Source organism: Tachysurus fulvidraco, chromosome 25 (genome assembly GCF_022655615.1).
Source record: "Tachysurus fulvidraco isolate hzauxx_2018 chromosome 25, HZAU_PFXX_2.0, whole genome shotgun sequence".
In the NCBI taxonomy this organism is placed as follows: Eukaryota; Metazoa; Chordata; class Actinopteri; order Siluriformes; family Bagridae; genus Tachysurus; species Tachysurus fulvidraco.
The window spans coordinates 11,990,620-12,062,708 of NC_062542.1; the positions used below are offsets into that span (position 1 = coordinate 11,990,620).

The following is a 72,089-nucleotide window of genomic DNA, read 5'->3' on the forward strand; positions in this document are numbered from 1 at the left end:
CGACTGGGAACGTATATAACAGTAATCACATCACTATTCAAGGGCAGAATGAGAACAGCACTTGAAATCCAGTAAAGGTTTTCACCCATAAATACTGTAAAGATTTAAAAATTGTTCTTTTAAACTATGTTTTAAACAATGTTCTAGCAGTTGTAGTCAGCAAATACATCATAGCTGCTGGGGTGGCATAAAGTGTTTAATGTCATCCTTCTGAGAAAAACGAAACTTACAGATGTACAATAATTATAATTATAACCATGATATTGAGTTTTACAATTATTCTTTTGTACACCACTATTCAAAAGCTGTGATGTTCGTAATAATATAAGAAATTCGTATTTAGATCCATATATACAATAAATACAAATAATGAAATCTGAAAATAAGTATGTATATGAGTCCAGAATGAGTGAGACATAAAATTGTGAGATATTGTGAGATATAAAATCTCAAAGTGGACCCTATAAGTCTGGGAGCTAAATGGCTAAAAACACCACTACTAAAATTGAAATAAAATAAAATAAAATAAGGAATTATGAAAAAAAAATTAAACCATTGATTTTTTTTTCTTTCTTTTATAAAAAAAAAACTAGAAAACTAGAAAGGTTAAAAATGGACGATAATGAAGAGTGAATAAAGGAGAAAAAATAGAAAGAAGGACGTAGGAAGAAGACAAAAAATTAAGGAGCCGAAGGGTGGGAGGGGGGAGGGGGTGTTTAGAACTCACTGCACAGATAAAATGCATGCAGCTCCCAATGTGACAACAACACACACTTCCTCATTAAGAGTGTTCCATTATCTCATTACTACATAGTACACTTTTCATAATGTTTTATAATGACCTTTTCCCCCTGCTTTAAATTTTGATCCATACACAGTGACATTTGTTAAATTGTGGTGCATGGCAACTGTTAAAAGGTTAAAAAGACTGGAGAGAAGAGGAATGAGTGTGAGTCGCACTGGAGCAGAATGAGTATGAGTCATTTATCATGCTAATCTAAACGCCCACTTATCATCGGACCTCGTATAAATCACTGTCATATCTTGCATGGGTCCTCATTATGCACAGGGTGCTCTAAAAATCACAGCTCAGCAGCGAAAAAAATGAAATGTGTGCTTCGCCTGAAAACGTCATCAAGCATTTTACCCTTGTCATCCAATTTTACATGGGGTTAGTGGGACATGTCTTTAATGTCATTGCCTACTGTGGGATTGAAGCCTCTTGATACGACCTACCCTAGTTTCCTGTTTAAATATGAAAGAAATATGTCAAGACACAGTATCAAATCACAAACCTTATGCCTTGTTATGAGCATGATAAGTATCAGCTGTATGGTGGGTTAAATGATGCTCTAACAATATGTTCGCGCCTTTAACGATCTAACACTTTGTTTGTCTACAAGTATTAGGGCTCAGCTTACTGATAGGCCTAAAGTTTAGGGCTTAAACTTGCATTCTTGGTGTTTAAGATGACTCTTGTTTAGTCCTACAGTTTAGGGCTCTGAAACTTGGTTAGTCTCAGTCTTGGTTCTGTCTCTTGGTTTTATCCTAGTAATATTTATTATTTTATTCCTGAAGTGTAAAGTTCTCTGGTTCTTGGTTAGTTCTACTTATTTAAACCTCCTATTCTTGATATCTCATTGTTTGCTCTAATTGTTGTTCTATTCTTAGTTTCTTCTCTGCTTAATATAAAATGCTGAGAGTTAGATTTTAAGTTTGCAGAGACAATCAGATTGAAACGGAGGCTTGATATTAATTTATTAATTATTATTAACACCCTAGAAGAAGTCATAATACTGGATGTAAACTTAATTATTAACTGCTTGATAGATAGATAGATAGATAGATAGATAGATAGATAGATAGATAGATAGATAGATAGATAGATAGATAGATAGATAGATAGATGTAGATACTACTACTACCACTACTACTACTACTACTACTACTACTACTACTACTAATAATAATAATAATAATAATAATAATAATAATAATAATAATAATAATAATAATAAATGATCGACTCACAGGACAAGCTTAAGCTTAATGTTAGGAGAGGACACACTCTAGTGCTTGACCAGAATAAGAATAAGAAGTAGAATAAACTCAGTAAAAATAAACAGACATGAATAAAACACAACCTTAGAGGGCACAGTAAAGAGAATAAAACCACAACAGGAGCATTTTGAAGCCTTTCAGCATCAATAAACTCTGACTTCTACTGCAAACAGACCATTAAGCTTCCCACCACTCTTGGAAAAGAGATCTGTATCCACCACAAGATCAGGATGTTCCCTTTTGCACAGAAAAACAGGGATAATGAGAGTTTGTGTGTGTGTGTGTGTGTGTGTGTGTGTGTGTGTGTGTGTGTGTGTGTGTGTGTGTGTGTGTGTGTGTGTTTCATTCTTTTTGCTTTGTCCTAGCACTTGCTCAGATCAGTGGCGCTTTGCCAAAGGCACCAAAACAATATTTTCATCTTGCAAAAACAGAATCAGTCACTTTTTTGTGATCAAAAAGAATTTTCTTATACTTGGGATTTAAATCACTCTCTATTCAAAATACAGTGCACTTCTTTTAAAAGTTTATAATTTCTTTTTGTCATTTCTCAAAGCATGGCTTGCAACCCTGAAGCTCCACAGTGGAACATCACAGGTGTTACCTTGTGGTGATGTAGCCTAATTATTGAGGACAGTGTGTGAGCTCATACGTGGATAAGGTGTTGTATTACTGATTGGAAGGTTGTGAGTTTGAACCCCAGGGCCACCGACTGCCATTCTTGGGCCCCTGAGCAAGCCCTGTAACCCTCAATTGCTCAGCTATATAATTGGGATAAATGTGCTCTGGATGAGGGTGTGTGGCATATATGTATTTTTACATAGGGTCAAATCACCCTTAGGATTATTGGAACTTTTGGTAGAAATGGGTTTGTGAAAAGTATCTTTAATAGAAGCACCTGTTACTCTGCTCATTCATGCAATTATCCAGTCAGACATCCAGTCATGTGCAGCTGGACAAGGCATAAAATAAAGCAGATACAGATCAAGAGCTGGATCATAGCAAACATCAGAATGGAGACTTTATCTATAAAAATGGTAATTAATGTGCTGGTTTAGTATTTCATAAACTGCTGATATTGAACTCTAGAGCTTAGTTGAAATAATGCATTATCAAATAAATTACAGTGAGCCTCGTAAACTCGATTAAACACTGACTACAACACACCGAACCCTGATTCCGATAGGCTACAACAGCAGAAGTAGATCACATCATTTGCATATTTATTTATAGCATTTGGCAGATGCTCTTGTCCAGAGTGACTTACAGAAGTGCTTTGGAGTTTCTATTAATGGATACAATGATTCTGGTTCACTAGGTCATGTACTAAGAATACCACTAGTTCATTCCACCACCTAGGTGCCAGAACAGAGAAAACTCTTAATGTGTACTGTACCTTGCGAGATGGTGGGCTCAAGTTGAGCAATGCTCGAGGATCAGAGGGAGAATGGTGCAGTGCAGGGTGCAATAAATTCTCTGATGTAAGTGGGTGCTGGTCCCTTTGCAAGCAAGCTTATGTGATTTAAATCTAATTCAGGCAGACACCAGAAGCCAGTGCAGGTATTGTAGCAATGGAGTGGTGTGTGAGAATTTTAGAAGGTTCTTTCCCGTTAACCAACATACATCTCTAGCATCTGAGGTTGTAAACAAAACAGAAGCCGTCCTGTCAGCTTGATCCAGTCTGGCCATTCTTCACTGACCTCATTAACAAGGTGTTTCTGCTTGTAGAACCATTGCTCACTGGGTGTTCTCCTGTTCATCACACATTATGTGTACTCTGAGACGGTGAGATAATTCCAGGAAAGTAGCACATTTTTCACCACCGTGTACCATGTTGCCACAAATTCAGGCAGAAATCTGAGAGGAGTTGTCAATACAGAATCTCTCAGGATCTTCCAATGGCCTAGGTCTTCTCTTATGGCCATACCAGCAGCTTGGTTTTGTGTTCACCCAACCATATTTGAACCACTGAACCATTCTAGAGAAGAATCAAACTATGACCCAGTTGTAGCTTCTTGTCAGAGACAGTCTGATTTATATTTCAAATCTCTCATTCATGGAGTCCATACTGCCATGCATATTATCAAGCTCCTAGGGACATTGGAGGAAAAGGAGTGCTTCATGTTCACAGATTCTCCACCAAACTGAACAATGGGGTTGTCTATTATTAAAACCCACCCTCTCACCCTCTCTCTCTCTCTCTCTCTCTCTCTCTCTCTGTCTCTCTCAGTCACACACACACACACACACACACACACACACACACACACACACACACACACACACACACACACACACACACACACAAGCAAAAAGAATAGGATATCCATCAGCCTCATGGAGAGAACCATGTCACTGCTAGTGTCAGAGCTCTGAGGAGTCACTGCAGGAGGTGAGATCCATGTAAGAAACACACCCTAAAAAATATCTAATAACAAGATCACAAAAAGGCACTGAATCCAGCAAAGGAGATTTCTTCTGGCTGTGTATTCTTGTCACTATTTTTGCTAAATATCTCCTAAAAGTATGCATTACAGTTCATTTGATTACAAGATTCCATGGAGTGCATTAAAATTGTGTAAATTAAACCTAGCTCTGGATTGTCTCACTTATACCATGGTCGCTTGCCAGCACTAGAAAGGATAAAAAATACTACACACTAGTATTCTGTGTCCTCTAAATCATTTACAAAGACAAGATAGTCTGATATGATCACATATATTATAGTGAATTTGAAAGAGGGAGAGAGAAGTGGTAGCTTAGTCGTTAAGCCATTGGACTACTGCTGGGAAGGTCATGGGTATGAATCCCAAGTCCTCCTGGGACTCTGAGCAAGGCCCTTAACCATCATTTGCTCAGCAGTATAAATAAGATAAATGTTAGTTGCTCTGGATAAGACAGTTTGAATGCATAACTTCCAGCCAATCAGAATCAAGTATTCACACAGACCATGGCATAAGTTCATTTAAATGTAGCATACAATCATATACTTTTAGTAAAGAAAGCAAGTGAAATATATACCGATAAATAAGAAAACAATTATATAACTATGAAACAGTTTTATAATTAAATTAAAGAATAGCCATGATTTATACCAAAACAAAATCATTTTGGTATTATTTCGGCTTTTCGAGTTTCATACTAACACAGACGTCACAAAGCGAAAGAACAATTCATCCAAAAGTAAAATGTTCACAATCTACACAGAGCTCCAGGAACGCTCCAAAAATATGTTTGTCTGAACTAATCCTTTAAAAAAAAGTGAAATATGAATATAATGAAATAAGTCATGCATTGAGAGCCTTAAAGTAATTGTATTTCACTGTGAATATTATTAGGTGCTGTGTTTGTGCAACAGCTATATAACCTTAGTGCTGAAAGTATTTGTACAAAGTACTGCATCAGGGGGAAATCAGTGAGGTATTGTTGTATACCGTAACCCTGAAGCAAAGTGGAATTAATTGTGTCTAGATGCAATGCAGTTTCTCCCCTTTTATTGATATATGTTTCTTTATAAAATGACTTTGAGAACTGTTTTAACAAATGGTCAAGAGAGCTTAGGGCCCACAGCTAGGAAGTCTATTACACTTTGACACAAGACGCTATTATGCTAGACACCTGAAGACAGCCCCAATCTGCAAATGGTCTGTCCGGCCATGCAAGCATCATGAGCAGATCCAAATAGTTACCCCTGTATGCACGGCATATAAACCAAAATATTAGCAATTTTCTACAAGTGTCCCAGTTCCAGAGGTTTAAGCCAGTTGCATTGCAGAGAGGTCACCATATGCAGATTGGAGGGACTGCATCCAAAGCTAAATAGCCAAACAGCTAGCATTCCACATGTGATCTAATATTGTAGAACCTTTCCAGAGATTTAAAAGTGCATCTGTATTTGGCATTCTGGTACCACAAATCTGGGTTTTTGTTTATGCTTTGTTGCAGGAGACCAAACACGAGCCTCAGTACCATGAACATGCTCATATCTGACCTGCTTGTGATTCCTTATGTTCCCCAGAATAGGTACTATTGTGAGCTGGAATCCATAATGTGGATAATGTTCATGTGAGTCGCCAATAAAGTTGATGAAAAATTCTTAACATAAAAGTAAACAAACTCACAGTGAAGTGACAGGAGGCTTAACCATAGTCAATAGCTGCATGTTAATATACACACAGCTGAGTGAATGACTGCTGAATAACGAAAGCAAATATTGCATTATCACTGAAACACTGGAAGGTCATTCACACAAGTAGGTTGTTCAAAAACACCCACATTGGTTAGGGGATGTTTTATACTTTATAAAACTATAAACACCTGTACTGTATATACACAGCTTATCTATAAGGTGTACAGGAATCCACTTGCTGATGGCAGAGCTTGTCCTGATTGTCTAGACATGCTGCTGACATGATTTTTTTTTAAAATATCTCCAAAATGTAAAGTTTCTTGAATAATATTGTAATTTTACTACGTTCATTGATTTTATAGCATTTTAAATCTACTTATTTTAAATGATGTAGGGCTATATATTCCCTACATGCCTAAAATTAGATATATACATACAGTATATACAATATACCTAAAATACAATATGTTTAGCTTCTCATTTATACTGTAGGTCTTAATAGATCTGTACATTTTTATTCCATGCATGATCTTCGCATATACAGTATTAATGAGATCTCTTACAACATGCTCCGAATACACCCACACACACACACACACACACACACACACACACACACACACACACACACACACACACTCACACACACATACCACCAGCTACAAAGGTGTTAAATTCCCATTTATAATAAAGGGGAAATAATTACTCCATTTCTGGCCTGGAGTTCAGGAGTTAACCATTAATTTAACATGAAAGTGTAGGCAAATAGTAACCAAAATGCCAGTGTGGCTGTTTTCAGAGACATATTGAGAAAATGGCATAATTAAATTCATACACTAGTTGAATCGCGTATTCATTAACGCACCCATATGTGCTATTTTGACACCAATTAGCATGAAATACAATAAGAGCAATGGTTTTTCCAGGCCAGACCTCAGCTAGTCAGTCATAACAAATGGTATTAGATGCTAAAAATGGCATAATGGCTGCCATTTCTGTCCTAAATGAGTCAGCTAGGAAACCAGAGGATGGGAAGAACTAATAATGAAGCACATTCCTGCTTTCACAAATGATTTTGTAGCAACATTTTGTTAATTGAGCAGCAGAAACAAAAATAGATGCCAAATTGGACCTAGACTTCTGTATGTCTGCAGGTTTTCCTGTTACAATAGAACTGTAAAGATTGTTGTATATGATCCTGTTTTTTTTTTTTTTTTTACAATCCAAGCTCCATGATAGGTAACAGGAGATAATGTTTAATTCTTACTCATGGAGAGACTGGCCCAAATTTCTGCTTGTTTTCTTATTGTGATTGTGGAATAACTCATTAAGCTGCATAGCTCTTTAACAGAAACTGAAGAGGAGTAAAAAAAAAAAAGGATAAACTCTAAATCAGATCGAAACACAGATGCGGTTCTAAACACTAGACTACACATCTAGTTACTGTTCTTTTATATTAAGAAATGCTAGAACTTCTAGAAATTGGCCCGACAAGACTTCTTGATAACTGTTCATTTATTTCAAAGTCTTCATGAGATGGTATTGATGGTGTGTGAAAGAAAATGTGCGTATTATAGATAAACTGTAAGCAAGTCACGTTTAAAACTAAAAATCATTGGATAAATAATGATGTTGTTGTTTGGCTGCTCCCTATTCAGAGTATTCAGGCAAGTATACCAATCTGCATATTGGTTTTAGACTGAACGCCCTGTTTCCCAATGCAACCCTTTCAATTTTATCTGGGCTAGGGACTGGCACTAAGATGTTCCCTGCCTGTTAATCAAAGCCGATGTGCAGCGGTGAGAATGTAGAATTCTGCTGCTGGACCACCAGAGATTCACTGTATAAATGTAACATTAAAAATATACTGTATATGTGCACACATAGGGTGCTATTTAAAAGCTTATTGTATGTTAACTCACTATTGACTCTTCAAATCTGATTTTTCATGTGTTTAATTTAGAATAACATCTGTAAATTATTATATTAATGCTCCATTATATTTCCATGCATACAAATATTATGATGTTATACCATTTTTGTGAAAATGTATAGAACTATGTATGGAAATGATCAACATTATCTGTACTAGTTCACAGCCAAATGTATTTGGACATATGTTGGTCTTCTCCAAAGTGTTGCGACAAAATATAAAGTCATACAAATTGTCCGGAATGACTTTACATATAGAATGAACTACTGGACACAGACCAGTATAAATATGTTGTTAGCTTTTTTTACTGAGCGGAACTACTGTATAAGCCGATGCTGAGGGCAAATGGCGATGGCGAATGATGTCACGTGATACGATGCCACGATCTTCATACGGTGAATTGTTGAAGACAAATTCATTTGCAAGAAATAATAAAAAAAATCTGATTCAGGGTCAGCTGCAAGTGTTGAGTGAATGAAGTGTCCGACATTCCATACAGTATCTTTTTATTAAATAAATGCATTGAAATGCAATGAATTTAAAGTATGAACACATTACAAAATGGCCTTGAATGGTGTACAAGTATGTGATATGGGACACACCTATAGATTCTCTGCCTTCAACTTCATACAGTACAAAGCATACTGTACGCTCTGTTTCTATTGTACTGTTCTATCTGTTCTATTGTTCTATTGTCTGTTTCTATACCGAGCCGTTTGCTTTGTTGTTTCTTACTCTGTATTCATAGACCTGTTTTATGATCTTGCTTGCCATTGTTTTATGCTGTTTGCTCAACACGTGACCTTTGATGTTTTTTAACCACATTTTTGGATAACACCTGTGTCTATTTTATCTCAATTATAAACCCATTGAGTGCCTACACCTGCATCCTCGGCTGTTCGCTGACATGTGCGTTTAGCCTCCTGGTGTTCTCAGCTTTAGTTAAATCACCTAACACTATCTCAACCGCTAATCAGTTTCTTATCCAGCTGGCTGTTAGCTAGTTCTTGTATAAGCCACCAGAATGCAACACATTAATGTGTTAACAATTGTTTGCTTATCAAGTGCCTTTGTGTAACTAATTTCATATGCATTTTTTTAATCCTTAGTATTTCTCTGTGTTTCAGCAATATAGAGGACAGAAGGACCTAATATTAATATATAAGCGGCTGTGAAAAATTACTCAACGTTTCCAGGTGACTAATATGGAGAGAAAACCATACCAGAGGATTATTTATTTATTTATTTATTATTTATACATCCAGAAACAGGCCTTGGATTATGATGTTCTAGCAAAAAAAAAGTTTGATAAACCGCCCGACTCTTTTTAATACGCTTTAATAAAACACATTTCAAAGATAAAGAATGGTTAACCTTCAGGCATAGCTTTCTCACACCCAGCAATCTAATTACTTTTTTTGGTCGTAACATTTGTGACAGAAGCCGTTTTTACAGCTTCGCGCCTCCTAACAATGTGCTGAAGAAAATGAAAATGCCAGCATGGTGTTGATAAAAAGCAGGTTTTCAAGGTTGAAGTGACCTCTGAGGAGTAAACCCAATCCCATTATGCCCCAATCCAGAGGGGATGTTTATGCTTCAAAACTGCCTTCCATCACTAATCGCAGCCAAATGTTGTTTTAACGGTGTGAGTGCGTTGTGGCGTCAGCGATAAAATCCTCCTACAGCCGAGAGCTATTACATTAAACAACTGTCTTAAGACATCAGCATCTAAGAGGAATGCTGATAATGCTAAACGACAGTAATGCCTTAACGGTATCTGTTTCCTTGTGGGACTTTAGGAACAGGGATGTAAGCCCTAATAGACACTGGCTTCCAGTTTCCAAGAACAAAAAAAAAATGCACTGTAATCACATCCTTTTTTTTTTAGATAAAAAGTTCAGAAAACATCACAGTCCAAAAAAGTGTTGTATATACAGAAGTGTCATGAATAGTCGTATGCAAAAGTTTAGGAACCTCTGACAATTTCCGCATATATCTCTGTGATAACTTTTTGTAGCCTTTCCCTAAACCATAATGTTGAACAATCTTTGTTTTGAGGTCATTTGAGAGTTGTTTTGAGGCCTCCATGTTGCCACTCAGAGGAGAGCCAAAGAAAACTTGCAATTGGCCACCTTAAATACCTTTTCTCATACCTTTTCTCATGTCTATGAAGCTCAAGGCATAATAAGCTCACCAAACCAATTGTGTGTTCCAATTAATCAGTGCTAAGTAGTTACAGGTATTCAAATCAACAAAATGGCAAGGGTGCCCAAATTTATGCACCTGTCTAATTTCGGTTTGATGCATATTGCACATTTTCTGTTGATCCAATAAACCTCATTTCACTACTGAAATATTTCTTTGTCCTTCGGTTATTTGATAGATCACAATGAAATTGCTGATCCAAACACCCAAATATTTATAAATGAAAATAATGGAAATTGTCGGGGGTTCCTAACCTTTTGCATACGACTGTATGAATTACTTAACAAGGTAAAATGTCCATGAGTATCAATAATCCCTTCTAAAGTACCTGTTCACTTTGCAAACGGAAAGAAAAAGGATTAAATTAACAATGACAAACTGTTTCTGTTCCTCCATCCACTCCAGCTCAATCTCCAGCTTTCCATCAGAGTCCTGATATTCCATAAAGAAGCTCTCTCCTTTACAGTCATATGATACTTCTTTGTGCTTTGATTTAGTCATGGATACAGGAGCACTAACACACCAAAACGGTGTATGAGCTTCAGCAAGAACAGTGAGAGTCAACATGCAACAGTTCTGAGAAGAAAAAAGAAAAAGGTATCTAGTTTTACATTAGCAAGAACATCCAAACGTATGGTTTAACAGAGAAGTTTAAGAGAAAAAAATTAGGATTATGCAATTTGTAAAATGACCCAAACTTAATATAGATTAAATTTGGAGAATAATTTAAACCTAATTGTGAATTAAGTTACTATCTGAATGTAATCTCCATTAGGAAGACAGACATAACCTAGACTTGGATTTAATGGTGTGGTGATCAATTATGCATCTGGTTTATATAAATGTGGCTGGTTTACATCTGGTTTACAAATGTAAAGACATGTAATCTAATCCTGAATTTGTTTTAAAATTATGGGTATAATCCAACACTAATCCCAGAAAAAAATATAACAATTATCTAATAAATAAATAAATAAATAAATAAATAAATAAATAAATAAATAAATAAAATGATAATAATAATGATAATTATTATTATCATTATTATTATTACTTTTTTTTTTATTATAACATAAAAGATAAATGAGAAACAGAACAATGCTTCTTTTGAATGAATGAATAAAATGTCTTGGTACCTCTACGTGTCCCTGTAGTGCCTCGGTCCTCCAAGGCAGGCTGATATTACCACACAGAGGCATTTGTCGTGATCTGTTTTGCTTACTGATAACTTGCAAAGAGACATAACCATCAGCAATCTGATCTGTAGACGACAATGTAGAAAAAATATTAAGTTATTATAGCAGCCTTCACTGACCAGAGCTGAGTTGTTTCCTCTGTGTTATGTTTGGGAATTAAACATTGAAAATGAACCTGGGATGGTTTGAGTCTCATGTATGGAGTCCAAGTGTTTATAGTCCAAGAACTGATTTTAACTAAATGTTTTCATCAATAAAATTGCATAACCCTTAATAAACCCTTATGCATCTCCTATAATAACACTGAAACAAGTGATTCTTAGCAGTTTTCATATGAAAATGTGTTTCGTTTCTGTCACCTTGTTGATTACACCTTTACAACTGTGACGCTTGTCATCTCTTTAAAAGATTACACAGGTGCTGAAGAAAATCACGATGCTCCTTTTGCATTTTGTACTATAGGGTTGTTCCTGTTCGGTAAAATCTAGCTCTCTAGCACACTCTACTGTCTGTGCATCAAATTAAAGGTCGGCATTAATAATATACAAAAAATAAAATAATAAAAAGCAAGACAAAGCTCATTAGTTTTCCATAAATGTATTGCATCCCAGTTCTTATGGTGGGAGATGTACAATAGGAAAAACTGTCAAACAATGCAAACTTTAGCCTTGTAAGATAAACAAAGTTTAAACTGCACCTTTCCTGCAGAATAGCTGCGAAAAGCTCACTGACGCAATGCTGTCTTCTGTGTTGTGCAGCTCGAGGTGCATGTTGTAGCTATGCAAGCCATAATCAGGATCAATGTCATCAAAAGTGGCTTGCACGTCTGTTGCCTCATACGGACTAAGAAACAGAAAGAGTGTGAAAGAGACGAGGTTAATGGGTGAAAGCAGATTTATAATTCTAAATCTAAATACATCAATTAATTGTTATAATATATAAAGCAGGTCATTATTTGGATGATGTCTCATCATCTCACTCATTTTCTACCGCTTTATCCGAACTTCTCGGGTCATGGGGAGCCTGTGCCTATCTCAGGCGTCATCGGGCATCAAGGCAGGATACACCCTGGACGGAGTGCCAACCCATCGCAGAACACACACACACTCTCATTCACTCACACAATCACACACTACGGACAATTTTCCAGAGATGCTAATCAACCTACCATGCATGTCTTTGGACTGGGGGAGGAAACCGGAGTACCCGGAGGAAACCCCGAGGCACGGGGAGAACATGCAAACTCCGCACACACAAGGCGGAGGCGGAGCCCTGGAGGTGTGAGGCGAACGTGCTACCCACTAAGCCACCGTGCCCCCATTTGGATGATGTATCAAACATAAATTTGTATTAAATTAGTTCAAGCCCTACATCTGAACTAAATTAGAAGAATAATCAAAACCCTATATATAATCCAAAATGGGCATTGGATTATACTTCAAATTGTTTAGTATACTAATGTTTTCTATTATACAAAAACATACATCTGGTGTCAACAGGAATGATCTAAAACTGGATTCAACAAGAGATTTACCCTCACACTTACATCTGGGATATTCTAGGGGTTATTCAAACTACATCTGGAGTAAATTAAGAGAGATAATCCAAAACCACATCTGGAGTAAATTAAGAGAGATAATCCAAAACTACATCTGGAGTAAATTGGAGAGATAATCCAAAACCACATCTGGAGTAAATTGGAGAGATAATCCAAAACCACATCTGGAGTAAATTAAAAGAGATAATCCAAAACCACATCTGGAGTAAATTAAGAGAGATAATCCAAAACCACATCTGGAGTAAATTAAAAGAGATAATCCAAAACCCCATCTGGAGTAAATTGGAGAGATAATCCAAAACCACATCTGGAGTAAATTAAAAGAGATAATCCAAAACCACATCTGGAGTAAATTAAGAGAGATAATCCAAAACTACATCTGGAGTAAATTGGAGAGATAATCCACAACTACATCTGGAGTAAATTAGATAGACACACCAAGGGGAAAGATAAAATCTGAGAAATTGCAATGGCAATATTTAGGATCACCAGAAGATGGAGATGTCACGCAACAAATCCACCCACGTACTGTACCTTAGTGTTTCATACTCAGCCCTGTGACTGACACTGACAAGACTGAGATGCATGTCTTAGTAATTAAGAAAAAAACAATAAAAAAAACAATACATACGTAGTGGATGACCCCAGAAGATTTCTTTCCACAAGTCTGTGAGAATGTAAGTTTACTAGGACAAATGCAATTTCCTGTTGCTTCTGAAAACAACAAAAAGAAATAAAATAAAAATGTATTAAAGCTGTTTTGTCTTGTCTTGTATAGTATGGTGTTATTTATGTCTGTACTTTTGAGAGTCACAAACAGCTGGAACCAAATTCCTTGTTTGTGTCAACACACTTGGCCAATAAATCTGATTCTGATTCTGATGTGTATAACAGCCAAACCCCTGGACTTCGGTTCATAAAATGGGTATTAGATGATGGAACAAGTAGATCTACACGATATGCAACTTTTAACATATGTAAAGATGCAATGAAATGCATATTTCAGAATATCTGCTGAGAGGTAGAGTAGCGCAATGGACGGAGATAGCCACAAGAAAACAAATACTGTAAGCATCATGGTGCTTCCAAGCCTGAGTGTGTTTCCTCAGAAAATTCCACTCTCCTACACAACACAAGCTAACATAACTGAACACGAAAGCACAACATACTAGTTAGCTAGCGTTTTAGTATTTGTCTGTGTACAGATGTGGGTACTGTAGTAACGTACTTGACGAAAAATAAAATGAATGACGACTCAAAATCTCAGACTTGAAACAGACCTAAACAAAATCTATGTTGTTTTATATCTTAAGTCCCTCAAAGATTTTACGATTTCACGATCGGAATTGACAGAATTCGTTGAAATGAATGCAAAATCGAGCAAACTTTTTAAGCAATTATCAGAGTTTCTGCAGATTTGGACTGAGACGCGTCATGTGGCCTCACCACAACACACATTCGACCAAAGCTCTCTTCGATTTGTATTTGTTGAACTTGAGTACAGCTATCATGTAGTTATAGAGCAGTTACATGTCTGTCTTGACTAGTAGGAGTTCCTACTTCCTACAGAAGAATCCTGTGTTTACAGTTTCAGCAATTCAAGTACTGTAGTTCTCAGCAACAATAAATAAAAGCAGCAGCAACATAAAGTATTTTTGGTCACAACAATCAAAAACAACCTGGAGGGACTGATATATTGTGTTGAACTGTATTTGCTCAAAGCTGGTCCATTATGACAGCTTTTCACTGTACTGTACTTTATCAGCGTTTGTTCCTGAATCTGTTACATTGAAACAAACACTACAGTTTCTTTTGCATAAATCATTAAAGTATACTGAACGTATAATAAGTATAATAAGAGAGTTCATCTGGTTAGGACTGACGAGAAAATACAAAATAAACAACTCATTTGTATTAAACTAGAAAAAAAAATTATATTTGGGAAACGTTTATTTCTGCTCTTGAACGCTAGTTTGTTTTTGGATGTGCCTCTTGTAATTTTTCGAGACTTTCTCTATAGGCCACTATAGATCCTGGTAGTGGAGCTTTGTGAACATTGAATGGAACATTCAAATATCAGACTCATGTAACCTTAAGAGACCTGAAATAACAACTAATCTTAAGTGCCTTTAAAATAATCTGCTTATCATACAGTAGGCACGTGAGTTGCTGATTTGTAAAACCGTGAATAGACAAAGGTTTAAATCTATTTTAGTGTGTTGAAAGTAGTACAGTAAAGCAAAAAACAATAAGCTCAGTAAGCTGAGGTTAGAGGTTGTGTGTGTACATACCTGCCAAACCCCCACAGTTACACCATTCTCAATGTACAGCAAAGAGATGAGTCTGTCTGAACCGTACAGTTTCCCACCATCCTTCTTCACCACCACTTTACTTAGGAGGGATCTCCAGCCTGGTCTATAATAATAATAATAATAATAATAATAATAATAATACATTGCTGCATAGACTCTAGGTTAGCATCGCACAAGTCTACATCAGTATATTTATCTTAAAATACATCACTTAGCTCACTAATATCATTTGTATAGAAAAAAATACTGTATACATTAAAAATACTGTGGCAGGGTCACAGCCACCTCCACTACGACCCAAGCTAAGCATACAGAGAAGTGAGAAATCTCTCATCTCCCTCTACTGAAGACTAGACAGAGCAAGTACAGTACTGCTAACGTTTTGCTGCCTTTTGCTAATAGATAAACTTTCTGTCTCTGTGCTGTTTCCCTGTTCCCTGCTCAGAGTGCCCTACAGTGTGTATTTCATTTTTAGCTCTATTATTTATTTTTAAAAGGTCTTACCTGCATGTGATTGGACAGTTAATGGGCACAAGCTTTACTCCATGTAGCTCTAGTGTTGCAGGTTTATCCAGAGTTGGCCAGTTTCCTGAACTCCAGCCAACAGTCAGAGAGGCTTCGCCGAAGTAAACATGAGTGTGTTTAATTCTGTTCTCACGTCCTCTTTCGTCCTTCACTGTAATCTCCCACATGACATCTAAACTCCTGATGATGACAAAGACAATGAGTGAGTCTGAATCATCTCCCTAGCTGGTGAATCAAGATGCAGTGTACATGAGTTGGAGCTCATTACATATTGGGACTTCGGTGACACTTTGTGAAACATCACCGCAGGCTTTTAGAGATGACAGAGAGGATAGATATCTAATTGAGTCTCAAGCAATAACTGCAACCTAGTACAGATGTAATATTGGAAACACACAAGGAAGGACATTATGCCATGCAATACAGGTCATGATGTTTTTACTGTAAATACAAAAAAAGCAGAATGTATCTTCTGGAAACTGGAATAAAAATCTGACCATGATTTTTTTTTTTCTATAGTATATTTTTGCGGATTAAAGACTACTTCCAAAGAAAGCCACTTGCTGAGATTTAAATTGAAGCATGAAGTTAAGGAAATAGCTAATATGATGCAATGGCACCCTATGACATCAATCAGGATGAAATAAACTAAGGCAGAAGTGCTGAATCCCGTAGAGGTTTAATAGCTGTTGTTTGTGTCTTGGAGAGTGTGGAGACTATTATTACGGAGGTAAATCTCATCCTTCTGTGCCTCCGTAAACCCTGCAAGTCGACAGGGATTTGTCTGGGCACGAGGATGGAGCCAAGCAATTTATTTCCACGATTTGACAAAACCTTCGGAGTGGTAGAACAATTACTTTCATTCCCTCTGCACTGCACAAGACCTCGGGGTTGAGAAATCGAGTGACTCGGCAGCTCTAATCAGAGGTCAAAACAGCAACACGGATCGTCAGGTGCGCTGCGGTTCCTCGTTTCCCCAAATGAGTGCTGAGAGGATCTGAGACGTGGCCTTCAAAGAAACCTTTAATGAGTCTGAAGACATCAAGAGGATGAAGTACATTGACTTTGTGTGGAATAGGGAATAACAGATATTTAGTGCAATACATTATACATGTTATAATTACACTGCGGTTCATCGTGATAACTGTACAATACTTCGATTTTAATATCTGCAGTAAGAGCCGTGCTTGAATCCTTGATTGTCTGAAGGAATTCCCGACAATATTTACGCCTGCGAGGATTGTACTAATGCAACAGTTCTAATAAGTTATTGTTTCTATTGTAAGAGCTTATTCACATGGCTTCGTGTGGCAGCCATGCCACATACACATCACGTACGCAGATTAAAAAGCTGTAATGATTGATTTAAAGTTTTCTATATATTTTTTTTATCATAGGTTATGTTTAATTTATTTTCTATTGTCAGTGCTTTCTAACCGGGGCAATTTTTTTTACATTGCTAACCTGACAAATAGATACAAAGGTATGATATTCTATTCATTAATAAACAATTGCTGTGGTATACAATTAGTAAGACTCTAAAATAGGTATAAAAAAAGGTTAGATAGATAGATAGATAGATAGATAGATAGATAGATAGATAGATAGATAGATAGATAGATAGATAGATAGATAGATAGATAGATAGATAGATAGATAGATAGAGGCAGAGATATAACACAAACACCTTGTGAAGTTGCATAATTGTAAATCTGTCCCTATATTTCATCCATCCATCTATCCATCCATCTATCCATCCAAGCTTTACACACAACTATTCTCTGTTACAAAACTGAGACAGGCCACAAAACCCAGCTGGATCTGTTCTGTCAGAACGAGGATCTGCTACTTCACAAACACACAAATCTCAGACTAATTAGCAGAGAGTTGAAACCGCAAGCTGAACCTCAGAGACTTTTAACATGGCTCTGGCTTTTGGAGCGGCAGCATTTTCGCTGTCAGAAAACAAAACAAAGTCGGCCATGTGTGAGCCACATGATCGCTCCTGAGATTCATCCTAATTAGACTGAGCCAATTAGCAAATGTGCTGGATGGCTCAGGCATGTTTGGCTAACATCTCAACCTTTCAGACTTCACTACTTAGGAATGCCTTGTGGGATCACCTCGAGCTTTTTGTTTTTTATTTTACATTGTGTAGCAATACAACATTGAGACGGAGTATAAATACCTTGTACGTACATTGAAAAAGAGCTCTGGAGTCTTTATCACCTACTTTTTAATGCTTCTATTTCACAATTTTACTTTCGACTTAAAGTGATTTGTGAAATATGTTACAAAAAGAAGATGATGCTGAAGCTGCTCCACTAAATGGGTGACCTAACCTGAACATAAGGGTTAAGATCTAATTTTATTCCAACAACAACTCAACTTTCATGACAAAAGTCTATTTTTACTGCGTACCTGTATTTTATTGCTCACCTGAGGACTTCGGCTGTTCGAACTGGCAACCCAGTGTAGGAATGAATGGATTTGAGTTTTTTCTTCCAGCTCTCATTATGGATGGCCAGTTCTTTAAAGAGAATTCTCCTCCAGTATCCCTTAGGCTTTTCCTGAATTCTGGCCATGTCCACTCCATCTGTCACATCCTTTATTAGCCTGGATGTCTTCGTTTTTGCTCGCTGCCAGGTGTAAAAGCGATACCACACGACACTGGGGATAGACAGTTCATTATTAAAAGTGGCAGATAATTGGGTTTAAAAGCTCCTTTGTGTGTCTAAAATTGGCATGCATTTACTTAACCCTTTTAGACTTATAATAAATGAATGGTTAGGGGAAAAAAAAATCACATTTACATAATGCTCCCTTTAGTTCAAATGTGCTCAGTGAACCAAGACAAATTTGTTTTCAAATAGTTTTTTTTTTTTTTTTTTTTGTGGTTTAGTATAACTGGAATAACTTTTTCTTTGGCAGGTTTGGTGTCTATCATTAGAACTTAGTCCCATATGATAATATTTGTGGTGGCCTGTAAATCTTCAACCAGTAAAAGTCTGTGCAAGGTTATCCCAACAGGGAAAAGCAAACAGTGTGCTGACTAACTTTATATCAGACTTATAAAATAAAATACTTTATAATAAAATACAAATAAAATAATTTGTTTATATGGGATGAAAACACCTAATAAGCTGATTTCCAGTGTAATAGTTTACTATTTGATGTTGTTGTTAAATCCAGGAAACTACAAGCAGGTAGAAACTGAATTAAAGTCATGATAGTGGATGGTTTATTGATAGGAGACAATCTGTACATCTCGGGCAAGATGTCTGGATTTTCACTTCATCCTGACGCGCCTAATTTGCCTAGAATTAAGAAACTGAATGTTACAGCTTGGAATTATTGCCATTCTATATCTCAACTATCATTCGTTCGTGCTATAGTGTGAGGATATGAAGTCTGAGGATATGAAGTCTGATGCAGCGACAAGCTAAAGATCGGGACATTTGTCTGGTAAGAGAAAATCGCAGACATACTTGTTGTCAGCCAGTTCATGGAAACGCTTGTTGACTAAGCCAAGGCAGAAAAGAGATCCAGCATCCAAATATGAAATAATTTTCTCAGTGACCTCTGGTGGCATCCTAATTCAAGTCAAGTTAAAAACATATTCATTAGTTAGATTATATTAATGTTACGATTTAAAAGTGTCCTTGAATTCAACTCAAGTTTATATGCAATTATTCAAATCAGTCCATATTTGACTTAAACAAACAGTTTTACAATTAAACAGTTTTAAATAAATAGAAAAATTGTCCGTAGTGTGCGAGTGTGTGAGTGAATGAGTGTGTGTGTGTGTGTGTGTGTGTGTGTGTGTGTGTGTGTGTGTGTGTGTGTGTGTGTGTGTGTGTGCCCTGCGATGGGTTGGCACTCCGTCCAGGGTGTATCCTGCCTTGATGCCGGATGACGGCTGAGATAGGCACAGGCTCCCCGTGACCCGAGGTAGTTCGGATAAAGCGGTAGAAAATGAGTGAGTGAGAGAGAGTTGCCAAGACATTTTTGATGTTTGTTTCTTTAGATTAAAAATACTGATATAGCTAAAAAAAAAAAAGTATTGGTTAAGGACTTAAACACCACAAGGATTTCTGTTACAGGAAAATAATCAACAAACTGTCCTATAATCAGAGCTGCTGTCATAGTAAATTCTGACCAGTCATATATGAGAACACAACGGCACAGGAAATCCCAATACATAATTTCTTTCAAATGATATAATTAAGCTACCATATGATTCCATATTTACAAAAACAATTTTATAAATTAGTAGGAGTAAACCATCCATACAAGTGTAAGCAAAATAGCTGCCTAGTGTTCAGTTACACAAAGATTTGTTCAGGTTTATTTTACGGGTTACAGCTTTGCACACAGTGACATCGAAAAAAGGACTGGGTGTAGTTTGAGGCAAATATTTACAGAAAATATTTGAGTGAGCAAATGCTTGTTACGTCATAGCTCCAGCACAAAAATATAGAAGTTTCCATCGGTGTCACTGCTATTGTACATGACCTGGATGATTAAAGCCATAGTTTAACCCTTGTATGTTGTTTGGGTCTGTGGGACCCATAGTCTGTGGGATTCATAAACATCAATAGTTTTGAAAAACTTTGCTTCCTTGTAAATTTGTTGATTTTGTCCCACTCATAACTTGATTCAATTTGATTTTCTTTTTTTATTACATTTTATTAGAAAACAACAAAAAACGAGTACCACTTTAATTAAAAAATGTGATGTAATAAAGGTAAAGGGCAAATATTAACCATATATATGCTGTTTATATTGCTTGTAATTGGGATGAAGTAAACATCTGTAGAGTATTTTAACATAAAATGTTTGATTGTGTTGAATTAAAACCCCAAAAATGCAGCGGGTCCACCAGACCCACCAACACTGGCTGGGTAACAAACATACGAACAACATACAAGGGTTAAAGCCATAGTTTAAACCCATGACTTGCCTCTCTATGTAGTTTCCAGAGCTCTTGAATGATTTTTTTGGAACCTTGGGACAGGTGGATGTTCGCCGGGCCATAATGTTTTTAAGTCTGTAAAAAAGAAGACATTTATTTAACACTGTAGAGGACAAAGTACAGGTTAACTCCACGCTGTATGGAATGATGTAACTGTGTGGGTTAATTTAACATCAAGTTCTATTGGATAATGTATGGGTTTAATTTCACTGGGTGTGGGATAGTGTAACACTGCAAGGGTTATTTAACACTGTGTACACACTACTAAGATATGGGCTAATCTAACACTGTATGGGGTAACATGCATGCATTGTGTTGGTTAACTTCATACTGTATAAAGTGACGTATCTGAGTTTAATCTCACACAGTACGGGATAACCTAACACGGTGTGGGTTAATTTACCTCTGTATTGGATAATTCATTCATTCATTTTCTACCACTTATCCGACTTCTTGGGTCACGGGGAGCCTGTGCCCATCTCAGGTGTCATCCGGCATCGAGGCAGGATACACCCGGGACGGAGTGCCAACCCATCACAGGGCACACAAACACTCTCATTCACTCACATTCACTCACACAATCACACACTACGGACAATTTTCCAGAGATGCCAATCAACCTACCATGCATGCCTTTGGACCGGGGGAGGAAACTGGAGTACCCAGAGGAAACCCCTGAGGCACGGGGAGAACATACAAACTCCACACACAAAAGGCGGAGGCGGGAGGTGTGAGGTGAACGTGCTAACCACTAAGCCACCATGTCCCCTGTATTGGATAATGTAGAGTTTCATTTCACTTAGTATGGGATAGCATAACACTGTGTAGGTTAATGTAACTCTGTATTGGATAATGGCCAATACAGGTTGTAGGTTCGAGTCTCAGGCTGACCACGACTGAGGTGCCCTTGAGCAATGCACCAAACCCCCCACAACTGCTCCCCGGACGCCACAGCATAAATGGCTGCCCACTGCTCCGGGTGTGTGTTCACAGTGTGTGTGTGTGTTCACAGTCTGTGTGTGTTCACAGTCTGTGTGTGTGTGTGTGTGTTCACTTTGGATGGGTTAAATGCAGAGAACGAATTCTGAGTATGGGTCGCTGTATGTCAGTTTTTTTTTTGTTTTTGTTTTTGTTTTGTTCTTTAATGTAGAGTTTAATCTCACACATTATGGGATAATATAACAGTGTAAGGGTTAATTTAACTCTGTATTGGATATAATTTTCCACTTTGTACTTTAACATTATACACTTTAACATGGTACAGAAATAATATTTGGGCTAATTTAACACTGTACGAGTTTATTTAACACAGTGTGTGATATGTTACGGGTTAAAAGTAGCAACTGGATTTTGGCGAAACTGTTAGTTAAAATAAACGCTATTAGAAAGTACCAAACATCTTAATACTGCTCTATCCTACCTCTTTGAGTTCATCTCGGCGTTTATAATGTACAATCAGAGCGGACTGGTTCTTTTTTAGCAGCAAAAAAATGCCATTAATCCTTTACACAGATATTTGTTTTACAGTGAAAACTAACTGGTTACTAAGGCGACGACGGACAGGAAGCCGTTGCTAGTCAATCCTTCCGCCATATTAGAGAGGTCCGTTCTCAATCGAAAGACAACGCACTTCAGGCCAAAGACGCGGCTCCACCGGAAATAACTCTGACAGCGACACGTCAACGCATCCGCCATTTTGGATAGGTCCATACTTTAGACGTTTCAGAAAGTTATGGAGGTTATGTGATGACTTTTCCAGCAAATCTTTTATAAATGTAAAATGTAACATAATATGAAAAAAAGGTTTTAATCTAAACTTAGATTTAATATATATTTAGACAATGTTAATGTGCTAGTAATGAAACTTGAAGGGGTTTGCTCATGATAATGATCAACAGTGTTTTGTTATAAGGCACAATGTGAAGTTATTGTCACCAAAACAATGTTGCTTGTTTTCAAAAATCAGCACAAAATCAGCACACAAGTGTTTTATTTTACTTACACTGAATACATTTGTCAAGACTTTTAGTTAAAATAGTTTACCCCCAAGATTCAGCAGCTAGTAACAGTCATTCCCACAACACAATCCCTTTTCTCATTCATAAAGGTTTATTTATTTATTTTTTAGATCACATTCTATTATACATGCACACAGACATTCAAATACTCACATATTCATATTAACAAACATATTCAGACATTCATGAGCAATTGGCAGTAACTTGATTGACAGTTTGCGTAGCCAGTCCGCATTCTGGCAGGATTTTAGGGATGTAGACGGAATCCCAAGCTTGCTTCCATACAGAGACCCTAAAACTATAAATAATGAATGATCCTTATGAATACTAATAACAAGTAGATTTTGTTGCACATCCTAACTCTTCCTCTTAATATGAAATTAACCAGTTATCCAATGAATCATTTTGTTTTTTTATGCACACACCTAATTTTTTTTTGTGCTATCATTCAGACTGCAGAGGGACAAACAGGTAAAGACAGAGTGAAGAGTAACAATAATGCTGCTTGTTGGAGCAAATAGTTACAGACAGTAGCGCATGACTTTTATTTCACATGGCTGAGGATCTGCGATGCAGTAAGATGCCCTGAGGTTTGTGAATACGAGTCCCTGTGCCCTCACAGCGTGACATTTTCATGTTCTCTGATGTTTTCTCGGCTTTCTCCGAGCCGTGGATGAGTGAGTGCTCTCGGGGCTTTAATGTCAGTTTCTGCATCGCTTGTCACTACACGCTGTATGATGGCTGTCAGAAAGGTAGCCAAGGCCCGTAGAGACTACAGCTTCATCTCCACAAGTGAGAATTTATCTGTTTATAGGCCAGACCGAAGCAGTTGTTTAACCAAAGATATGACGTGTGTTCCATTTTAAATAGATGCTTGACATATAAGTCTACATTCCTTATACCAGAATGGGATAAATATTAAAATTTCATGAGCATGACACTAATAAAATACATATTTTATTGGAATGTAAAGATGTCAGGCTTTACATCTAGCATTTGTGTCATATTGTAACTACGTTAATATCTACGCTGGCATATACTAAATAGCTAGGTTACATAAAAGTACACAATATAATACATATATTAAAATTACTTTTTTATATACAAACCTTACCATTAATAACACATCGATTTTAGTTCAGATGTCAGTAGTTAAATTAATATTTTTAAAAAAACTACACCTTTTCCAGAGCTGAAATACACTCAAAATGTAGCTTGTTGTGCTACCAAGAAACCAGAAAATGGTAAATGTTTTGTCCTGAAGTCTTTTCCCACAGCACAAAACTCACAGACCGTGACAAAACACCACCTAATAGCCTTAGATTAAGATAATACTTAATTTTAATATTATTCTTAATCTTATTTTCTGAATCTTAAAGTTATGTAGAACATCCATCATAATGTAAACCTATCATATAACTACAGACATAACTTTCAGAGAATTGTTGTTATAGAAAATGAATCAACACCTATAGAGTTGAGAAGGCAACAATGATGCGCTTTTGGACTTATTTGTGCTTTTCATCAGTCGGTGTAGATATTAGTATAAAATGCTTGAACCTTGTTTGAGAAACATAATTATCAGTGAAAAACTTGTTCACTGATACACAAGTCATATTGTATAGAACCAGGGGGTCAGTAATTAAAGGAATATTTTATCTTAGCATAGAAAGATCCTCGACTCCACCATTACTTCTAGAACGAGTCACAGTTGTATGACACGAGTTATGTAATATTGCCAATTAGTAACTTCAGAGTGACAGTTCATTAGAGAGGTTAAGTGACGGTTCAGCAGTCTTAACACACTCTGTCGAACTGAAAATCACATTCTTCGAAACTTTTGGCCAAGCTTTTTATTATATAACACCAGAAAGTCAGGAAGCTTACAGCTAGTTTGTAGACGCTCAGTAATTAGTGAGTGTAGATGGTTAAGTATGTCCACAATAGGGGTCATTTTAATGAACATGCCTCCCAGATAATCCCAGTAATCCCTGGATTATACTTCGTTGTGTTATAATATCACTGGTTACCATCACAACAAATGTGACTGTCAAATGTGTTAAGTCTTATCACCTTACTCATGCTGCGCTACTCATGCACTCACTAGTACACTTATATTATTAACATCTTAATAAATGAATCTTGTTTAAATGTTTAAAATATCTAATGTGTATCTGATTTTCATTAAGTAATTATATAAGCTTTTGCAGGGAACTAAAGAACTTGAAGCTGCTTTTCTGTCTATCTGTGTTTCCGTCTGTCTGTCTGTTTATATGTTTGTCGACGGTCATAAAAAAAAGTACCAGGAAAAATCAAAAAGTGGTTTTCACAGTGATGACATAGAAGAACTATTTTGGTTTCCTGAAAGAACCTGGGGGGGCACGGTGGCTTAGTGGTTAGCACGTTCGCCTCACACCTCCAGGGTTGGGGGTTTGATTCCTGCCTCCACCTTGTGTGTGTGCAGTTTGCATGTTTACATTTACATTTACATTTACGACATTTAGCAGACACCCTTATACAGAGTGACTTACAACTGAGGGTTAAGGGCCTTGCTCAGGGGCCCAGCAGTGGCAGTTTGGTGGACCTGGGGTTCAAACCTTCTGATGACCTTCTGATCAGTAGTCCAACACCTTAACCACTGAGCTACCACATTACCGCATGTTCTCCCCTTGTCGGGGGTTTCCTCCGAGTACTCCGGTTTCCTCCCCCAGTCCAAAGACATGCATTGTAGGTTGATTGGCATCTCTGGAAAATTTTCCGTAGTGTGTGATTGCGTGAGTGAATGAGAGTGTGTGTGCCCGCGATCAGTTGGCACTCCATCCCGGGTGTATCCTGCCTTGATGCCCAATGACGCCTGAGATAGGCACAGGCTCCCCGTGACCCAAGGTAGTTCGGATAAGCGGTAGAAAATGAATGAATGAATGCATGAATGAATGAATGAATGAATGAATGAATGAATGAATGAATGAATAAATGAAAGATCCTTTCAGTAAATAGATCTTAAAAGATTCCCATTTTTTCTTGCCATAAAAAAACTTTTCCTCTACTGTGCAAGGGAAATTAGGTTGTCCACTGGATGATAATATAAATGTTCTTCATAGAACCGTGCACAATTTAGACCAATTTAAAAACCTTTATTTTTAGAGTGTATACTCATAAAAAGTTTAAGTGGTTAAGAGAGCCTGTCTAGCTGTCTACTAATCCATCCATCCATCCATCCATCCATCCATCCATCCATCCATCCATCCATCCATCCATCCATCCATCCATTTCTTTACTATATTGCTTATCCTAAACAGAGTCTCAGGGAACCTGGAGCCTATCCGAGTAACTTTAGGTGTACCAATTGCGTACCCATTACAGAGCATAACTGCACACACATTCACACACTACAGATAATTTAGAGATGCCAAGCAGACAACACATTTTTTTAGACTGGTGGAGGGAACTTCCAAAACATAAAATAAAAAACTCTGTACATTCGGGACTAAGGCATCAAGGAATCAACCCCCAGAAGGGTAAGTCACAGTGACCTACTGAGTTCTACTAAAATTTTATTTTGTAGATCTTGTTACAAAATATGTTTATTTAATAGATCTTGATACCCAAATGGAGTGTCAAATGGAAGCATTTTACTGTTCCTCTATCTATCTATCTATCTATCTATCTATCTATCTATCTATCTATCTATCTATCTATCTATCTATCTATCTATCTATCTATCTATAATACCTTATCTTAATATCTTAATATTATTTTATTATTTAAATCTATCTATCTAGTAGGCAAAATATTAGGGGTAGCTCTTTGGGTAGATCCTGAGCTTCCTGCATTCTTTGAAACAAAGGTTTCTTCAAGGGTGTTAACGTATTCCTTCAAGCATTCTTAGCTTTCTAAAAGAGATTTACTTGGAATTTGTTCAGATTAAGGAACATCTGGAATATGGTTCTTTTTAGATCCTTTAAGTATTTCTCCTGAGGGACAACTCTTGAGAAAAAAAAACAAACAAACAAAAAAAAAAACCTTGGTTCTAGGATCTCAGTCTGATAAGAAAAAGGTTACGCTTCTTTCTAGAATTCCGAATTATGAGCTCGTTACCTTGGTTTCTGATAGAGAAACAATATGGTGAACGGTTGGACATAGAATGGTTCCACCCAGGAAGAACCCAATGGGATTTATTGCTATTTTTCCATGATTATGTGATAAAAGATACCTAATTTAATCATTTAAAATCAACTCAGTGTGATTTTTGCTGACTTCCGATAAATACAGGTCTGCTCCTTGTTCGCTTGTGATGTATTATTTATGATGTTTCTTTTTTTTTTTGTTATGTTTTTTTTGTTTTGTTTATTTTTTTCAGTTTTTCTCACCTCATGCATAGTCTACATGGTCTTGATTGTGTCCTTGAGTGTGTCCATCTCATACACCTCAGTAAAAAAAACCCTCAACTTATGTTTAGCCTATGATTTTGCAGGCACTCCGTGCACAATAAACCATCTCTTTGACTATACCCAGGCTTCAGTCTTTTGATTCTTTAGTCATCTGGTGAAATTGCAGTGTTTTTGATCGATTTACCACCAGCGTAATTGAGAAGAACGAATGGTCTCCATTTGACCCAGATGATTATCACCTATCTGATCTGGTGATCCTGTTTGCTGTGGTCCTGCTTCCATTGAAAAGCGAGGGATTCTATGAAAAGACCTGGGTGCTTGATGACAGAATCTGGGTTCTAAGGGTTCTAAGATCTAGAGGAGTTTGGCACGCTCTTTTGAAGGATTGTGAGTTTGTCTAAATATACATCTCTCTCTCTCTCTCTCTCTCTCTCTCTCTCTCTCTCTCTCTCTCTCTCTCTCTCTCTCTCTGTTGTCCCTTGGACACTCTTAAAAATAAGGCTATTTTATTTTCCAAAAACAATCCACTTTCTTAAAGAAAAACACTTCTTGTAGACAAAATCTTTCATGGTTCTTCTCCTAGATAGATCCTATATGTTTAAAAATGTATCTGTTTCTTTTACCCTGTAAGCATTTTGTTTTTAGTTCCCGCCTATGCGTATACCGAGTCAGTTCAAGTTGCGTGTTATAGATACTTCAAAGAGAAAATAAATAAATGAGAGAGAAAGAGGTGATGAGTGGCTCCATCAATAAAAGCTGAACATCATGTTCCCTTCCACTTGATGGAGCTAAAGCACCTTTAATGGTCTGATGCTTAAAATAAAGAAGATACAGAACATTCTTGATATTTACCCAACATGATTTCCTCCTTGTTTTGTGCTCTAATTAATTTGCGCTACATCAATCTGACTAGCTTTGTTCTGGCTCTTCGTTCTCAGAACAGTTTTTCTTTCTGCACTTTTGACAGCAGATTTCTCGATCGTGTTATATTTTGCTCACTGGTAGAGACATGCAAAAAATTGAAGAAGAAGAGGAAGAAGAAGAAGAAGAAGAAGAAGAAGAAGAAGAAGAAGAAGAAGAAGAAGAAGAGGTGGAATTATTTATTCAGGTGACTGGATGATTTCATGCAGAGAAACTCCACAGAAATCTAGCGTTCATGCACCGTGTGCATGTGTGTGAGTGTGTATGTGTGTGAGTGTGTGTGTATGAATATCCTGAAACTGGGCGGGAATTGTCCTTATAAAGGAATGAAGGGGAGGACGACTTCTCTCCATTCTGCTCTCTGCCTCAGAAGGACGCAGATGTCCCACACAGCAATGGATTTACCAGGTAATAAAAGGATGGACTTAATGACATAAGAGGAAATAATTATAGAGTTAAAGTAATCTTTTGTTGTGCACCGATAATTTGCATGTAATTACATTGTAATGACTTCATACCATTGGATTTAAATCTACAGTTCAATGTAATGTGATGTATATTGCAGTGAAATGGATAAAGTTTTAAGTTGTTGGTCTATGATAGAAATGATTCTGACGAAATGTCAAACAATTCCTTAGAGTCAAGATGTCAAAATGAGTATACTTTTTCTTTTTCTTTTATTGCATGAATGACAGTCTAATTTGTAAATGAACGATGCATTGCAAAGTTTATGTGAACAGAACGACACAGATTTTCAATTTACAAAAGACAGAGATAGGGCTTTGTAAAGGTTTTGGTCTTTTTAAACTTAATCTGTACTCTGTTGTTCTTTTTTTCCCCTCCAGATTATATCAAACAAATCCTCTAAAGATCTCGATATCAGCTGAGAAGAAGGAGGGAAAAGACAAGCTTCAGTTACAGTTAGATAAAGCAGGATAAAGAAAGAAAGAAAGAAAAAAAGAAAGACGAACAAAGAGAGTGAGAGTGAGAGAGTGTGTGAGAGAGAGAGAGCACGGAGGAGGCGATTAGTGCCATAAGAATTCCTCAAAGGAGTCGGATTTAACAGATTTGTAACCTTGCCTCTGTGATTGTGATGGGACGCTACGTCGCACAGATGCTGCTGCTTATCCTCGCTCTCCTCCTGGTGCTTGGTGTCGGTGTTTCGCTGGGTCAGAACGACACCGAACCTGTGGTCCTGGAAGGGAAATGCCTGGTGGTGTGCGACTCGAACCCGTCGTCGGACGGCGGCGTGACGTCAGCTCTTGGCATCTCTGTGCGCTCAGGGAGTGCCAGGGTAGCGTTCTCGGCCATCAGGGGCACCAATCATGAGCCTTCTGACATGAGCAACACCTCCACCACCATCTACTTTGACCAGGTCTATAACTTACTCATTGCTTATGGATTTGGGGAATTACTATTACTATACACTACATCTGCAGTGCTAAATAACTATGCTAAATAGCTCACTGGGTCCTGACTTCACAGATATACAACATAGGTGTTAACAAGCTTATTGGCTCATTATCATGTCTCTATTTTTATACTTAATGAGGTTTTGGAATGCTTAATGAGATTTTTCTATTTACTCTAATAAGAAGTTTCTATTTTGAATTTGAATCGTTTTGGAGTATTGTAACCTTAAAATGAGCAGTCACTCTATAGCGTTGTATTAAGGAAGATTTAGCTGTTTTTAGTATTGTGTTTTTAGCATTGTAGTATTTGCTATTTATTTTATGCTGCTACAGTAACCCTATAAGGGGGTGAGAGTTGGGCTGAGAGAGTGTTATTGTGATTTTGGACTTCGGTGTACACTTCGGTTCTTGTTGCCATTCATTTGCTTTTATTATTGATAAATGTTGAGAAATCTGAATACTAAAAATAAATCCACCCACAGTACAGTACACTAACATACTTACAGAGAATTCTTCTTTCACATTGTAACTTGTACATTGCTATATAAAGACGAGTTAAGCGACTACTTATTTTATTTTTGCTTGTAATGACTACTAAATGTATATATATATATATATATATATATATATATATATATATATATATATATATATATATATATATATATACACATATGTATATATATATATATATATATATATATATATATATATATATATATATATATATATATATATATATATACATGTAATGTTGTGGATATTAGCCTGATCAAACAAATCTTGGCCCAGAAAACCCACCTAATCTGCCGGATTAATTAGAATTCAATTAATTAAATTAAATTAATTAAATGTAAGAGTAACACTTTAGGAGTTAATTTAACACTTTTTTGGCTATAACATGGTGTATATGCAAATTTTCTTTCTACTGGCAAACTTCCCTTGTGGAACATTCTTGTCTTAAATGAACACTTCCATATGAGAAAAAAAAAAATGTTCGCATTGCCATGCCTACAAAGACCTTCACGAAAAATCGCCATTTTGTCCAATTAGGTTTAAGATGGTCAAACCGGAGCAATAGAATGTGAAAAATCACATGATTTACAGTAGACTTGAGTATGTGAGCAATATGGGATCGCATACAGTATGAAAAGCGTGTGATTAGGGAATGTTCCTCTACAAATTAAACAGATAACCTACAGTAAATAAATGTGACCTGTGGTGAAAATAAAAGCACACGATCATGTCTGAAAAAATAAAAATAAGAATGCTAACATACTGAAGACCAACATGTGAAAGAAATAAAATCACTACAGACAAATATTTTTCATTAATGAAGTGAATTTTGGAAATCTGAAGCGTAAATGTTTCTTTTTTTAAAGAAAATAATGAGCATATATAATATTGTAGCCTATTTTTGTCAATCATCAATCAGGTAAAACCAGGATTAAGGTTTAAAATCATCTGAGTTCAAAATGTCTGTGCTGCTGCTTTTGTCAGGTTTTAGTGAACATCGGCAACCATTTTGACTTGAAGGCCAGCGTGTTCACGGCACCGCGGAGGGGAATTTACAGCTTCAGCTTCCATGTGGTGAAAGTCTACAACAGACAAACCATCCAGGTGAGAATATAAATGAGCGTATTATGGGTGTAAGGTGGTAGAGATCAGTTGACGGTGAATAATTATAATGTTCACTTCACATCACCATGTGTTGGAGAGTAACATGCATGAAAGTGAGGACTGAATCAACCTATGAAGGAAAGAAGTTGTGGAAATCCTGCTTTATAAAGAAGCAGTAATTAACCTGGTTGGATTTGTACTCCTAGTATGAATAATAAACAGGCTTGAAAAGGATTTGAAATATTTAATCCATGTGGAAAAGCAGATTTTTTTTTTCTTTCATTTTTTTTTACCTTTAATGTTTAATTTAGACAGAAGAGCAGAGAAATATAAATCTGTGTCTTATAGTATTTTGTATTTTGGGTGAGTATTAATATGAGATTGTATTCATATCACTGGCTCTTACAGAGTTTATTCCGTTTATAGAGCTTATTGTTTGAATTTATCAAATAGTAGACGTGCTCAGTTTTGCTTTGTAGGCGACTCGGGCACTAAATGCCCCCTTAAGGAAAATGTGAGAGGGACTTAATAAGGGCAGTAGAGATTGTTTATAGCTCTGGTGCCTATAGTGTATGTGGAGATATGAAGTAGCTGTAGAACAGTGTTATTTATTTATTTATTTATTTATTTATTTATTTATTTATTTATTTATTTATTTATTTATTTATTTATTTGTCTTAGTTTCACCCTGGGGCCCTTAAGCACTGTGGTTTCAAACATGTGCAGGTTTCTCTGTTATTTACAGATTAACATGCCTTTAATGGGATTTATATACAGACAAATTAAAGGGAAAAGCAAAACCAAATATCTTAGGTGTTGGACCACCATGAGAACAGCATTCTAAGAGTCTGAGTTGAACATCAAATAAAATATTTACATGATTTGAATACAGATTTTTATTTATTTAATATAGCTTTCTTGAAGCGCTCGATAAATTAGCTTCAGACGTTCATTCCCGCGGGTCTAAAAGCTACTTAATATTTTCAGCCAAATTTTACATTTCCACACTCTCCAAAAAAGGTTCATTAAGGTTTTATGTACATTTACTTCATTTAACAGAACCCAATATGCCAAAAAAAGTAAAATGTAAAAAAATTAAATAAAAAAAATAATTAATTGTACATTAATCTTTTATAACATTTGTGATTGTCTTTATATTGTAAAATGTTTTATACTATATTTTTGAATAAAATTGTTGCATGATGCTTATTATTATTATTATTATTATTATTATTATTATTATTATTATTATTATTATTATTATTATTATTATTATTGTCAATAAATTAATCTAAAATTATGAATGCATTAACCCATAAAAAGTTTTTTTTCAAAGAGTGTGTAATGATTTTTGTGTACATGTATGTGTGTTTAGGTGAACCTGATGCACAATGAATACCCCATCATATCTGCATTTGCTGGAGACCAGGACGTCACAAGGGAGGCGGCGAGTAACGGAGTGTTACTGATGGTGGAGAGGGAGGACCGGGTTTATCTCAAACTGGAAAGAGGGAATCTCATGGGCGGATGGAAATACTCCACCTTCTCTGGATTTTTAGTTTTTCCTCTCTAATTGCTCTAAACATCTCAGAGACTCTTTTTTAAAAGAGCTTGGAGGTATTCATAATATGCTGAATATGGACCCTGGAGTTTGTGTATTAATCTTATATAACCAGAGCAAGAGGAACCCGTTTGGATTTTATTGTTGGGGAAAAAATATATATTTCACTTGAGAATGAAAGTGGACAACTATATAAAAAAGAAGATGGAGAACTGGGATCCTGGACTGCGTATATTTATATTGACCATGCTTTTTGTTGTGTTTGTAGAGCCTTAAAGATTGATGTGAGGTTGATTGTGGAGCTGCAGACCTTCCCGATTCGAGCAACACGTTACTAAAGCAAATTTGTTTCTTGCACGAATGGAAGATCTTGTTTGTCTGTGGTGTTCATGGTGTTTCCTTTGGACGCTGAACATATTCAACATTATGCCACACATAGGCTGCCTAATATACAGTGATTATAAAAAAGAGAAAAAAACATATATAAATATAACCAGCCAATGGATACAACTTAAAAACTGAAAGGTCTACCTGAATTTATAAAGTACATATTATTCACATGGTGTGTTCTACATTCCAGATCTGCGTTAACTTTAACTGATTTGCTGTTCCGTGATCCTGCTCACAAATGTGCATTGTGGAAAAAAAATCCCTATATGATGTCCCGCCTAATAAAATATTGTATTGTACGTGTATTTATTCAGTCTTTTTTAATTATTAATGACACACTGAGCCAAATTAATTAATTAATTATATATACTGTATATATATATATATATATATATATATATATATATATATATATATATATATATATATATATATATATATATATATACAGTATATATATAATAAATCCCATCAATCATGGTAAGAAGTATCATCAGGACGATCGATTAGAAGTTATTGATTAGATATTGGATGTCATATTTAGCACATTTTCCTGCATGAAGACACTTATAGTGGTATGTAAGCAGGAAAGCACATTAAATATGTTTAATAGACACCATGTAGAGCTGTGATGCAGCTCTAATATAAAGAAATGAGGATTTATCTACATCAACCGTTACGTACATCAAATGTTTATGCTTCCACCACCACTTGTGTTAAGAATTAAAGCTGTGCTGAAATCAATAATGTTTTTAACCAGTTAAGTCTTCCTCATTTTGTGACCCCAGAGCCTTTAGCCTAAAAGCCTTTAGCCACTGAAGTGCTAAAATGTGTTAATTCTAAGTTAATTGTGTGTTAAGTTTGTTAAAGGTTAAAGGTTTTAGTGTCTTAGGAGACTTCATTTAGATCTAATATCTAATGTTCAAATGATGACTAGAGATGCGATCGCTAAGACAAGATTGTTCTCTTACTGACCGCTCGAGTTAGCTGAGTGTTTTTTTCTGATCTAATTTTGCCAAGTTTATCTAAGATAACATTAATTACCAGGAATATTAATATATAATTAGAGTGATTCTAATTATAAAAGAATTCCTAGCCATATATTTCCCCCCTAAAATTACATACAGTATGCTCTATTTAGCTAGCTAGCTAGCTAGCTACTGTATAACACATTAGCTAGCTAGTTAGTTAATGTTACTTACAGTATGATTGCCTTGATGCAAAAAACTAAACCAGTGTTTTCTTTCGCTACACATTATCCAACACATTTGATTTGACCATGTGGGAACAACTGGACAGCCCTCGTGTGGCAAGTTTGTACTATTTATTTACTAAAAAACTAACAAACAAACAAAAACATGGTTACTGTTTACTGAAGTTAAGATTAGAGTAAGGTTCAGATTTTGTCTTAGCATTAATAATTTGGTTATTAGATGGTGTTCTGTAGGGTAGTAAAAAAAAATGTGTGTACTGTATGTGTGCATGTATGTGTGTGTGTGTGTGTGTGTGTGTGTGTGTGTGTGTGTGTGTGTGTGTGTGTGTGTAAAGGCACTTAATATAATTACAGAAACTTTGCATCACAGAGATCAGCCAAATTATACTGGAAAGGATCTCTGCTGTTATGTGAGTTATTATTAAATTTAATAATAATAAAAAATCAGCAAGGAGCGAGAGTGAGTGGGTGAAAAAAAAACTGAAACTGGGGCACATCATCTACTGTATATCAGCACTTTGTTTAAAACAAACTAAGCAACAACAGCTTTAATAAGCCATTTTCAAAGGTTCAAAATAGAAATATTTTGCAATAAATAAAAAATAGTAATATATTGCACTGTATGAGTAATATTTCCTTATTATCTCAAGTACCATTCTTTTTTGTGTACAGTGACAGAGATGTTGCCTACTTTTTCCAGGAAGCATTCAGCTGTTTTTTTCCCACCATATTTTTTTTCTGTGCCTGAATATAAGATGGTGTGGACTTCATAGGGTGTACAGTATTATATATTATGTTATACCCTAGTTACAGGACAAGAACCTACATTTCAATGTAATGAAACATTATCTCTCTTTTAGTGTTTTTTAATTATTATCATTATTTTCTAAGTTAATTGTGACCTCTTCGGTGTAGAGATGAATGCAGTTGGAGTTTCTTGAGTATTTTAATTAAGGTCCAATTCCACAAGGTAACTCAGCGCCATATCTATGACATCTAAAAAAATGTGATGGTACTTATGCACTCTCATAGACGTAGTTATGATACTATTTTTAATAAGAAGGCTTTATTTTCTTATATATACACATTACAGCACAGTGAAATTCTTTCTTTGCATATCACAACATTGGAAGTTGGGGTCAGACATGATGCAATGCCTCTGGAATAGTGAGGTTTGGGGGCCTTGCTCAGGGGCCCAGCAGTAACAATTTAACAGTGCTGAAGCTTGAACCACAATCAACAACCCAGAGCCTTATCTGCTTTAGCTAAAACTGCCATTTCCATTCATTCCCATTCCTGTTAGTCATCTCCGTTTGTTAGTGGAACGAGAGCAAACCTTAACCCTAACCCTAACCATAAACCATACCAAATGGATACCCATTTATTCATCATCTATATTAAGCAAGCAGATTATCCCGGTTACAGTTGTGGTAGATACTCATTCACTCCTTGTGGTAAATAAGTAAAAGATCCACCCAGGTGCATGAGCTCAGGATGGAATCCAGGACCTTGGTGTCGTGAGGATGGCATGCCATTTCTATAATATACAAAAATATCTTAATTTTAAACAACATTCTCTGTACAAGCTAGATATTCAGGGAATATTTATTTATTTATTTATTTATTTACTTATTTATTTATTTATTTATTTATTGGAATTCTGATACAGAAACTGATATGAATTTAAGAGATGATTGAAAACAATTTTGTGCCAAGGAAATGTTATACTCTGATACTTCATGTGTTATTATGGTAACATTAGCTCTCCTGGCTTGCAGCTACATTTGGATAGGATGACCTTGAACGTATATTCAAATAAAGATTAAATAGGACAAATATGAACAGTTTGTTTTAAAAATGAAGCGGAAAATTATTAGTCCAGACACACAACAAGAAGAAGAGCAAATAATAAAAAAAAATCACTGCTTGATATTTGCTAAGTATTAACTGGGATTAAGGGGTTAAGTTAAGAACGATCCACTCTTCCAGTGGCACTGTTTGTGCTATAAAACAGATCTGTGCTCGAAGAAGTTCTACACTCTCCATTAAAATCCAACCCTGAAACATAAAACCAGCATAGGTGCCATAAATCTATGTTCTCACCGACACTTTTATGAGTGCACAGACGGCTGAATAGTGTGTGTTTTTAATTATGAAAAAGTAGCAACATCCAAGAAACTCTTCCCGCATTAATGTGTTTTTTTTTCTTACTCTACTGAAATACAATACTCTTGTTAAACTCCCATCGTGGGCTAATTTGAGCGGGCGGGTTTTTCTCTCAGCAGGTTCATCCACCTCCCTGCGACTTCACAGCAAGATGTGCTGTAATGCTTCACGAATTTACGACTAAAATTGCATATTAATGGCACGTGTGGGGTTTTAACGGCGGGTTTTTCAGGGTTCCAGCACTAGTGTCAGTTGCGGTTAGTCATTAATCTGTGCATGCCTCCCTGATGAGAGCTGCAGCTGTAATTCTGACTCATCCAGGCTTGAACAAAGCTCCTCACTAACACACAAAAAATACGTACACACAGACACGTTGTACAAGCAGTGGGGCAGACAGCTAATGAGTTTAAAGTGATCAGAAATTAATTTTCACCAGAGCTAGCAATTACACAGTCTAACATAGTTGGCTTATAAACAGTTCAGTCATGATTTTGCTCGAGGCAGTATCGTAGCAATGTGTTTATGACGATATTAAAAAGCCTTTAATAATGAATGTAGGCTGGAGGAATCGTTGAGCATCATTGATTTTAAACAACAATTCTTTTTGCAGCACTGCATGCATTTCTTTCTATATGTTTGCTAGAGCAAATAAAAACAATTAACATTTTTCTTAATATAAGACCATGGTTAGTCCTATAGCAGATACTATATGTGATCATCCAGTGCATGGCAGAATTGTGGGAGGAAAAGCCTTCTTAATGAGAGAGGGCAGAGGACAAAGCCCAAACTGACAGGAAGTCAACAGCAACTGAAATAACCCTTTTTTTCTATCTGTGGTGAGCAGAAATGCAACTAAGCATGCATAACTTCAGATTTGGACAAGTTACAACAGCAGAAGACCAGATCATGGTTCAACATGAAGCTAAAGATACAAAGGGTTACAGGCTCATCAACCCTGGGCAGTTTAAAGTTTTCCAATATAATTCTTTTAGAAACTATAAAAAAAATAAAAAAACTGAATTGTTAAGTCTCTAACTGTAAAAGAAACTAAATTTCCACATTTTGCTGTGTTCAACCTTAGGTTAATTCAAACCTTAATACAAACGGACCAAATTGGAATTTTATGTCAAGAATTGAAAATCCAAGTGGATAAAAACAAGGCCATTTTTAAGAAGAGTGAAGAGTGTGCACATCTGGTGTGACACATATTTTTGGTATTTTGAGATATCTGGGTAACAATATATTACTTATAACCTACAAATATACAATCATGCTAACGAAATAAGGTACAATTTATACAGAATTCACAAACGCCAAAGTGTAAAAATGTTCATGTTTCATCAGAGAGTTTCCTTAAACAGTCAGCTACCTACTTCTTTAAACTAAGCTACCTACTAAGCTGCCTACATTAAGAGTCAGTGCCTTTTGCTCTTGATAGCATTTGTAAAATTCCAGCAACTCAGTCACGACCCAACTGAAGCTACAGTAACAGTTATTGTATATGCAAATACACAAAATTTAGGTTTGTACCTCATCACAATCATTATCTCTGATGGAGGCATGATCTCTGATAAGACAAAAAAAAACCCTACCTTTGTGGCCATAATGATCAGCGCTATGTATGGATCGAAGGTGATATTTACTCTAAAGAACGCCATATCAACTGTGAAGCATGGGGCATCATGTCAGAAAACTGTAAGGCATCACGAGGAAAATACTTAAGATATAAGTCAGAAAATGAAAACTTGGTCATAACTGGTTCTTTCATGCAAGATAGTGATCCTAAGAAAACATCTAAAGTAAAAACAAAATGGTTTAAAGACAAAAAAGAAGTGACAGTTTTTGAAGCAGTTATCACAAGCATTTATAGGCAATGGCACTAAAAACAAAGAAAATGAATGTAAATTTGGATCCTACTGGTAAATCTGATTAAGTAAAAAAATATATTCTCATAGCTGTAAACTGAAATGTTATCTTATGGGAATAAAGTAGATCTGACTTTACAGAGGAAATGTGAGGAATTATTAAAAAAAATAAATAAATAATTTGAATGTCTTCAGCCTAGGTGTTTAAAAAATTTGGTCCTATACGCTTGGCAGTTGATGAGCAACAAGAATTTCTGTCAGTATATAGAAGAAAAATAATATCCAGATCCTCATACATTCAGTGTCTGAAAAAGCAAAGCACTATGTATGAAATAAATATTGCCTGATTAGCATAAACAGATTACGTTGTCTTTTTTATGACATCATTAACATATACCTACAGGTTCAGATTTAATATATTGTGACACTTTAAAATGCTTTTGATGGAAATTAGGGAGTCTGCAATTAAAACTTTAAGTGCTCCGATGTTTCTACATACTGTATACTAAGTGGACAAATAGATGGGGTGTTAATAACACTCGAGAGCGATCCGACAACCTTCTCTTCACAATATCCAAAAATAATGTCAGCTGTCAAAATCGTCACCATGCAATTCTGATTAAGCAATAACCTTTATAAGCTGCTGTCTGTTGCGGCTTCTTTGCACCTCCGGACTTGTAATTAAACATCAACTCCCGCGTCAGAGGTTTAAAAAGAATTTAGAAAGCCAATCTAGCACAGGAAATGACTCAAATCTAATGAAAACACAGCATTACAGATTGGCCAGGATGATCAGAATGGTAGACTGAAGTCTCTGCTGCTTCTTTTGCTTCCTTCACGTTCCTCTTATCACAAGAGAGTTGTAATCAAAGCAGAATGCAGACAGTGCTGCTGTGTTTTAGTCGTATTCAAGCATGTGATCAAGCATACAGACAGAAAGACATATATAAACTTTTGCACTTGTACCCCAAATTGCTAAAATTCCACTTTATTAGGAACACCTACAAATTCATACAGTTCTCCATTTAGCCAATCACATGGCAGCAGAGCTGTGTATCGAATCGTGCAGGTCAAGAGCTTTACTCACATCACTGAGTATTTCAGAAATATAAAGCAGTCTATAGTGTTTATACAAGAGACGTCCAATCTTATGCACAAAAGTCTAGGAAATTGTTTGTTCCAATCAAGCAGCAACCATATGTGTCACATCTGTCTAATCAGTTGATCTTGGTTTTTAGTCGAATCCGATATGGCTTCTGCTGGGTTGGATCGATAACCTGCATCTACATTTGACCTTTTTGGAAAAAAAAAGAGACAGGTAAATAAAACAAACAAACAAACAAATACACAAATAAATAAATAAATAAATAAATAAATAAATAAATAAATAAATAAATAAACATCCACTGATTGACAATATGCGAGTGGAAATGCAGAATAGCCAAACCAGTATCCACTTTTTACAGCTGTCACATCCAGGTCCATTTTTGTGTGCACTTAACAAACCCAATCTTTGGTACATTTAGCATGTTCTTTATGGAAATGTCTGTGTGGAGGAGAGTCAAATATATTCACAAATTCAGAAATTGTCCTGCAAATCTTACTGATGTTTTTTTTTTCTTCAGGTTTATTAATTTTACCAGTCTGTAACCAGTGGAAAAGAAAGACATTTACAGCATTTAGCAGATGCCCTTATCCAGAGCGACTTACATTTTATTTTTTTTTATACAACTGAGCAATTGAGGGTTAAGGGCCTTGCTCAACACCTTAACCACTAGGCTACCATGTCCCTACCACATTAATGCAGCAGTACCATCTCTAGGATATTGTCAATGGAAAAGTGCAAAAGATACTCCTTGTGCAAAAGGAGGTAGAACCCAAAATGTACCGTATTTATAGAACCAAATCATCAGAAATTGTGGCTATGAGTCAAACACAGGTCAAATACGATACATCACAATAGAGAGGAAGAAGCTTGCGAGCTTGAAGCTACTGTGTCTGCCGTGACAGGCTGTCTACATGCCTTCCAATCAGATAACATGGCAGAGTTGTGGAACGACTTGTCAGAAGATCTTGGCCTGAGGGTGAATAGAGTGAACATGGTTGCAACAAGGACCTAAGGGAATGGTTCATGAGCAGGTAGCATGAAGCATCCAGGAAAGACAAAGCAAAACAGACAGAAACAGGACCAACAAAATTGCAATGGAGAAGAGCTGAACAATTGCTGACCTTCTCTTATCTGCTATGGGAATAAAAAAAACCCACACAATTTAGTGTCTTTAATCACTATTTAGTTATTGCTTAAGTATTATATATGTACATCATTTGATTTGTCTCATACGACCATACCGTGCTTGCATTGTGCATGATCTGGGTTGTCATTTTAGACACATACTACATTATCTTAACACAAATGGATCTTCAATTCAATTTTTTTTAATATACTGCTTTTAAGAACAGTTATTATCCGAATGCAGCTTTACAAAAATCTATAAATTTAGGATACATTTTCTATTTCCTAAATGATTTTAATTTTGCTTCCTAATTGGGAACATGTTATGTGAAAACAACTGATAGATGCATTATTTATTTCATCATAACATACAATAAATACTCTGTTAAGCCCTTGTTAGTCAAATTATCGTGCATGAATGAATTCTCTAAATTGATCTTTCTAGTGTATAATTGGAATCAAATGTTTTATGGGTTTTTTTTGTGTGTATAAAATCTGACACAAACAATTACTGAGACAAACAATCAACTTTCAGGAGAGTGTTTTGAATACAATGCTGAACATTTATGTATTTTCAAAACCAGAATACTCGCTGATTCTTTAACACAAGAAAGACGTCCCTACAGTACGTTTGGAATAGCTTGGTCTTTCTATTACAGCTTATTTCTGGCAAACAATGCAAAAAATGGCTAGAAATTGTGTTCATCAGAATAAGTGTTAACAAAAACTTTTCCTGTTTTTTTAAATATGTAGCTTCAAGACAAATTCAGTATATTTAAATTTTGTTATTCTAATTTTGTGTAATTTCGCTAATTTGTTATTAGCATTGGGGCACGGTGGCGTAGTGGGAGGTTGATTGGCATCTCTGGAAAATTGTCCGTAGTGTGTGAGTGATTGAGAGTGTGTGTGTGTGCGCCCTGTGATGGGTTGGCTCTGCGTCCATGGTGTATCCTGCCTTGATGCCCGATGACGCCTGAGATGAGGCTCCCTGTGACCTGAGGTAGTTCGGATAAGCGGTAGAAATGAGTGAGAGTTATTAGCATTAATTCTTATTAAGGCTAATAAGAAATACGATGACACACTTACATCTTAAGATAGTCGGTTTATTATACACAATACATTTGTATCATATACTGTAGGATTCAGTAGGCAGAATAAGGATTTGTGTGCAAATAATGTTAATTAGGATTGTGTAGCAGACAAAGAGAAATCATAATACAGAGAGTAGGAAGTGTCTAGAAGCACAATCTATATCAGTAGATAAGGATAAAGGGTTCCATTCAATTCAATTTATTTGTATAGCGCTTTTAATAATTCACATTCTCTCAAAGCAGCTTTACAGAAGTATAAAAAGAGAAGAAAAATGTTAAAGTTTAATGTTTAGGTTATTATGTATCCCTAAAGTCTATTCCTAATGAGCAAGCCGGAGGTGACGGTGGCAAGGAAAAACTCCCTGAGATGATATGACGAAACCTTGAGAGGAACCGGACTCAGAAGGGAACCTCATCCTCATTTGGGTGACACTGGACAGTAAATAATGTAAATGTAAATAATGTACTTTCTACAACAGTTTGTAGTTGAGTGGAATTAAGGAACCAAGAGCTCCTGGGGAACTGACAGGTTTCTGAGTACACATCAGACACAACACTAATTCCTTCCTGCCGAAGTCTTCAAATGATCGCTGATGAAGACCCGAGCACAAAGCTGACTGACGGAAAAGTGGTTCAAAGAAGGCATGACTGTCTCCGGACAGCCCCATCCACAGCAGTCCCACGAGGCACCTTGAGTCCGTGGGTTAATCTACAGGGATTCAGCAATAACAAAAATTAGTTAACACATACTAGACATGGCACAGCTTTTCAAAGTACAAACAAATACTGAACCAGAACTGAATCAGGAAGTGATATTTAGAAATTTAGCTAATAGTCAGGTGACCACAACCTCTGCTGGCAGGTTGGAGAAGAATCCTAAGTGTGCCTGAGTGCAGTGAGCAGAATGACAATGGAGTAAATGAGGCTTTATGGAATCCTAAGGGATCTGTAAGGGTCCTGAGGTTCTACTTATTACAGCGTTAAACACAGGCACTCAAACACCCAACATTAGCTATAACACCAGAGAAGCATACTTTTAAACAGTTGTAAAGTTATACATTTACATTACCTTACCACTTAAAGAAGTATACAGTGCATTGAAATAAGACCCAAGCCAATCCTCCCCAGACCAAGACTGTGCATATAACAGAATAAACAGAATTAATCAGAAATAAGAAAAAGTACTAGAATATGATAACCAATACGTTACATGTAGTTGCCCTTGGGATCATCACAGCGTATCATCTGATGCACATATTTGATTTGGCACAGGTTTTACACCGGATGCACCTCCAGACACAACCATCCAGTTTTATCTGGGTTTCGGACCGACACTGAGAGTTAACCCCTCTGTGCCTTGATTGGTTTCCTGCCTGGGAATCAAACCCAGGCCACAGCGATGGGCACCGCTTGACCACCAGGGACAAATACAGTATGTTGCATGAAGTAACAGTATAGAATGTGCTAACATTACAGAAAGGAAATTATTACATGTAGTAACAGTAATGGTGCAGTGTACAGAATGATAATGGGGTAAACAAGTCTTTATGGAATCCTAAGGATCCCGAGTATCTTCTTGTTACAGCATTAATCACAGTCACCATAACACCCAACATCAACCATTACACACCACTGAAGCAATAAAAATTCTGGTCATATGAAAATGTTGGACATTTGTATTATAAAGCGTGGAGTTGCTATGCTACCAGTATCATCCATCTGTTTTGTTTTCTTCTCAGTTATGAATATCACACTAGCTTTGTTGTTTTAAATAGCATGTTCCCAACAGAACATCCATATTATCCACTTCTATCCTGTATGTAGGACACTTTAGCTACGGAAAAAGCTCTGTTCACGCTGGGCTACATTTGCTTCCTTTTTTGTTTGTGAGAATGAAACCATTTTTCCTTTTGGGTCTATTTTTCATGCTGGTTCTTGTGCAATACTTGTAGCTATTCTAAGAAGCATGAGTGCATTAGTTGTCTTAGAGACTAAATTTTACATAAGGATGAAACAGAGACTAACAAAGTTAATGAATTAAAAAAATGACCTCTGTGTGACAATCCATCTGTTTGTTTGTTTTTTTCTGAATTTGTACCAGTTTAAAACAGTGGGACAATGTTGGAATATCCATCCTGAGTTGAATGTCAATGTATATTAGTCTTCATATCACTCCAATCCCTATAGACATGCTTGTTTTTCCTCCTCGCACATGCACACCAGTGATAAACCTGACAAAACCTTCACTTATTTGAATAGTGTATTCCCAAAAGAATATCCGTATTGCCATACAAGCGTGTATGCACATCCTCAAATCTCATGTGAACATCTTATCGATGTAAATGCTGTGCACCATGCATACATTTGCCAGTGCTTCATTTTTCATGGAGAGAGGAAACTGCTGGCGAGAAATATTGTCGGAGGAAGAAAACTCTATTGAGGATGAACTGTCTGGATGTTGTTTTTTTAATTTGGAAAAAACAGTATTATTTGGCAGAACATCGTTGTCATGGGGCAGATTTTCTGACAAGTAAAAAAAAAAATCTGATTTAATACATATTGTGAGTATTTCTAGAAAATGTGAGAATGCCTGCATTCATTTGCACCTTAAAGACTCAGCTCGAACTTTTCTCAGAAAACTTCTGAGAAATTGTTTGTAGAATATAATCATTTCAAGTTGGCCAGCATTACTGCTGAATTATTAATAAGTACAATTATTATGTAAAATTTACATCGGATTTGAGCGTCTGCTGCACGGGACATTTATAAAAAATCAATAAATATCTAGTCTTAGTTAGCCTTAGATATAATAATTGACCCAATATGCTGACATACAAAAAAAAATGTTTGTAGATGTAAAAGTTGAAATATATCTGTTCTATAAATAATAATCTGAATATTGAGTTGAAGATTTAATACTTTGGAATTTAGATCTCGGGTGTAATTACACAATTATTTGCCATTAATTAGTTAGTACTATAGCTATTTTATTTGTTTTTGCATATGCATGCATCTTAATTCATCATAAAAATGCATGAAGAACACAATGGGATTCAACAATTATTGGGTTATAGTAACTAATGAACAACTTCCTGAACAAATCCATGAGTTGCAATCACATTAGCGGGATTTGTGCCAAAGTAACCAAACTCTCACTACCTTCTACAGGTTCAATACCATAGTGCACTTCCTGGGCCACCTATTTTTATGCAAACCTGTGCTCTGATTTCTTAAAAAAAACAAAAAAAAACATCCCATTATACACATGGGAATGAATTACAGATACAGGGTCAATACCTCCACTGATGTTTCTGAACCAAGCCAAGGATAGCAAATTTAAAAGTGTCTATATTTGATAAATTAACAATGTTTACATTTTTACTCCTTGGGACTCATTCATTCATTCATTCATTCATTTTCTAGCACTTATCTGAACTTCGCGGGTCATGGGGAGCCTGTGCCAACCCATCGCAGGGCACTCACACACTCACACACTACGGATAATTTTCCAGAGATGCCAAACAACCTACCATGTATGCTTTTGGACCGGGGGAGGAAACCGGAGTACCCGGAGGAAACCCCGAGGCACGGGAAGAACATGCAAACTCCACACACAAGGTGGAGCCGGGAATCGAACCCCCAACCCTGGAGGTGTGAGGCGAACGTGCTAACCACTAAGCCACCGTGCCCCCCACATTAAAGACTGTATTAGTTAATTTAAATCATAAGTTGTCAGTCTTGCAAAAAAGGTCAGACATGTGGATAAAAAGGCAGAAGGAACGCCAAAATTAAACCCATCACCGCAAAAGTCATTTTTGCCTGAAGCATTATAATAATCCTTAAGGAGTGCTTTAGGCATGTTTAAAGGCAAAAATACACGAGGAAAACAAAAATCGTCTGTGGGTGTTGTGCATCTACACTCACATCACTCTATGTGAGATTGATATTTACTCTGAGATTTGCTTGTTAATGCCAGATCCTCCGGTGCACCCATCATGCCACAGGGCAAACTTGTGAACTCACACAGTTCGGACTGATATAAAATGTAATATTAGACTATCTTTCTAACATTCTTGTAGTCTTGGATAAATTTCATGTACAGGATTGCGCATGCTTAATAAATCAGCTGTTGAATCCTAATAAGTAAAGATCAGGAATAGCCAGGGGCAATGTAATAACAGTGAGGTTGTGCAGGTCAGTCCAGACCTCAGTTCATCTGTGTGCACTAATGAAATACTGCTTCGTGCATTAATACACACCATGGAGAATTTATGACCTGGAGCGTTACTCTTATTCTCGCTATGTGATCTGTAAATGAGTTAATAAAGTTTGATTTTTTAGCCATGTCAGAGCACATTGATTCATGTCACAACTTTTGTCATTTCACTTGATTGGGACTGGTGGGATAAATTATTTCAGGTTACCCTTTGAATCCTTGCTCGATTCAAATTAGAGAAAGTTGCTATTTAGCAGCAGGGTTTTGGAAAGTAGCACAAAATGCACAATTTTACCGTTGATATGCATAATGACTTTACTTAACTTCAAGCGTGACCAACTTCAAAAGTCAACTATTTTGAAATCATTTCACCGGGAATTTTTTCCCCTTTATTTACACACACTAGGGGTGTTCATGCTGTGCTTAACCCGGGGTATCTTCATTCTAAACCATGATTTTATCTGGTGTAGAAGAGCCGAACGTGTACAGTGTGAATGATTCTGTGCTAAATGTTACAGCTAGATGCTGAAACCAAATTAGAAATTGAACACACATGCTTTATACATTTACAGAAACTCTACATGTTGTGTAAACAAAAGTAAATGAACAAAGATGTTAAATGGTGACAGGAAATGCGTCAATTAAAGTGAAGAGGAGTTTTATTTTTACAGTAACAGCCAAAAAAATTATTCCAGGTCAATCCTGGCTGGCTGGTAAATTATATAACATATTTTAAAAGGTCAAAAAAGCTCACAGAGTTGTGAAAGATAACAATGCCTGCTCGGGTGAAGAAAAGCAACCTTGTTCTTTTTCTTCTTCCTTTTTAATTTTAGACTTAATTCTTAAAGTTTGAGCCTTAAAGAGGCAAGCTATTATTCTCAATGATGCAAATGGTTGTTGACCTCACAAATGTGCAAATAAGAAGGTTAACCCAGGGTTTAGGAATGTACAGTGTAAAACATCAGATTATGAATAGCCAGGGTTAAATTTTAACCTCGGAAAAGTATGAGCAGTATGATATGTGAAAGAAGATTACCCAGGATTCTATTTACCAGGAGATTGCAATGACCCATGGATCATTAGTTTAAGGGTAAAAAGACCTCCTGATTCCAATGATTACATAAATATTGTTCTTCTATTAATTGGATTATTTAAAAAAAAAAAACAAAAAAAAAACCTTGACTAATCTGATATTAATTTAATTTTGATTGGTCTCCTTTGGTTTACTCTCTTCCTACCAAGAACAGTTTGCTTATAGAGCTATGAGTAGGAATAGAAACAAATACTGTACCAAAGGAGCAATAGTATGGTTCAATAATCCAGAATCATGTACAACACTTAAGTATTTTGATATTTTATTCGATTTTGATATTATATTCTATGAAACAAACTAACAAACTAAAGAGTGAGTAATAAGTTTTAATTTAGAAGTGAGAAAAAAAAGCAGCCAACAAGTGCACAGCATGTGAGCGTTTTTCAGACTGAAACACATCCCAGGTGGATTCCTCATATACCTGCTGAGAGGCACCAAGAGTGTGCAATGCTGCCATCACGACTCTGACTGAAACGCCAAAATTACACAGTAGTTACATTGTGATTTACTGCTATCCTATTGTTTTATGTGATGTTTACCGATTATTTGTAAGAATAAATGAAAATGAATAAAATAAAACTATGATAAGTAGAACATAATGTATCACAGTATAATATTTGATTAAACCATTCATCAATCTTCAATAGCTATTTTATCTTGGATTTGGTGCATCCAGAGTCTATCTATGTTAATGGGGAAGTGGAAGGAAACTAAGGAACCCAGATGAACAAATGTGGGCATGGAAAGGACAGAAACTCTACAGAGACATGACCCTTGAGCTGTGATGCCACATTCACACATACAATGACTCAGTGTAATAACACAACTGAAATCTGTTCACTTTCAATAAAACCTATTTCATCCCATGTGACGGCAACTATTGTATTGGTGCCTAAATGTAGGTGTGTCCAGTGATGCGATATGTTTGAGAAATATGCAAATATGGAGCAGTGTTGTGTAATAACTCCCAATGGGAGTGAAGACAGTAGAGCACGTGTGACCAATCGGCCAAAATCAAACACTTTTTCTCCTTTATCTTGTATGATATGATGCATATATACAGCTAATATATATATATATATATATATATATATACAAACAGCAAATCTTTATCGAGAATGTTACATTTTAGCGGTAGGAAAGTGATTTGGAGTGTTGGTTGCTGCCTGTAATGTGTGAATGTAGCTTGAGGCAACCATTTTAGCTTAGTAGCTTGAGTAGTAGCTTGAGGCTTGACGAATTAAACCATGTGAACACAATTAACATGTAAACAATAGCTCCACCCAATCAAAGTATTTATAAACGTTCCAATGAATTCATTAGTTTGTACACACTGTTACAGATAATACCATTTTAATAAACATATACATTTAAATTTGGAAAAATTATGTTTTACTCAAGCCCTTTTTTGTAGTGTTGAAAAATTTGTAATTACTTTGTCTTGTCCCACTTGTGTTGTACTGTATATATACACCTAAGTTTTAATGTTCCTGTGTTTGCAAAGTTTTATTCAAGGCCATTCTTAGCTCTGTACATGGCCATTTTTTTCTACAGGGTCAATCTTAGCCGTGTTATCATCACCTTGCTTTTCTCTTTCTCCAGTTTTTAATCTGGTTTCTGTGGATTTGACCTTTGCCCTACAGTTTTTGGTCTCTGATCATCGAATTGCTTTTGATAACCTTGGTTACCTGAGCCATGACCTCTTGGATATGCTTTTTACTGACAACACTAATAAAGGAGTTTGCTCTCAATGCTTGCAACAGCTTGCGGTGTGGGACTAATTTGGATGGCTGCGGGTGAAAGTGGGCGGTCAAACAGTCAGTGCAGTTGGGAACTGGAATATAAAGCACAGTGAAGAAATTCATCACAAATATTGTAACAATAATAAATAATTGAAGCAGAAATACTACATTCTAGCTTGCAAGAAAATGATTATAAGCGGGGTAGCAGACAATAATAACAAATTATTGAACACGTTCTCCTCACACCTCCAGGGTTGGGGGTTCGATTCCCGCCTCCACCTTGTGTGTGTGGAGTTTGCAGGTTTCCTCCGGGTACTCTGGTTTCCTCCCCTGGTCCAAACACATGCATGGTAGGTTGATTGGCATCTCTGGAAAATTGTCCGTAGTGTGTGAGTGAATGAGAGTGTGTGTGCCCTGCGATGGGTTGGCACTCCGTGCCGGGTGTATCCTGCCTTGATGCCCGATGACGCCTGAGATGGGCACAGGCTCGCTGTGACCCGAGAAGCTTGGATATGCAGTAGAAAATGAACGAATGAATGAATGAATAAATGAACGAACACAGAACAATACACAACCAATAATAATGAAACTGCTGCTAAAGTTGATGCATGCCTGTGTGCTGAAAGTATTTGTGGTTCATTACAATTAAATTCGATTTTTTTTATTTGTATACCACATTTAACAGTGGATATTGTCTCAAAAAGGCTTTACAGAACATAAGAAATGTAGTGCAAAAAAAAGTTTATTATTATAATACAAAGATTTATATTATACAAAGTTAAAGATTAAAATTAGACTTATATTGACTTATGTGTTTGTTTTTATCCCCAATGAAAAGCCTGAGGCAACTGTGGTGGAAAAACCCCCTTAGATGGAAGAGGAAGAAACCTTGAGAGGAACCAGACTCAAAAGTGAACCTTATCCTCATTTGGGTGACACTGGAGGGTGTGATTATAAATTATTATAAACACTGGAGAGTGTTATTATGAATAATGTCCTTTCTACAGTCAGATACAGTCTGACAATTGTGTAGTGATTAGGAGGTTGTTGTCCCCAAAGACCACATGGAGTTACCAGGTTCTTTTTGAATGTCTGAAATTCTCATGAAGCAGAATCCATGTTACAATATATTGGTTAAAAGTAACATCGTATTGTTGTGTTGTGAAAGCAGCAGCATTATTTTGACAGCAGTGTTAGCTTATCCATTCATGTTTAAGTAACTTTACAGATTATAACATTTTTTTATTGTATAAAAAAACAGTAACATCATTATTTAAAAACCATAAATAATGATATCAGTAAACACACACATTAATTTCTTAGTTTAAAAATTATATATATATATATATATATATATATATATATATATATATATATATATATATATATATATATATATACGTATATATATATATATATATATATATATATATATATATATATATATATATATATATATATATATATATATATATATATTCACCTTGACAATGATGACATGACAAGATTTCAACTCACACATCAATTTAGCCACAGAATGTGACACCAAACATAAGGTTCATTAGCAGTGAGTTTAAAGTCTAAAAAGTGTTCGTGCATGGCTGGAAGGTGGAGTGTTGCAGCTTTTATTTTCAGTCATTTTTACTGATAATTTCATTGGAAGTTAACCTGCCAGTCAACCTGTGTGGGTAAAATCAGACAGACAGAATTGATTCTGTCAGAGCCATGGTTAATTAGTAACTGTTAAACATAAGGTGTGTTCAATGTCTGGAATTCTGAAGTTCACATCAATCACTTTTTTTTACATACTGTACCTTTTAAACAAATGCTGGCTGGTAAACTTTAGTCCACATGAATGAACAAATTGAATGAATGCAACAGTGAGAGGAACATGGAGAGAGAAGCATGTCAGAGATTGGGAAAATAATGCTCTTTTATTTAAATTTGGGTGCAAAAATCAGGGGAACAGGGATGAGGACGGCAGTGGTGATCTTTGTGGCAGAGAAAGAACTGAAGCAGGAGGCAGTGAGGTGGACCCCAGGAATGGACCCCAGCTCAGGCTCAGGAGGTTGGGGAGCAACATATTCTTTCACATGGCAGACTCTGCATAGACACTACAAAGGGAAATGGCAGACCGTTAATGAGCTACCCGGAACTCAAAAGCCAACCTCTCCTACTTCTAAGTTAGACTTTCTCTGGTAACCTTCTCCAGGAGAGTGACTGGCCACTGCCACGCCTTGTAGCCACATTCAGCGGCGATGTCCGTTGTCTCTTCAGCACTGACGGTTTAAAGGTGGCGAAGAGCAGATTTGTGTGGCATGTGTGGTTTCTATAGGCCGATAGCAGAGAGTAAATTGACTTTTCTGTGTTTTGTATATTTTTGTGTAAACAGGAATATATGACAGTCCAAACAGGAGAGTTGTGGGTCTAGATTTTCCAATAATAACAAATTTAAAATTCAGATTGCAATTTTATGTCAGATACACAGCCGTACACATCACAACATGTGGTAATAAGCTTTTTATAAATGTCTGTGTGTATAAAAGAAATTTAAGTAAAGATTAAAAAAAGTTCAAAATAGTATTGAAATTGGAATAAAATAAGGTACGAAAATAGAATAATGCAAAAAATAAATGCAATCTACTGTACAGTAGAGTTGAATACTGTAAAATAATAATAGATGATAGATAATAGACAAACTATAGGAAAAATTAATGTGATGTGAATGCAATGATTGCTTTGTTGAAATCAGTAAAATAGGTGTGAAATCATAGTGTATTCATTGCCTCTGGCATTTTTTTTCCTTGCCATTGTTGCCTCAAGCATGCTCATTAGGGATAAATATATAAATTTAATTCGAAACATTGTCATTTTTATTTAAATTTTTTATATTTCTGTAAAGCTACATTGAGATAATGGCCATTGTTAAAAGCACTATTTAAAAAAAAATAAAATTGTTTTTAATATTTTGTGAAATGAGTTGAGGAAAAGTCCGGTTAAGGTGGTGTGTGTTATGTGATGAGTCCAGAAGAGTCCAAGCTCTCCAGGTGTTCTCCTGGGTCAGGCCCAGGATGGCCTGAGGGAGTATACTTATACTGTGTGTGTGTGTGTGTGTGTGTGTGTGTGTGTGTGTGTGTGTGTGTGTGTGTGTGTGTGTGTGAGTGAGTGAGTTAGATATCCCTCATAAGTGTTTCATTTTGTCTTTATCTACATCAGATAACCATCCAATCTAAAAAAAAAGCACTATGCAGTATATTGCTATAATATTTTGTAGATTCTAAAAGATAAGCATCACTTCACATCATTTAGTAACAATGCTCTTTGTCAGAGAAAAGCTAACATTAAAATCCACTTTTGAAGTCGTACTGTTTGCTATGAAAAAACTGTTTTGTTATGAAGTAGTTGTGTTGTGTCATACACCACTGATTTTCTCATTTAAAGCACAGCCAGGAGTTGCTAATGGTAATGTTACATAAATAAATAGGAAACACTTTTGAGACTTTGGTTATCAAAATATCTTTATCTCTCTTAAAAACTAATCTCAGACTAAAGTGACATATTGTCAATCTAATTTAAAGTAAAGATGACCTACGATTATAAACTACAAACGCTGGATCTTAGAAGTTTAATTTTTATTTATTCAGTACTTGTGACTTTATTTGCTTAATCAAAGTCTTTGCCCAACTTGCCCCTGATTTATTTTATCTTACTTATTTTTTTTTTTTGAAGGAGCTCCCCATCTGTTTTGACAATCCTCCTCTCTCTCTCTCTCTCTCTCTCTCTCTCTCTCTCTCTCTCTCTCTCTCTCTCTCTCTCTTGCACTTCACTCATATCTCAGCTGCTTTATGTTTCACTGTTCCCACTCCATGTGGTGCAATGAAAATGATAAGTTAGGAGCGATCACAGTGCTGAATATCAACACATCCGAAGCACCTCCAGAGGAATGGAGCTGCACAAAATCCCTGAAATTATTTATTTATTTTTTATTTATTTATTTTTTTGCCAAAGATAAAAAGAGAGAAATCTGATTATGTGACACTACCTCTGAAATGCATGAAAATAGAAAATCTGAAATAGATTCTGAATATCTCATCTCATGGTATCTTTATCTATTTATATTAAGAGTAGAATTTCAGTGCACTAGCCATACACTCTATACACCTTTATTTTGAATAATCTGAGATAATATGCTAATAATTTATTAAAGCTTTTGGCCTTTCTGTCACGTCAAATCTTTCATAATGCTTATAACATTTCAGCTATATAGAACTATATACAACTATATAGAAATATACAGAATTAAAAGCAGAACAACCAGAACAAAAAGACTCACTTGGAGAAAGCAGGAGTGAGACTTCACTCTGAGCTGTGAAGAATATCTGGGGTATTTAAAGGGATTGGAGCAATTGGGAAAGGATGCTCATGATTAAGGGTCTGTGTACAGGGATATGAGTCATGATGACTCAGATGAAGTGATCAGTTGTGCATTGGATAAATATATCGAGAAAACAGAGTTTGAAGGTCATCATGTGAGTGAGGTGATCATTTGGTTAATGTCAGGTAAAAAAAAAGGCAGATCAAGCAGTTTTAGTGAAGAAAGATATAAAGACTCAGAAATGTGAGGCAAAATTGAGGCCAGAGGCTGGCAATGCTAGTGAGAGGATGCCTACTGGAGTAAAAATCCTGACCTACAGTAAATGCAGAGATAACAAAATAGACAGGATTTATTACCAGAATAACATAAATAACATTAACACTAGGGAAAACTAGGCAGGCATCTGACATGCCTAGAAACTAAATATTAAGCACAGAACAAAGAAACAAAATATTAAACTCAAGACACCAGCTCAAAGACAAGGACTCTTCTAAGCAACAAATAACACATCGGGAATAGACATTCACATAAGGGACAAGTGTGCAGAGGGATGAAGGAAATAAGGGTAAAGCAGGGCAAACACGTGTTATAAACACTGAATGTAAACAAAGACACATGAGACAAAACACATGACCCCTAATGTTCCAGCAGGGAATGTCCAAGCATGACACTGGCAGGCAAAAAAGGTTAGTCGAGGGTTAGACAAAAAGCCAAAATCAATGAATACGGACATTAGGTCACAGCAGGCAATCAAACATGGTAACAAGGCTTGGTATTGACTGGTTTTAGACAACACAGAGCATAAAGATGGAGTTTTGCGTGACGTGACAGATACCTAACATAACATAACATAACATAACATATAACACTCTGAATGGCTATTATTAAAGACGACCATAGAAACACAGAGAAAGGATCAACTAAAGGAAAACTGTTATACTGATGCTACATCAGTGGTGGCTCAACTGGTTAAGGCTCTGGGTTGTTGATCGGAGGATTGGGGTTCAAGGCCCACAGCCAAGCTGCCACTGCTGGGCCCTTTGAACAAGGCCCTCGGCCCTCCCTGCTCCACGGGTGCTATATCATAGCTGCCCCTGCACTCTGACCCAAACCTCCTCAGTTGGGGTATGAGAAGAAAAGAATTCCACTGTGCTGTATTGTATATGTGGCGATAATTAAGCCTTCTATGCCCCTTCTTCTTCTTCTTCTTCTTCTTCTTCTTCTTCTACATCAGTGGAAACTCTTTGCTACTGTATGTACACATGCATTAGCAATAGTTCCTTGTAATGCCAGGGTAAGAGAGTTCCAACAGTGGGTGATGGGGGAAAGACAAGTGTCCTGATCTGATATTTGTAAGAATTACAACTAAAAGTAAATCACGTTAGTGACTTCATCTGATCAACAGCCTCAAAATGACAGGCATAAAATGATTCTGGAAATGGAAAAATGTACACCATCTGTCTTAAGAGCTCAAACAATGGTAATTGGTAATGAACAAAAGACAAAATGGTGAGCCAGAAACAACCTGCGTTTTCTGTCTTCCCATTAGATTATATGTAGATTGTGTAGTGCTAGGAGGGCACGGTGGCTTAGTGGTTAGCACGTTTGCCTCACACCTCGCCTTGTGTGTGTGGAGTTTGCATGTTCGCCCCGTGCCTCGGGGGTTTCCTCCGGGTACTCTGATTTCCTCCCCCGGTCCAAAGACATGCATGGTAGGTTGATTGGCATCTCTGGAAAAATTGTCCATAGTGTGTGAGTGAATGAGAGTGTGTGTGTGCCCTGTGATGGGTTGGCACTCTATCCAGGGTGTATCCTGTCTTGATGCCCGATGACGCCTGAGCTCCCCGTGACCCGAGAAGTTCGGATAAGTGGTAGAGAATGAATGAATGAATGAATGAATGTTTAGTGCTGCAAATGTGGAGGCACGGAGCTTAATACACAAATATCGGGCTTGCACAGAGACTCAAAGGTCAATGAGGAAAAACATGACAAAGTATATTTTTAGCTTTGACATCACTTTCTTTTAACAACATAAAAATCTAAGATAGATTCAAATATATGATAGATATTTAGCTGTATTACCAAAACTTTTAATTGCAGTAATTATCCGTGAATGGATTAAAAGCAAAAGTGTTTAAACAGCAGAGATTGAATTTAAACGGGATGATTTTTAAGCAAATCATGACGTATATATAGCAGAAGCATTAAAGCCACATGCTGTACGCTTTATATACATAATCACCTTGACACCAGCTCTAACAGCAAGAAATAATGAAATAAATAAATCACACTTATTTACATGTTATGTATGTAGGAGTAGAATTTTTAGATCTTTCAGTGATTTGGAGCTCATCCTTTGAGAGCAGGCCTAAATGTAAAGCATCAAGAGAGAACGTGCAGCATCGATAAAGTAGCAACACTGACTCACAATGCCTTTGATATCTCACCAACACTCATCCTGCTATCCCGTCTGTTCTATAAAGAGAGTAAAGCCTCATGGAATTCTGTGACGTTTATACTGTATGTGCATGTTACAAATAGGTGTATGAGTATGTTTAGGGTGTTCACATGCTTTTCGTAATATTGTGCTGCAAACAATTACGCAGTTAATAACACAGCAAACTGTATTCACCGTCATTATTTTATTTAATTATTTATTTGTTTTACAAATAATTACAGACCTATGAAACATTTTTGAAATAGTTCGTTCTGTTTTCTCGTTAATAGCTAGAACCTCTGGGATATTTCAGTTATACGATAATTAATCAATTTTATACCACATATCTTGGAAAGAATTTCGGTCAAATTCTATTACAAATATTTTTTCTACTAATGATCCTCTCACTCAAAGTAATTACCTAGTATTTCAGAATTTGTACATTTATAATCACAGAGCCTTGCTGATAACTCCTACGTAAAGTCCAACCCCAATTCTCTTGGAGAAACAAGTGAGGCTGGTTGCACGAGTTCTGTCAAAAACACGTTTTTCAGATGTTTCAATCTTCACTCTCCACCAAGCAACTCTCCCCTATGGAATGAGAAACAGAGAGATAGGAAGTTGTTTTGGCTTTTTTTTTTGCGCTGGCATTTTTTAAATATTCTTTTGTGTTTACACACTCTCTCTCTCTCTCTCTCTCTCTCTCTCTCTCTCTCTCTCTCTCTCTCTCTCTCTCTCTCTTACCTCCACAAAGTTACAGAGTGTTTTATTAAAATGCAAAGCTGGTGTGGTGTTGTGTGTATCTTTCTGCCCGCTGAGACAATGCAAGCATCCACACACTCTTTGTGCTGCTCCTTTTCTCAATGTGTGTTTTTACTTCCCCATCTTCTCTTTGCTCCTTTTGTCTGCATATATCATTTTTGCCTTCTGACTTTGTTTCAGAGAAGTTTAGGGCAAGTAGGGACACTTTCTTCACATTGCTCTGAACAGGGGAAGCGCGAAAGCTTCTCAAGCTTTTCACGACTAAACTTCAACATGCAGGTTTTTTATTTATTTATTTATTTTTTGTCACTGCACTCACTGCACCACCTGTATTTAACCTCCTCAAATATCCTGTTATTCTTTGCTATGCTTTGTGTTCTTATAGACTGAACGTTGTAGAAATTCTAACATGGAACAAATAAGGTGTACAGGAGAAAATATAAGGCATTATCCATTGAGATTCAACATTTTTGTAAATTAATAGGGAAAAAAATTGCATGTATAGTGCATGAATGTTCTTAGATAAATGTAAAGAATACATCATTATGTGCAACATGGAATATACAAAAACATCATTTGCACAGCAGAAAGATAGGAAAACCATAAAATGAATGTAGGGAGTTGTGCAGTTGTGCAGTAAGTTGTGCAGTATTTCCTCCAGCACTGCTTGACTGATCCCACCCTCTCGCCGGGTACAAGAAAGCTGCCCATTAAGATTCTTCTCTCTTCTGGCGATGGAATAGCTGAGTTACTGCTTTAGTTGTCCTCAAACAAGGTATAAATCCTACCTCTTCCTGAAATACTTAAACAAGCACTAATATGTTGTTATTAAAAGTAAAATGTGGGTGATTTTTGCTGTATTACCTCCAAACAGAGATTTAGACTAATGGTATTTTTAGTCCATGACTTAGTGAACTGGCATCGATGTATTCATTGATAGAAACTTGAAAAGCAATAAATATCAGTAAATATCAAGCAATAAATCATAAACATTAGTGAAAACTCAGGCTAGACATTTCACTTAAAGCAATACAAATTCCAGGAGCTGTGGTAGCCCTGTTTGGTTGAAACTATATGTAATATGGTTAATCAAATGCAACGTGTCTTAGGAGAATGTACAAAGGGAACGTATGCCTAATAACACTACCCTCATCAAAAGCTAGCTAGTAGCCTGCACTCTTTCCTGTATATATATGTATATATTTGTGAGAAGGCTTGGGTGCCGTAGCTTATGTTGTAGCTTATTTTTCCAAGATACCTACATTCTGTTCAAAATACTTCTACTGCTTTTCTAATTATATTTGTGTTATGAATTATATTACATATCTGTAATACATTGCAACTGATGCCAATCTGTCAGCCCAACTAAGGCAAGAACACTGCTTAAAATTTTACCATTTTCCCTTTAAATATTACTGCACAACGAGGATTGGGGATACCTCTGTTTGCTAGTGCATCATTTATAACCCTTTTCAAGGTGTATGAATCTTTATTTTAGTATGTGTGTGTGTTTAGAGAGAGACAGAGATTCTTGAGGTTTCCCAGGCGTTCCATCACAGTACTAATTAAATAATGTACAAGGCACAAAAATATCAGGCTTCTCTCTGTTTCAATCAGCCTTGGGTTGCTAGAGTTTCACATCCATTACCAGTTGTTTTAATATGAAATGTAATCCTTATCCCCTTCCCTACTGGCCTTTTCTCACTAACACTCTCCCTGGTGGATCAAATCAGTTGACTACAAACATGCAACCAGTCCAAATTGGCTTCCAGGGGTGCTAGAAATCAATCCAAGCTGAAAATTTGTCGGAAGCCAAGCCCTAGGTTATTTGGATCAGAAAAAAACAAGACTGTTTTGAGTAACGCGAGACACAATAAGTCATTGCACTCCAGACTTAATGACTATCTATATTGCAAAATAAAGATAGATGGATAGGACAAAGCAATAAGATCGCAGGTAATTGGTTGTGTGGTATGAACCACATTGATTTAGAAGTGTAGCTGTGTAACTTCAAGGATGTCTCTGATATACTGTATACAATGTCCTATACCTTATGGATAATCTGCAATTAACTGCAATTCTATTAGTGGGTTTCACTGTTTAAGTCATTAGAAGAAGACTGAATAAGTATAGAACAAATTATAAACAAGCAACAAGTATAAAATAACTAAATAATTGCCTACAAATTAAATAAGAACAGTCCTGTTGTGATAGCCATCATAGAATTCATTTTTTAACTAATCACTAATTTGGTTTCAAGATTTAACTTGGACTTTTTTTTTCCACCAAAACTGGTGTCCGTGTTCTGATTTGTTTTCGATTTTTGTTTATTTATTTTTGTTTTATTTAAATTTATTTGTTTTTTTATGGCCTCCAAGAAGTTTTAGCTTTTCGTAAGTATCATAAGTTTATCACATGTTTCTATCTTCAAAGTAAACAGCAATTCTTGCTCTTGTAGGTGCCCCATTTGCCCCACGTGTTATCTATCCCAAAAGAGGGGAAAAACATGTCATAGTGAAAGCAAGTCCTCCAGTGTAGTTGGAAAAAGTATAGAGGTTAAATTACTTCAGAAAGTTTATGTTTTGATAATATACAGATGATAATATAGTTAGACAATAAATAAAAATATCATTATTATTTTACAGAATTGTTTCTTTCAGACTTCTACTACATTTGTGGGTTCATGAGGCAGGATGGAAGCACATGAAAGCATGATTCACTGTCAATCAACAGCTGGGTCAATAAACATAAAGGCTGGTTTTAATATGACAATTTCTTTGACAAATTAAAGAACAGATATACAAAGAGACTTAAGAAAAGCATGATGAAATTTGAAAAACTTTGACAAGACAAAAAAAAAAGAAGAAGAAGGATATAAACAGAATAACTAATCAAAGGTTCAACTAAGAACAGGTGAGCCATTGGGTAAGAAATTAATAATAAGGAAAGGAGTCAGGACCATGATGCTTTCATCACATTTACATTTACATTTACATCATTTGGCAGACGCTCCTATCCAGAGCGACGTACAAAAGTGCTTAAGTCTCTATCATTGGATACATTAACTCTGGTTCACTAGGTTACATACTTAAGATACCATGAGTCTAAAACATAAGAGAGCTGGTCCATTTTTGGCTTTGTAGGCAAGCATCAGTGTTTTGAATCTAATGCATGCAGCTACCGGAAGCCAGCGGAGCGTTCGCAGAAGCTTGAAAACAAGCCGTGCAGCTGCATTTTGGATCATTTGCAAAGGACGGATCACAATCAATAGATTAGCAATTTCAAATGTAAAAAAAAATTGTTTAAAGAGTTTGAATGATATATTTCAATTACAGCATTTTGTCCGATGCCTTTATCCAGAACGGATTTTTATACATTTGAGTAATTGAGTGTTAAGGGCCTTGCTCAAGGGCCAGCAGTGGTGGCTTGGTGGAACTGGTATTTGAACTTACAAGCTAGCTGTGAACTTACAACCAAGTGGTAGTCCAGCAACTCTGGGGTCCAAAGGCGCGCCAGCGCGTCTTTGGCGCATTTTTTCCTCTTCAACGTGAAATCCACTTAAAATACTCCGTCATTCATAATCATACACATACATGTAATACATCATTCGAAATTGTTAAGTGTCTACTTTTATTTGAGTGCCTTCATAATAACAACAAAACTCTGTGCTTTTGGCAAATAAAGAAAATAACCAGGGTGTGCATTCAGACATCTCTGTCTCCCTGACCATCTCCTGAAACACGTTACAAACATGAACTGATAACTCCGCCAATACTTTGACTCGAACATGATACAGATGTCTAATGAAAGCCTGAAATGTTTACTTTTAAATGAGGTAATTAAAATCGAAAGCAAATATCGTCTTTTTGTGTAATCTGTATGTAAGTAAAGAGAGGTACAGTTTTTCTGGCTCGACCTCATTAGCGCTAATGTGATCCCACCTCCCGCGTGCGCGCCATTCATATGGAAATTACCTGACGCGGGCTATGCAAACAAGATCAATGCCCCCAAACAATGCTGTAAGAAGCACCAAGTTTTAAAGTGACGTGACATTGGTCCTTTTTATTTATTTTAAGCATCTGTCTTGTAGTATAGTGTCTGTGTGCTCGGTCTCTTGTGTGGCACTGTTTGCACTAGGTTGCACACATGCACTTTATGTGGATTTTAGGATTTTTTTAGTACTTATATCTTGTCTGGCACTGTTTGCACTAGTTAAATATTCTAAATAAACTACAAACAAAAAATATGCACATTTATTTTGTCTTCACATTCTTTCTTGTAACTCCTCTCTCAGTCACACACTTACCTGAAAGGCTCGTTATGCAGCTCATTATGCGGGCCTTTGTCTTCTCAGGTGTGAATTACATTAATATGCATAATAGTTGACGCCTACTCGCATATGCCCTTTACAAACAAAAAGTGTCTTAGAAAATTTAAATCAATATATTGTTTTCTGTGAGCGAGTAAACAAGATGATTTTCACATAATTTTGAAGCAAAAACTCTAGGCTACAAGATCCAGTTCTCAAAAGTCCTGTGAACCAATGTTCTGTATGTGTTTTATGGCCTTATTCAAGTGATTTAAAATGTTTCATTTTTCACTAACCATGCATAAACATTGTTTTCTCAAAAACACAATCATGTACATACATGCTGCTCACATATTATTGTAGTCCAGGTTGTGCTGATTACAGTGATATTAGACTTTAGCCATTTATATCTTTATAAGCAACTGAAAAAAGCAGAAATGTCAGGGTATGACAAAACTTCTCCAGGCCCAAAAATACCTTTAGACCCCAGAGGGTTAACCACAAGGCTACCGCACAGTCAGAAAGACAGACAGACAGACAGACATGCAGACAGACAGACAGACAGACAGACAGAGTCCCCTCAAAGCCTCACCAAAGAAAAAAAAAAGATGCAATTTTTAGACACCAAAGACTTTATAGATTTTGAAATGAGCATAAGGCTGAAATATAATCCTTATATAACCCTTTCTGGTAAATAACCACAACTTTACAAATTAGCACTGTGTTAACTGTGAAAAATTAAAAATAAAAAAAAAAAATTAGGGAATCGAGAATGGGGTACTGTCAAATATTTTCTAGATATCTGGTAAAATTGAAACCTTTGGACCATGTGGTGTTTTCTTAAAATGTAAGTGGTACCATCTGACTGCCATGGCTGAGGAATCTATAGTGAAATACATGACAAAGGCTTCAAGACTGACACATTGAAGTTACACTCGTGAAAATGTCAAGAAGAGAACACTTATTCTAAAGCAGCAGAAATTCAGTATCAGCCAGGTGCTCTTCAGAACTGTGTTAAGTGATGGGGCATGGCATGGCGGCGGATCTGTTCAAGAGGTAGCACACATCATTAAGGGAAGTTCTGAAGAAGCCTTTCGCCTCTGGAGAGGGGATGTCAGTCCGTTCCTCCCCACTGAGGTTTCCTTTCTTTTAAAATATGGAAATCAAATGGTGCTCGATAGAATTTGAATTTTTAAAAGAGAAATGCTTTTTAGCCTTTTTTCTGATGACACTATGATATCAATGAAGCATCAATTATACAATTTTTCATTAATTATCAACAAAATGTTTTTATTTTTGGTAATTTTTTGTTTGTTACAATTATTTAAGAATATCTTCATGACATTATTAGTGTAACCTATTAAACTTGACATTGCATGGGCAGTATTTGGACAAAGGAAAGATTTTCACCAGCATTAAAGTCATAAAAGTCATAAGAATATGACATTTTAGGATCAACATGGTTTCCTATTTGAAAACTCATTAAAAATTAAAGTCACACAGTTTATTGTAAATGGTGTGAAAATGCTTCATGGTCAACTCAACTGCAGTCAACTTTTTAAATGTAAAATTTGTGCTTCTAGGTATTGTTTCCTTTGTGTTCTATAATTCTGTGCATCACAATACAACACCTTAAAACACCAGCACAGAAACCACAACCACACAAATCACCAGCACAGAAACCACAACCACACAAATCAAATGACCACCGAAATCAAAATCACCACCGAAATGACAACCAAACAAATTACCACCACACAAATCACAACCACAAAAAATACCAACACAGAAATCACAACCACACAAATCACCACCACAGAAATGACAACCACACAAATCACCACCACAGAAATGAAAACCACACAAATCACCACAACTGAAATCACCACAACAGAAATCACCACAACACAAATCAACACAACACAAATCATCACAACACAAATCACAGAAGATTGCGAGAGAAGTTTTCATAAACATGTTTTTGATGTATTTTTTTATTTTTATTTCTAGTGACAATTGCACTATATTCACAAGATAATTTGCTCTATTATCTTGTTATCTTGTTACTCCACTGGGTAGCAGTCTAGCAGTCAACTGTCAGTATGTTGTGACAAATGACTCCCTTTGTAGCTATCAATAAGACGCAAAGTAGATGCACTCTTGAGATAAAACAAGCAGGATAACACTGATGTAAATGCTTTTCTTGTTGCAGACACACACTGACTCAATTACTGTGCTCTTCTACTGTATATCTTATGAGCTATCTTTATTCTCACTGCTGTTAATTAATAGTTCATTATTTTGCACTAACATCACTAAAGAGAGATAAATTGGAATATAACATGAATCTGTATTCGTTTCTGATGACTGATGGAATAAATGCACTCTGGTGGCTGGATCAGACTTTTGTTAAAAGCTGGATCAGATCCAGATTAAGTAAAATTAATACTATGAATGTTTAGACAACTGTGAGTATAACCACACAATTTTCTCTGATGTCGTTGTGTTTTCTAATGTCCTGCCCAGACATGCTCTTACTCCTAGAAAAACAAGACAATTCCGTATGTCTCTCACAGATAGAGGAACTGCTTTAATTCCACACATGTTGCTGTCTGCAAGTAGAACAAACCTTATAGGAGGTCAAAAAAAGTCTGGAGATAACTCATTAATTAAAGACATTCTACCTTTGGAGAACATATAGTAAGCCAGTTACTTGACTGTTCCATACAATTATCTATATCTATAGAGTATCAGTAGGGACCTGGGTAGTTGCATATTTTTGGAAATACAAATCAATATATTTCTATTGATTTGTGGAGTGTGTGTATGTATGTGTGTATTGTATAGTGCCCTCCACCAACATGATCACGATAACACCCTTGAACAATAGACAGTAAAAATCGTTATTTTTTTAAGCTTTCGAACTTTCGTTTAAAAAAATTCACAAACATTCTCTGCTCTCATCGATATCAAACAATTGCAAACACAGCACAGTTTTACTGAATTAAATATAAGTATCTTGGCATGAATACAAAAAGTGGGGTTTTACAAAACCTAAATTCTAAATTTTACAAAATTCATTAAAAATTAAAATCACACAGTTTATTGTAAGTGGTATGAAAATGCTTCATGGTCAACTCAACTGCAGTCAACTTTTTAAATGTAAAATTTGCTGCTTCTAGGTATTGTTTCCTTTGTGTTCTATAATTCTGTGCATCACAATATAGCAGCTGCTATGAAGAAAAACAACACCTTAAAACACCAGCACAGAAATCACAACCACACAAATCACCACCACAAAAAATACAACCACACAAATCACCAGCATAGAAATCACACCACAGAAATGACAACCACACAAATCACCACCACAGAAATGACAACCACACAAATCACCACCACAGAAATGACAACCACACAAATCACCACCACAGAAATGACAACCACACAAAACACCACCACATAAATGACAACCACACAAATCACCACCACAGAAATCACCACAACACAAATCACCACCACAGAAATGACAACCACACAAATCACCACCAAACAAATAACCACCACACAAAACACCACCACAGAAATGACAACCACACAAATGACCACCACAGAAATGACAACCACAGAAATGACAACCACACAAATCACCACCACAGAAATGACAACCACACAAATCCCCACCACAGAAATGACAACCACACAAAACACCACCACAGAAATGACAACCACACAAATCACCACCACAGAAATGACAACCACACAAATCACACCACAGAAATGACAACCACACAAAACACCACCACTGAAATGACAACCACACAAATCACCACCACTGAAATGACAACCACAGAAATGACAACCACACAAATCACCACCACAGAAATGACAACCACACAAATCACACCACAGAAATGACAACCACACAAATCACCACCACAGAAATGACCACACAAATCACCACCACAGAAATGACAACCACACAAATCACCACCACAGAAATGACAACCACACAAAACACCACCACATAAATGACAACCACACAAATCACCACCACAGAAATCACCACAACACAAATCACCACCACAGAAATGACAACCACACAAATCACCACCAAACAAATAACCACCACACAAAACACCACCACAGAAATGACAACCACACAAATCACCACCACAGAAATGACAACCACAGAAATGACAACCACACAAATCACCACCACAGAAATGACAACCACACAAATCCCCACCACAGAAATGACAACCACACAAAACACCACCACAGAAATGACAACCACACAAATCACCACCACAGAAATGACAACCAAAGAAATGACAACCACACAAATCACCACCACAGAAATGACAACCACACAAATCACACCACAGAAATGACAACCACACAAAACACCACCACTGAAATGACAACCACACAAATCACCACCACTGAAATGACAACCACAGAAATGACAACCACACAAATCACCACCACAGAAATGACAACCACACAAATCACACCACAGAAATGACAACCACACAAATCACCACCACAGAAATGACAACCACACAAAACACCACCACAGAAATGACAACCACACAAAACACCACCACAGAAATGACAACCACACAAATCACCACCACAGAAATCACCACAACACAAATCACCACCACAGAAATGACAACCACACAAATCACCACCAAACAAATAACCACCACACAAAACACCACCACAGAAATGACAACCACACAAATCACCACCAAACAAATCATAGTGGATAGTGCATATGTTTAAGTCAGAATATGTTTAGAGGTGGTTTTAACCTGTAATTCCACCTCAGAAACTGATCTAATCAGGGACATAGAACCTCTGGAAGTACAGCTAATGTAAAGCTAATTCGCTATTACAAGTACTGCAAGTCACCTCAGACTTGCTCATTGGGGTTAAATACAAACACATTTAAATATCTCTAATATTAATCTTGAACCTTTGATAATATTAATCTTTGTATAATTATTTCTTGTATTATATTTCTCATGTGGGGGGCACGGTGGCTTAGTAGTTAGCATGTTTGCCTCACACCTCCAGGGTTGGGGGTTCGATTCCCGCCTCCGCCTTGTGTGTGTGGAGTTTGCATGTTTAACCCTAACCCTAACCCTAACCATACAATTTGCAAGATACTATAAACTATAAACTTTCCCTTAGGTACAATAGCCTCATTCAGCTCAAGTGGAAAGTGAAAAGATGCTGCTTTCACGCACTATATACCATATTTTAGTTGGTATATTGGTTAATCATCTAGGTTTTCTATATACATTCAGAACATTTTAGGCAAAACTGTTCCTTAAAAGATTAAGTGCATATCCCTTGGTTCAACACATTTGAACATTCAGCTCCTACAATAAAGAATAAATGAGATAAATTGACCTTTTAACAGAAATCTAATGCCAATAATTAGCTCACAGTCTGAAAATATGCAGCACACACACACACACACACACACACACACACACACACACACACACACACACACACACACACACACACACACACACACAGAGCCATATTTAGTCTATAATTTCTTTGCTGGTGGACTCCATTAAATTTCCTTTGTTCGCTGTAGTGCTCATTAAGAAATTCGGTGTTGTCCGAAGTCTACCCTTTTATATAATTAGCACCCTAGAGTTTTTTATCCCACTGATTTCTTAGTTTGTTTTATTTGGAATAAGAAAAAGAGCAATTTGTGTAATTTCCCAAGGGTTTAGCCTTGATGACTACAGCATGCAAAGCTAAAACAAAACAATCCTACGTGAAAGAGTAATTGAAATAATGCTCAGTACTCATTGGCTGCTGTCAGGTTGTCTGAGTCGTGTGATTTAGACTTACTCTAGGGAGGCTGGGTGAAATGGGGAACATTATTAGAAAGCGAGTTTACAACGACTCTCGCCATGCACCGCACATAACTGTGCATTAGTCTCTGCAATATTTTATGAGGTTTTAAAATATTTATTGTGCATGTGTTTGGAATACAAAAGTATTTTTTCTTGAGGACTACAAATAAGAAACGGACTTACTGTGATATATCTATAATACTAAAAATGCAATAGCCCTCCTTTTGCTTGCTATACATACAGGGCAATTTGTATAAAAAGGAGACTTTAAAATCAGCTTAAATTCAAGTCCAGATCTTTTCATTTTTTTCCCTGTAGCCTTTTTGTAAATGTTTTACATCGTAGCCAAGTTCTATGATGTCAAATCAAGGCTCTAGGATGAACAACCAGATTGCTGTGATCTTTTCCAATATGGTCTTGTGAAGTTAAATCCATATTGAATATTTATGCTACAAGTGGTGTGTTAAGAAATGGGTGGATAGGGGTCAGGGTGAGAAGCAGAATGTTCCCTTATAGCTATAAATTCATCTTTTTAGTAGTTACTTTGTAAGATACACACAAAATAAATAAAGAACACTATATGAATTTTCTGATTATAGTCATCTGTTTATACACCTGGGCAAGGTTTCAAAAAAACATCCAAATTTTACTTTTATCTTAAGAGAAATACTGTTCATATATATTTCTTCCACAACAAACAAATGTTTATTATTATTATTATTATTATTATTATTATTATTATTATTATTATTATTATTATTATTTCTTATTAAAGAAACATAGATAAAATTGTCTTTCTAACAAAGCCTCTGATCTCTACCTGCCTAATCTTCTTGCCTGATGGTCAAAATCTTTTACTAGTCAAAAGTTTTCACTCTCCTTAAATAAAGTCAGTCTTGAAGAAGACTATAAATTAAAATAAATAAATTACATAAATAGAAAATATTTAAAATAAAAAAAAGATATTAAATTATGTGTATATTTTTATATACAATGTATATACACTTAGAATGAATCATTCATTTTCATTCATTCATATCAACGTCATTTTTTTCTTTTTCTACCTCTTTGAAGAAACCATTAAAAATGTAATGTTTCTCTGTCAGAAAGGTGACAGGAGTCCACAGGAGTCCACCTACAACTTTCAACCACTTCCCATTGATAGTGAACCAAAAAATGAAAAAAAAAAAGTTTGTTTCCTAACTGACTGTACTCATGGCCAGGTATATGTACATCAGCAGGAGCAGCACAAAAATGTGAGCTACAAATTGTATTCACAATGTCACAATGACATTAACCTTCAAATCAACCACTCCTGGAGCTCCTTAGATTGACTGGGCTTGGTTTGCACCTACTAAATTGTGCTCTGTGTGAGGCTTCTCTGAAATGATGGAAATAGTCAGAAATGGTGCTATAAAGCTGGGACAAAAATGAAAATAAAAGTTCAGAAAAGAAGAAAGCCACAGGATATTAGATATTGGAAGTGCACTCTTTTTTCTGTGATTATATGAAACAGTACTGTAGTGTGTTAGCCCAAATCAGAAGGTACAACTATACATAGTGTGGATTATGCTAAATATGAGAATAGGTTATATCAGAAGAATAGCTTTCTTGTATAACTTTTTTAAAAAGAGTCTGAAAAGCTACAATATTAAGGACTACCCAGTGCCTCATATGCTTGTTCAGCAAATACAACACAAACTTTATCGTAGCAAGCTAACCAGTTAACTATAGATCTCATAAAAGCTGTCTGTGGGGAAATGTGTGAGTGTGTATGTGTGTGTGTATGTGTGTGTGTGTGTGTGTGTGTGTGTGTGTGTGTGTGTGTGTGTGTGTGTGTTTGTGTTTATCTGTGTGTGTGTTGTTTGAGGTATGTTATGACTCCTAATTTCTAATACATAGAGAGTTAAAGGTGGAGCTTCTTTGTTATGTCTGTGGCTCTGTGTTATAGTAATAACCGTTCTTACTATTAATCATCACATCTCAGGAACATCATATAATAAAGTAGTATTCTCTCTATTAGTAATATTTTTTTTGAATTTCACATTCTACACCATGTATAGGGGATTGCACTACAAATGAACATGTATATAAGAGAAATGTGATTTCTTTTTTCAATCTATTCAGACTTAGTAACTGAATTCATTTTTTTTTTTTTTTTTTTTTTTTTACCAGAGAACAAAAAAATGGAATTTGTACCTGTTTTGGTGGTGCTCATATTTAGCATTGAATTTCTTTGCATTTCAAAATGCAAACCTGTGGTTGATATTTTACAGCATTCAACAAAACAACTTACATTTTATTAATTTTATTTTTATATACAGCTAAGTGATTGTGGCTTAAATGCTTTGCTCAGGGGTCCAGCAGTGGCAGCTTGGTGGACCTGGGATTCAAACTTCCAACCACTAGTGAAACAAGTAAGCTACCGCATCCCCTTATAGCAAGCAGACACCCAAGGCTTATAGTATTTTCATGTATTTCTGTTGTGTTTCTGTTTAGCCCATTAAGATCTTTAATTTAAACGGTGAAATCAAACACATTTCTGCTCTCTGAGATGAATTCTTTGTTCATCAGCATATAAAAATTTAAAAAGGGTATCTTCAATACTAAAATTTCTTGTAAGGTATAAATATTTTACACTAAAAGCCAAGAGTGACTAATTTAAAATTTATTTCATTGTTTATACTGATTGAAAATGTTCAATAAGTCAATTTCAGTGTCATGGCAATAAGGGTTAAGTCCAAAAGTTACATCAATATCTACATTTGGAAAGTTACTTGTATTCACAGCTACCTTATGGACATGTTTTCCACTAATATAAGATCTCATCAGTTAACACATTGTGCCATGCATATTGGTTCCATTCAGTAATTGTATACATAAATGAAAACTACTGTATACCCAAACCCAAAAGTAAACCCAAAGCTGTGGAGCTCCAAATATTCACAGAATCCTAATTAATCTTCTGCTCAAATGCTCCCTAAAATATTTCTTGGAGATCTTCAGATATATTGACTACACATAGTTTCTTTAGTAGCATAAAAAATACTCTAAAGCTCCATGCGGTAGCCATGTACCTTACCATAACCCTAACCATTCAGTACGTGTATTCACAAGACCTTGGTTTTGGTTTATGACAGTTCTTGGACTGTAATGACCAGAAGTCTGAGTAAACTACTAAGTCTGAGTAAACTGTTGCTCTGTGTTTGTGTAATCAGTTATGAGAATTTCTCAAACAAAAAATTTCCAATTAAACAAATTGTGCTGACCGATTTCCCTTCTCCAACTTTATCTCCCAATTCTGCCATCTTCCATCACATCACATCATGCTGCCAGGGCACTAGCAGGAATTCAAGGCAGAGGAGACACAGTGAACAATAAAGAACAAACGACAGGAGCAGATGGTCTTCTTTATTGTCCCCAGAAATGCAAACAGTGAATGTCTCTACTGGGGGGGCTTCGTCATTCGGCCTCCGCTGGTTATAGCATGATAACTGCAGCCACCTGGCATCGCAAATTAAATCCTGACAAACTGAGGGAGAATGCAAAGATAACGAAAAAGTTGTTGAGGACCACTGTTCCCTGAATACTGTAATGTGTGTTCACAATAATTAACACATAATGTAATGGTTATTGTTTGTGTTAAAATGGTAACAGAGATAGGGATTGTTTTACATAACTTCAGTCCTGTTCAACTCAGAACACTCTTAATGGGAAAAAGCAGAAGAGTTTTTATGATTATAATTTATTCTTACAATTTGTGGTTGTTGAAAAATTTGTTATGAACTGGTCATGAAAAAATATGTGCTTTGGGATTGTGTGTACAAATACTCTAGCTCACTAGACTGTGATTTCCAGGATTCAGTAAGCCGGATAAATGACTGACATCAATTTGTACCTCTTATAATGTGGCTTATTATTATTATTATTATTATTATTATTATTATTATTATTATTATTATTATTATTATTATTATTTGTTGTTGTTGTTGTTTTAATAGTTAATTAATTAAGTAATTAAGTAATATATTTATTTATTTATTTATCTATCTATCTATCTGTTTGTTTGTTTGTTATTGAATGCATATCTACTGTATACTGTACATATTTTCCATCCTTGCTTTTAAAATGGACAGTCTTGTCCACATCTTTATTGCAAAAATCCCAATAGACTGAACTACAGGCTATAGGGGACATTGTGCTAGACTCAGCACAGCTCTTTTTCATGTCAGAGTTTAACACACTTTAGTATTTGCTAGCATGTACAAAGGATGTGGGGTTTAAACCCCTAAAGCCAGATCTAAACAAAACGATTGGAAAGTCATATGTGACCTATCCACTACTACATCTTTTTTTTCCCCAACTTTTTTTTCCACACCCTTTTCGTAAGCAGATCTGATTGTGAAATTAATTAGGTTCAAAAGTTCACACCAATTATTCTTCCAATGAAGATACTACAAATACAAGATACAGATACAGATAATATAAATATAAATGCAAATGGTATAAAAGGAACATGCTGCAATATGATGTTTTAAGAAATTAATCAGCTTTTGAGGTGTTGGGTTGCATCACATCACACCACATCAACCCATTATTGATTATTTTCTAATAACAGCATGCTTCAAGGTGTTATATTTCTTACATGTTTAGTCTCCTTTCTTTTATCATCACAACCAATAATTCAGAATTTATCCTATTTATATATATTAGTGATTTTTTTTCCCTTCCCTCGAAGAGCAAAGAAATCTTGCTGAGATACAGGCAATCTCTCAAGTTATCCACTCACCCCCCCTATTTGTCACAGTCCTCCTTCTCTTTAGCAACCTACAGACTCTTCTCTCGCTCTAAACCCCTCCATTCCATTTTTTCGCCTTTGCTGCTCCACTTTGAGCTAATTCTGTGGTATTAACTGGCTGGAGTTATTACCCTTTATATGAGACGTCTATGTTGAGAGCGCTTTATGAGATTCCGCTCCCGGCGGACGAGATGATGGAGTTGAGGCAGGCTGTCATCCCGAGCTTTATAATAGTATCAGTTGGGAAATACACAATGCCATGGATTATTGATATACCCATATCTGCTCTTCTGCTGACAAATCTGAAGGCAGCACAGAAGGGGCACGTAATCTTGAAAAATATCTCAGCTAATATGCTCCTCCCGTGCACCCTGCACATTATTATGATAAATGATTTTGCATCTAACGACAGCAGTGATGGTATGTTAAAAAAGACAAAATTGTCTTGAATCTTGTGCATTCTTAAGCATTACAATGTAAAAAAAAGAGCTTTTTAGTGGCTTTTTATTCCTTAAATTGAATGAATATATGTTGTATTATATCTATATATTATATCAGACAAAAAAAATCATAATTTTGAAATACAATTTTTTGTTATATTTGAAAAAAAAATGGGTTTTTTTAGGAAGTTTGATACTTAACACATAAACATCAGATAAAACATTTGATTAAAATGTCATGATATTCTTCTCTTTGG

General features: G+C 36.1%; 2 protein-coding genes across 4 annotated transcripts; one reads left to right on the plus strand and one right to left on the minus strand.

Annotated features, from left to right (window-relative positions):
* Positions 1–9,328: 9,328 nt before the first annotated feature.
* fbxo15 (F-box protein 15) lies at positions 9,329–22,517 on the minus strand. 3 transcript variants are annotated; one of them, XM_027177070.2, is made up of 10 exons: positions 22,312–22,517; positions 20,880–20,966; positions 19,405–19,509; positions 18,356–18,586; positions 15,896–16,096; positions 15,371–15,494; positions 13,711–13,793; positions 12,219–12,364; positions 11,462–11,586; positions 9,329–10,901 (listed from the first exon to the last, which is right to left on the minus strand). In XM_027177070.2, exons 1-10 carry the CDS (start codon positions 22,323–22,325, stop codon positions 10,632–10,634), a joined length of 1,386 nt encoding a protein of 461 aa, XP_027032871.1. In that variant the 5' UTR covers positions 22,326–22,517; the 3' UTR covers positions 9,329–10,631. The 3 variants fall into 3 exon arrangements, with proteins under 3 accessions (XP_027032871.1, XP_027032873.1, XP_047664885.1); XM_027177072.2 differs by lacking the exon at positions 19,405–19,509 and having other exon boundaries at positions 22,312–22,516; XM_047808929.1 differs by lacking the exons at positions 19,405–19,509; positions 20,880–20,966 and having other exon boundaries at positions 22,312–22,516.
* Positions 22,518–28,414: 5,897 nt separating this feature from the next.
* Positions 28,415–33,543, plus strand: cbln2b (cerebellin 2b precursor). Its single transcript, XM_027170754.2, has 4 exons — positions 28,415–28,629; positions 29,067–29,596; positions 31,134–31,253; positions 32,629–33,543. Exons 2-4 carry the CDS (start codon positions 29,315–29,317, stop codon positions 32,824–32,826), a joined length of 600 nt encoding a protein of 199 aa, XP_027026555.1. The 5' UTR covers positions 28,415–28,629; positions 29,067–29,314; the 3' UTR covers positions 32,827–33,543.
* The last annotated feature ends 38,546 nt before the right edge of the window (positions 33,544–72,089 follow it).

Bases quoted from the DNA above. Each gene is read 5' to 3' on its own strand.
- fbxo15 (XM_027177070.2), bottom strand. The intron at 13,794-15,370 runs GTATGTACACAC...TGTTGTTTTCAG, and splicing joins TAACTGTGGGGGTTTGGCAG to AAGCAACAGGAAATTGCATT. The intron at 12,365-13,710 runs GTATGTATTGTT...TCTGTTTCTTAG, and splicing joins CTTCTGGGGTCATCCACTAC to TCCGTATGAGGCAACAGACG.
- cbln2b (XM_027170754.2), top strand. From the start codon at position 29,315: ATGGGACGCTACGTCGCACAGATGCTGCTGCTTATCCTCGCTCTCCTC. The intron at 29,597-31,133 runs GTCTATAACTTA...TGCTTTTGTCAG, and splicing joins CCACCATCTACTTTGACCAG to GTTTTAGTGAACATCGGCAA. The intron at 31,254-32,628 runs GTGAGAATATAA...ATGTGTGTTTAG, and splicing joins ACAACAGACAAACCATCCAG to GTGAACCTGATGCACAATGA.